Consider the following 72,089-nt stretch of genomic DNA (forward strand, 5'->3'; position numbering starts at 1 on the left):
TTCAAGAACAGATTTATAACACAAAAGTAGTGAATCTTTTTATTTATCCATATTTATTCAATTTTGAATGCTTTTTATCACTTGGTGCTGCAACGACCTAGAAAGAATGTCAGAATTTATGGGTTCTAGGTTCAACTAGCGAGCTAGTCAATTTGACCATCTTAGCAAAAAAAAAAAAAAATCTCTCTCATTAGAATTTCCAGAAGCTAAGTCAGAGAGAAAAAATGTACCTTTGGGAAGCCTTAGATAGTACACATTTTCATCGCATGAGGAAAGTAACTATCTATCAAATAGATGCAGCAGATAAACTTTGCAGATATCAAACAAAAACTCTCAATTATATAAAAGCAAAACGAGTAATGCACTAAGAACTGAAACATCAGGTAAAAATACATATGATATCTGAAAAGCTAAATACAAGAATAAATATCTGCAACTTTCTCTCCCCCCCCAATCAATGTAATGCAAACATACCTGGTATGCACTAGGATTTAGGAGCCAAAATCCTAGGCATGGTGAGACTACACCTATACTAGGTGAGTTCACTCCCCCTCAAGGGGTGAAATGGTCTCATCCTTTCTGACCCAACCCTGGTGTACCCATGGTAGATGTGATTGGGTATTGCTCATACTGTCCATTCTCTTCAGCTTCCCTTGTAATAAGCTCAGCAACCCTTCATAGGCATGGTTGCTATCAGGCTTTTGCGGCCTTTTATTGTAGTGCCTTGATGTGTTCTTCGGAATAGACCGATGTTGTTGCCGTTGATGCCATGGAACCTGATGTCCCGCCGAAGGTAGAGTACTTGATGTGGTCTTAGTAGGCAACTTCCTCTTAGCCTTCTTCTTTTGAGCTTGGAGCTGTGGACATTTGGGTCGAATGTGATCGGTGATGCCGCAGTGATGACAGGTGGGCAGACTTCTTTTGTTGGAATGCTGCTTGACTTTCTCTGTAGAAATATAGTTAGCATTCTTACAAACAATATTGCCCTTACCTTTTATATGTCTCCTATGCAGAGTGACATATTTTGATGAGAAAGAATCTTCAACTTCACTTTTCCTCAGAGCATCCTGCTTAATCCAAGGCCTGTGGGATTTCAACAAATAACAATTTGGCATAATATGACAAATCTTCCCACAATGATGACACTTAGGAATAAACTTACCTTGTATTCTTGATTCCTTGGAGTTAGGCATCACATGATTAGTTAAGCAAGAATTATCTAAACAAGCTGTATCTTCTATAACAGGCTTAATATCAATAGAATCTACTCCAGAATCAGAAGCATGTGAAATAGAAGTACTTAAATCATTAACTATTGAATCAGGCTTGTTAGAAATATCTGTATGAATACAAAGCATGCTTTTCAAATTATTACTAGAGAATTTTTTTCAAGAGATTCACTGATTCTTTTAATTTATTTTCTAATGCATCAACAGTATCAAAAAGCAAGGTATTCTCAGATTTCAAAGAGTCAATCAGAACATGTGATTCAGATAATTATAAAATCAAAGACTATTTTTCTTACTTAATCTTTTTGAGTCCTTTATTGGATTTCTTAAAGAGTTTACCTATCAAAATGGTATCTTTGGAGAAATAATAAAAATCATCTTCTAAGAACTCATGAAGATTTATGTTAAAAGAAGTCATAGATCACACTTAAGAAATAAATCCAAACACAAGTGAATCTCGCTTTGATACCAATTGAAAATTAAAATAATGACTTTTAAAAGAACCAAGTGTGTGTTTATGTGCAAAGAAATATCTTAAATGCGGAACTTAAAGAAGACATGATATTTGTTGACGAAGTGGAAACTCTGTGAAGAGAAAAACCATTCCGGGGCAGCCAAACCCAGGAACTCCACTATCCAAAAACAAAGCAAGTTACAAAGCACTCGTACTCACAAAACCTATTATAGTAGTCATACCTTTAACTATAACACGAAGCCCATCGTGAACGCTTCCCAACCAAGTCTTCTACTTGAAGGGGTCTTTGATGGATTCCTTTACCTTAGGGCCGACCCTTAAGATAGACTTCACACGAACTGTTGAGCACACACCGACAACGACTAGAGAGCTAGCGGATCTTTGATTCTCCCTAAACACCCTCTCTATGCACTATGGAATTCGCTACAGAATTCATACAATTTACAAGCCTATAGCCCTCTATTTATAGGCTAACAGAAAACCTAAATCTGCTTAAATTCAAACACTGGCTATCGAGCGTCTGGACGGAAGTTAGCCTCATTCGGACGGTCTTCTACGACCGCCTTCCAGAATAGCGCAAATCTTTTCATAACAGGTATACGTCCGGACGGTCTTCGCTATATCTCCTTTCCGCATTCGAACGGAAGTCCAAAATAATCTAAAAAGCTGGACAGCGTCTGGACGAGTTGCCACGTCGTCCGAACGTCTTACAGAAACTTCCCAAACAGTGTCGACTGCTGAAATCCAACTCAATGTAGAAATTGGAGAGGCTTGACCTATCGTCCGGACGTGTGTTGCTCTGACGTCCGAACGTCTTCAATGCTGAAGCTTCTAGACACTGTGGGGCGTTCGGATGCCTTCAAAGGCCCGTCGGGACTGTTGCACAGGAACAAGTTGTTCTAACTTGAAAATTGCATGGAATCTTCTTGGACATCTTCTTAGAAACTTGTGACCATACACATGGCATGAAATGAGACACTGTCCATATTACTTGAAGACTCTGAATAGAACCGATAATCTTGTTAAAAAGCAACTTTTACATAAAGTGTTTTTGTCAATCAGAATGTTGCCAATATAAAATACTAACAAGATTAAAAAGGGAAAAACCTAATCACATTAGATTCAAAAAACCAAAACAACAAAAACCCAATTGGCCGAAATCGCCCAGTCCTCGGATTCAAACCTGGCCATCAAACCAAAACAACAAAAACCCAAAATCAGATTCAAAATTCGGCCGGTCCTCCGATCCCTGCATCACCGAAACATCAAGGGATAAGAGAGAGAGAGAGATCAGCACAAGAGAGAGAGAGTGAGAGAGATAGAGTACTTGTGGTCGATGGAGATTGGCGGCCAGCGAGAGTGAGTCGGCCGGATCTCCTCCCTCTCTCGATCTCGATCTGTATTTCTTTGAATCGGCCGATCTCCCCGAGTGGTGGCTTGCGGCCGGGCTGGTGGGGGTGAGTGGTCGACGAGAGAGAGAAGAGAGTGAGAGTGAGACGGAATATCAGAGAGATCGACGAGAGAGAAGAGAGTTTTGGGGATTTTTCCTTTTTGATTCAGGCTAGGGGAGAAGAATGTGTGAAGAGAGGAGAGAGAGATAGCATTAAATGTGAGGCAGCCTTTTAGGAAGAAAACAAAAATTGAAAAAATTAATTGCATAGTCAAATTTGAAATCTCAATATTTTCGCGCGCGTCCACACCAATTTTTTAATTAATTTTTTTAATCTATATAAGTAAATAGAGACGTGGGTTAGGCCACATGGCAAACAACCCACGTGGCTAAAATTTTAATTTGTAAAAAAAAAATAGAAAAATTTTAATAAATTACTCACGTTGTTTATTTACCACGTGGCCAATAAAGTGTGTGGCTAATTGGCGACGTGTAAAAATCCATGTGGCTAATTACCTACGTAAAACATTTCGCTAAGTGGTGAATTACCCACAAGGTGAAATCACAATGAGGGTAAATACCACGTAGAGAAATAGCCACGTGGCTACAGTATAAGGTGTTGTAGCCACGTAGCTAAACGTAAGGTTTTTTGTAGTGTATATATAGGTAGGTGTAAATATGTTAACGTAAATGCATGCATAGTCACTAAAAGTATCATTCTATCATTACTTTCATTAATGAGGACGATGAAGCGCTAGCTAATTGATCCGCAAATACAATTAATATGTTGAATATAGATGGGAGCTTCTTCCATCAAAACTTGTTCTTTTACGTGACACAAAGCTTCCTTAATTAGTCAGCCTATGAGCAGCAGTTTCGCTTGATTTCCTCCTAACATAATTTGCTTGCAAACTAATCGGAATAAGTACTTCAACATTAGTGATCATGAGTTGACTATATCTACTTCAATCCATGCCATTCATTCTTAGTGAATTAATGTTCAATTTGAAGAGCATTTCTTTTATCCCGAGAGAGTGTAATTCTGCAGCCCACAATTTAGCTAAGGAAGCCTCTAATAATTATGTGGATCATTGCTGGTTGGAGGAGCTGCCTTTAAGTGTTAGAAGTATTGTTATTAGGGAATGTTCTTGTCCCTAGATCCTATCTATTTGGGATCAATTTTTGTACTGTTTGAGAATTGATTTTTATGATGATTATCCCGTTAAAAAAAAAAAAGAATAAAAAAAGAGCATCATCACTATCCAAAACAACGTCCTTATGTAGTCTCACATTTTTGCTAAAAATCACAATTGTCAATGCTGCTGCCACCACCTCATCAACTACAGGATTAGTGAAATAAGGTTTGGAAGCCATCATAGGCCCCAAGAGTACGTACCTCTCCCTCATGGTTTCTAACAATTATGCATATGCCTATTTTGTTATTCAGCTTATATATCCACGACAACATCTCAATTGATGTTAGCAAACTCACCTACAGTGGATCGGAGCTCGATCTCCATATCTAGGCAGTAGTAGTTTTCCCTTTTCCTCTCCTTTCTTTCCACCTAGCTAGCTAGGTTACAAAGCCTTTTTAAAATCATCAAGCAACTTCGAATTGCTTTAGTACTTACCAATTGGTTACGATGACTTGAATAATCAAGTTGATGGGTCCAGTGGACTAGTAACTTGATTAGCGCGAGACAGTGGGTGACAACATGAATTGTGCAATCTCCTTATTAGTTTTTCTCATGCATGTTTGTAACGCCAGACGGCATAGAGAATTTAATTAAAGAAGTGTTTTCTCTTTTGTCATTAATTATTTATTGTGTGAGACTGTGATTTGAGTGTATTGAGCCTTCAGGTTTTAAGTGTTTCTCCCTACTACTCTTTGCATTCCATTTTTTGATGGTGAATTTCTTCACAGTTGTTTCCGCCTGTAAATGTAGGCATGTTAGGTTGAATCACATTAAATCTCAGTATCATGTGTGATTGAGTTATTTTTATTTTGCCTTTTTTTGCTTCTTTGGGATCCTAAAATATTTTGTCACAACAAATTGGTATTAAAGCTCTCAATCGGGTTTTTATTTTGCAAAGTGGCTATTGCAAAATTCAAAATAGAAAATTTTGATGGTAATAATAGTTTCAGCCTTTGGCACATCAAAATGCAGGCTTTGTTGTGACAACAAGGCATGCATGGCTAAGATTTTAGATGGTAAGGTGTCATCAACATCATCAAAAGGAGAAATTGTGGAACTTGAAGAAAAATTCTACAGTAAAATTTTGTTGTCTCTTTTAGCTTTAGTTTTGATGGAAGTTGTCAATGAAAAAATTGCCTTTGGCGTTTAGAAAAAGCTAGAGAGCTTGTACATGAAGAAGTTCCTCACTAACTGTATGTATTTGAAGCAACGGTTATATACTCCCAAGATGAAGGAAGGTATGCCTCTTTGTGATCATCTTGGTGACTTTAATAGAATAATTTTGAATTTGAAAAATATTAATATTAAAGTCGATGGTGAGGATCGAGCCTTGATTTTGTTGTCTTACTACCTCATTTCTTTCATAATTTCATTAATTAAATGTTGTACGTAGTGTAGAGATACTATCTCCTTAGCGGATGTTAAGTTTGCTTTGAATTTTATGGAGTTGAGGACAAGATCATTGAATTTGAAAGGTAGTGATAATAAGGCAAATGGTTTATTTGTTAAGGGTTGTTCGAAAAATTCCTCTAATTTTATAGGTCGATCCAGTGAGAGGGACTCATGTAAAGTAAAATTAAGAGGCCGATCGCAGTTCAAGTCGAAGAAAAAAGTTAAGTGATATTATTGCAAAAAGTATGGGCATTACAAATCCGAGTGTCTTAAGTTGAAAATAAAGAGAAATGTGACCAGTCAAGTTTCTCTTTTGACTGGTATTGTCAAAGAAAAATCTAAAGGTTTAGAACTTGTCCTTGCAATTACCTTTTATGATGGCCGTTTTAACGGCACGTTGATCCTTGATATTGCATTACATTTCATATGTCCTCTAAAAAGAATTGGTTTACTACCTATGAGTCAGTCAATGGTGGTTAGTCTTGATGAGAACGATGTTTGCCTGGAAGATTGCAACTATTGGTGCAATCAGAATAAGGATGCATGACAGAATTATTAGAACTTTGACAGATGCTCGACATATGCCACTGCGATTGTTTTCTAACAACAATTGCGAGATTTGATTTTTCGCCAATAGAACAACCTGTCCGCAATGGTGTGATTTTGTTGTGTTCACAATAAGAAGATTGTTGACTCGGTTTCTCTATTGTGTTTGTGCATTTTCTTTGGTTTGACAAGAAGGATCTTTAAACAGCTATATTTCTTTTTCGTTACAAAACTCGAGGTCGAGTTTTTTTCAAAGAAAGAGATGAGTGACCATATTTAAAGAAAAATCTAGGTATGAGAATCCTGAGCAAACGAAGTTTGCTTTATACTCAGAAAACAAGATCGCTAGACTTTTGGGAGCATTGTGTATTTGGGGAAGTAATGTAGAGTCAAGTTCAATACATGTATTCATTGAATTAGTGGTACTGTGGACTATGTCAATTCAAATCTTTGAGGGCCCTTTTAGGTTCCATCAAAGGGTGGTGCTTAGTATTTTCTGACATTTATTGACAATTATTTGAGAAAAGTCTGGGTGTATTTTCTGAAGAAAAAAAGTAATGTATTCATGATTTTCAAGCAATGGAGTGCATTAATTGAAAATCAGTCTGAGAAGAAAATTAAGCGACTTAAAACAGACAACGGCATGGAATTTTGTAGTGGTGACTTTAAGAAATTCTGCAAAGATGAAGGCATTGCTAAACACCTTACAGCTAATCAAACTCCATAGCATAATGGGGTTGCTAAACGAATGAATATGGCCCTTTTGAAAAGGCGTGTTGCATGCTTTCAAATGTCGGGTTGTCTAAGATTTTTAGGTTGAGGTGATCAATATTGTTTGCTATTTGGTCAACTATTCTCCATCGACGGCTATTGATTGCAAAAAATCCTTATGAGGTATGGTAGACAAAGGAGGCAAACCTTATATATATAGTTATGTAGACTTAGTAGCACATGTACTTACTGTGGCAAAAACACTAGAGTTCAAGAGCCTTCCACTTAGTACCTCCTCCCTTCCCCTTTTTGTTCGCTGTTTGCTCTCCCTTTCTGTGTTTTCTCTAGTTTTTTTTTCTTTAGTTATCTCTGTTTTCTTCAAAAAACACTGCTGTAGCTCCGCCTCCACCATTGGTCTGCTGACCCTCGTTGTCGTGATTCTCTTTGCCCCAGCTCTTGCCCTCCTTGCCAGCCGCTGACGCGTCGGTCTTACTTGCTTGTGTGTGGTTCTCTTTCGCCATTGCCGTTGTTGTTTTTTGTTTGGGTTAAATACCTTACACACCCCTATGGTTTGCAAACTTTATTTTTTGCCCCATGAGTTTTAATTTTTATCATAAGTGATACCTGTGGTATGTGAAAAGATAGAAATCGTATTTCGGTCTATTTTTCCATCTAAAACCGACAAAAATCCACGTCAATGCCACGTGGCACCATTCAAAATGCGATACATAGCCACACTATTTTTTTTTTAAAAAAATGAAATTAAAAAAGAAATAAAAATTGTAGGGTTGGCTTTTTGGGCCACATGGGGGTGTCCAACAACCCTCAAGGACCAAATGGGAAAGTCAAAAAAAAAAAAAAAAAAAAAAAATCATTTTTGCCTTGGGGGTGGCCAAACCACCCCCATAGGCCACGAGGGTGGTTCGGCCACCCCCAAACCGGGCGATCTGGGGGTGGCCGAACTACCCCCGTGGCTTATGGGGGTGGTTCGTCCACCCCCAAAGATCACAGGGGTAGTTCGGCCCCGGTCTGGGGGTGGCTGAACCACCCCTATAGGCCATGGGGGTGGTCGGCCACCCCTACATTTTTTTTTTTTTTTAGAGGCTTAAAATTTTTTTTTAAAAAAATTTTAAAAAATAGTATGGTCATGTGTCGCATTTTGAATGGTGCCACGTGGTGTTGACGTAGATTTCCGTCAGTTTTGAATGGAAAAATGGACGGAGGTATAATTTTCATATTTTTCCATACCACAAGTACAACCTATAATAAAAATTAAAACTCAGGACGTCAAAAATAAAGTTTGAAAATCACAGGGGACAATTTTGTATTTAACCCTTTTTGTTTTTTGGTTTTTTTTTTTTTTGTGTGTTGTATTTATGGTGTTTTTCTGCACTTTTGTTGGTGTTTTGTTGTTTTTGTTTTGTGGTTTGGGTTACCGTCTCAAAGCTCGTTCGATGTCTGATCTCTCGGTGGAGACTTTTGTAATCGGGTTTCGTTATTCTTCAATGGACCATCTCCGGTCTTTGGCAGTATTTCTTTAACAACAACCATTTCCTGATGGTTGTTGCCTTTACTGGTTGTGGCTCTACTTTGAGCCATTTTGCCATATAAAATCGCCTTGTGTAGTCTCAGAAAAGACCCAACTTGTTTATAATTTTTCTAGAATCATGCATAGATAACACCATTGCCTACTGTTTACGGCTGGTGTCTTTGCTGTCTTTTCGTGGTTATGTTTATTAGTAGTTTGATCCTTGTAACCCTTTTCTCATATTCGAATAAAAAAAAAAAAAAAAAAATTATCTGTTCCCAAAAATGGTGACGACCAGAACTTTGAGTCTGACGCCGTACATCACTCGGCCATCCTCACAATTGCGTCCAACTTGTCAACTTGATGCTTTTTTTTTTGTAATTTTAACTTATTAAGACTTCTTATTAAAAGGTATGGGCTGGGCCAGATTCAGTTGAGTCTCATGGGGTGCCCCTAGGCCCTAGGCATGCGTTTAGTTTTTTAAAAGAGTACAAGGCTAGCGTATTAATTAAGGGCTTCTTCTTTTCTTTTCTTTTCTTTCTTCTTCTTCTTCTTCTTCTGTTGTATTAATGCTTTTGTATATTAAATCGTAGTGAAAGAGTACAACTGATGGAGACTAGTACTGTTGTATCGATTCCTAATTCAAATTGTTGATACGTTGGTGAAATTTTTTGGAACTGTATATATATTCTTGGCTTTGGAACTTCCTACCATATTGTCCAAATAATCTCCATGAATTATATACTAGCCTTCCAGCTAGTGTATATATATAATTAACTTGTGTTTAATTTATTACTAATCTTTTGCCTTTAGAAGTATTAGTACTATGAACATAGCATTGCAGCCATAGCTTAGGTCTAAACTCATGTGACTAAGGTTAGAATGCAAGACTAGAATAACAACCACATGGTCATGAACAAGTACACATGGGCAGCAACTTAATCATTAACAAGTGCTACAAGTTAAGTGCCAACATGTAGTCCAAATATACATTGACTATGACAAAACATTATAAAAAAACACCAATAGAGAAATCCTAATATATATAATTGAACATTTTAAAATAATACAAACAATTAAGCAGACCATCATCAGTCATCACATAAAATCGAAGTATTTAAATACTTTAGATGTTTATTCCAACCTATTGAATTTGATGTAACTAAGAGTAAATATCCAATTTGATTCATGAACTTTGTCGGGAAATATTTCCAACAATTAGTAAATTGGCTTATTTAATTCATACAAGCTCATTTACTTATATTAATCCATCAAGCTACATTAGAAGATTAGGGCTAAGGCCCATCAAGAAGTAAAGGCTAAGGCCCACCATGAAATTCACAAGAAGCCAGAAATATCTCGAGAACGTCAAATCCCGAGATATTCGGACTGCTTGGATCCTAGGAGTCCGAGAAGAAGGGAATTAGTTCCCACTTTATCTGGATTAAACAGTTGAAGTCCCACCTATAAATAGGTACACGCCACTATGTATTTTTCAGATGATTTATTTTTATTATAAGATTTAACAGTTTTATCTCCAAAGACTGACTTAAGCATCGGAGTGGGACCGGTTGGCACCTCAATGAACATTTGTTGATATTCATTGTTTTACAAGAATAAAAGAATGACTTTATCAAAACTTATGGTCACTGTACCAAAAACTGTCTTAACAAATAAACTCAAAGGAAGACAAGTTCATAGCTCAAACTGAAGAGAGTACGAACAAGGACTAGTTTTTTTTTTTTTTCTTTTTCAACGCATATCAAATCTATTCCAATAAAAGATGACCAAATTATAGTCTAGAGATAGCAAGGTCTCTACAAACAACATCATATATGAATAAAGGCATCTTCTCTAACCAAGTCCTAGAGAAGCACTTAGAAGAAGCATCCTTAGCAATCACATGGGCAACACAATTAGATTCTTTGTAGCAATGAGCCCAAGAACAAGAAGAAAAGCACTTCAGCATCCACAAAGTGACCAATACGTGCATGAAGAGAACGATGATCATTTATCTCTTGGATCACCCGTAAAGCATTACCTTAAAAAATGATATTTCTAAAGCCTGCTTCCTTACAAAAAAGAATAACATGAAGAGCCGCTATAGCCTCCGCCAAAGTAGGATCCACTTCCACCTTACACGCACTGCATTTCACACCCAGAACCTGACCCTTAAAATTTCTAATAACACACTCCAATCCAATGAAATCAGTCATTCTATTAAGAGATGCATCCCAATTAACCTTAAAAAATCTCATACCAGGGGCCTTCCAAGATTTGCTACTAGTAGAGTTTTCACCATTTAAGACCACAACATCCTTCTCTTGTCAGGAACAAAGCAGAAATTCATCAAAAGCCTTAGAGGCTTTTGAATAGACCATAGAAGGAGGTAAAAAAGTATCCTAAAAAACCACCATTTTCCTTCTACGCCATATACGGTAAGCCAAAATTGTCATCAAACAAGTCAAACCTTTATCCAGTCTGTTTAAGAGTAGAACCAACAAATCCACCAAATCTGCAATATTTGTTGGACATTTTTGAAATAAAATAGGGTCACAACCCCACACATCTTGTGCACTAGGACAGCTTCACAAAGCATGGATGGTAGTTTCTTCCTTGATTTTACAGCAAGGACACCAACTATCCTCAACCACACCTCTCCTAAATAAATTTTGTTTAGTAGGAAGTAAGTTATGGCATGCTCTCTACAGAAAAAAACTTTACAGAATTTGGAACTTTATTAGCCCAAAGCTTCTTCCAAAAATCACTTCTATCAATTCTACTAGCTTTAAACCGACCAACTATTGATACATACATAATAAGTCTAGTACGTACGGACCAAACCCAAGACCTGGGTGATTTAAAAAGACCACTTTTACCAAGGCGCAAGAAAACCCAAAATAAGGCCTATCACATGAGACCTCCCTTCATGGGAGCTCTCTCTCTTTTCCTCTCTGAATTTTCTCCCCTCATGTCAAGACATTGGCTTGAGAATTGAAGTGTCTTCGGGCTCATAATCCGAGCTTTACTGATGACCCCTTTTTTGTTTTGCAGGTGAGATTATGGAGAACAATAATTCAATTGAGCTTCAATCAAATTCTAAACGAGCTCGTGTTAATGTAGATTTAGCAAATTTGCCAGTAGATACTTACTTAAGGAAAAAAATTATGATTATCATCATAATAATAGAGACCAAATCAAATTAGCTAGCATATCTACAAAAAGAACTTTGTCAACCAATTAACCATACTTTTCCAACAAAACAGTTTGGAACCATACAACGATTTCAAAATATGGAAAATTGTTTAGGAAAACTGAAAAAATTAACGTCATGTGTGACAAAATAAACTGTAAGTTACATTGATATGGTTTAAAAAATAATTAAATTTTGTTGTATTATTTATTTTGTTAATTTTATTTTTTACTATCTTTAATCAATTTTTGTTGAATTATATTTTTTAATCTTGATCACTGTGAACCAAAATCCTAACTCTACCACTTATTCAAATCTTAGATTAGTTGTTATATTTGATACATGAATAGTTTAAATTCAAATCTTTCTTAGAGTCCATTTGGATTTGCGATTTAAAAGCGTAATTAAGCATTTTGCAAAATTACAGTTTGGTCTTTAAAATCGCAATTCAACCTTTAAAATTGTGTGTTTTTTTCTTAAAAAAAAAAAAATAAATTTATGCCTACGATTTGAAGAAACGAATTTTCTATACATTCAAATCGCAATTTTTTAAAAATGCAATTCCTAGTTATTCATTATATATATATATATATATATATATCTTACCAAATCGATTCAAAAAACTTCAAAGTATATAATTTCTTTCGCTCAGTAGAAGCTGAAGGAGTCCAACCCACGTCTACTCCAATATGAACATTAATGGAGGTAGGCTACCGACCTTTGTAGAGCCGGCTCCATGCTTTTCACGTTTGAGACTCACCCATCACCCATCACATTATCAACTAGATTAACTTTCACCCACCAAGAGAGACGACTCTCTGTCTCTCTCTCTCTCTCTCGGCTTAGAGAGTAAGTTAATTAATGGCGTTCTCTTGTCTCCTAAAAAGTGCATGTTTTTTTATTATCAAATTAAAGATGCATTAAAGTAGAAAGCTTATTCACGATGATGTGATAGAACACTTTCAAAATCAAGCAAGACGGTATAAAAAAGTTTATGTCAAATATGTTCTTTCTCTATTTTCATAATATATATATTTATTTATTCTAATTGAATAAGGAAAATGTTACGAGGGATGATTTTTCTTGTTTTTGATCTTGATGGAAGAGAGAATGAGAGAACTTATGGAATGCTACCAAACACAAGGTGGGTACGTAGCAGCCTATTTAGCTAAAACATGTGCACGAAAATTGGCACATCTAGAAATTTTCAAAACATATATTCTAGCTTTTAAAGAGAAAGAGCTCTCTAAACTAATATCCAAAATATAGGGAGTAAAATGCCAAGAAGAAAAAGCTTGAGGCTGATTCACAGCAAGCTAGGATCACCAGAAGAGCATCTCCTATTGTAGAAAAAGAATCTTTTTCCTTTTCGTTGGTCGAAAGGAGTGAGAACGGGACAAAAAAAAGTGGAAAAGGTAATTAAATAGTAACAATCTTAAAATTCGATTCAAGATTTTTCACACGAGCATATAATTAATACATTTGTAATCTAAATTGGCTTTCTCTCTCTTGAAAAGGTGATTGTTTAAGAAACAAGCAACGTACGTTGCATTATAGCATTTTCAGTAGAGTAGAAAAAAGGTTCGTAATAGCTATATTTAGTTATTATGAGTTATTTTTCTTCTTTAACAGAGCATCTCCAACAAAATAGGCAAATGATTCGTGAGCTATTTTTTGTCTCTAGCAGAATAGGCAAAATAAAATTTTTCCTTCCAATGTGAATAGTAAATAGGCAAAAGAGATTATTTATTATTCACACTACAAGCAATTTTTTAATATTTCATCTCTCTTCCTTTCCTTCTTTCACACTCTCTCTCTCTCCCTTTTTCTTTCACATTATCTTTTACACAATAATATTTAAAGAAAATAAAGAGTATAATAGATAACCTGTTGGAAAGAGTATATAAAAAATAGTAGCTAAAATAGAGAGTTGTACTTTTTCAGTAGCTACTTTGATTATTATTGCTGGAGATGCTCTAAAGTAGGTAAAATATATTTTTTGCTATGTGAATAGTAATAAATAATTGCTATACGCACTTAGCACAATATTCAAGTTTTTTAATATTTTTTTTTTCTCTCGCTCTTTTTTTGAATATAATACTCAAATAAAATAGAGAATAAAATAAAGAATCTGTTGAAATTTGTATGAAAAAATTGAATAAATAAAATAGAAAAATGTATTTATTGTGCTATACACATGAAGACACGAGTTTGGAGGGAGGGATGATGAGGTGGGTATATATATCCTAGTGCTCCGAGAGTATCTAATAAATCATTTCATTTTATGATGGCGAAAATTGTTTCTTCTAAAATGTTTGTGATTATACATATATATATATATATATATATATTCAACATTTGTATAATTTTTTGTTAGATGTTAGAAGAAAACTCAATAATTAAAGCATTTAGTAGTAATTTGCAAGTAATTAAGCAATGAGTTCTCAATTAGCACCCCCACTGTCGGGGGAATAGTAAAATGATTTAGATATGATATTCGATGACACGCTAATTCTTCTTGATGATGGGGGCAGCTAGCTAGCTGGCCACGAGAGAGAGAAAAAAAAGCAAAAAAAAAAAGAAAAAAAAAAAGCACCCATATCTGATCGAAATTGCCACTGAGATTCAGGCTCCTTTGGATTATTCGAAGAATTCAAACCCGTAGGTGTCGCCATCGTAAAAAGGACAGCAAGCACAAAGATTTATCTTCCGCCCCACCGGCGCATTATGTGGGACTCCACCTCCGCCTCTTTTGTCGCTTCTTGTCGGCTTTCCACTTGCTCGTCCTCTCCTTCCATCAACTTTCGTTTTTCTTTTTCTATAAAAATTTGAACACACGGCTTCTCCCTCGATCTGTTCTTTTTCCCCCCCCCTCCTCTACCAACTTTATTAATATTTTTGTTTTCTTTTGTTTTGAAAACTCAAAGCAAAAAGGAGTTGAAAAAGTTAACAAAAAAAAAACTTCACTTATAACTATTGAATTTTCATTCTTTTTAAAAGAAGGTACACACTTAAACTTTAAAACGTCTTAATTTAAAGTATCTATTTTTTAAAAAGTTTTAATCTCAGTCTTTCGTTAAATTTTTTCGTTAAATCATGTCAAAATTTTCAAAATATCCATTTTTTTTTCAAGAAAAATAAGATGTAGGTGTTTGTTAGAATTTGACGAAATTTACAAAAATATACGTGCATGAATCTTTGAATTTTTATTTTATTTTAAAAAAAAAACAAGAGCATTTTGAGAATTTTGATAGGATTTAACGGAAAATTTTAACAGAAAATTGAGATTGAAACTTTCCAAAAAATAAATATTCTAAATTGTGACATTTTAAAATTTAAATACCTTATTTCAAAAGAAGTGAAAGTTCAAGAATTATAAGTGAAATTTTTCCATATTTTTCATTATTTCCGCTGGAAGTTGCAGCGGACAAGAAATTTACAAATGGGTGTCAAGTTCAAGTTCAAGTTCAACCAATAAAATCTTATCTTTATCATAGTCCAAACAAAATCTAACCCTGCTCGTGACTGATCCTTAGAGAAACACTGAAAGAGGGTACGTATGTGTATATATGAGCAGGGGAAAAAACAAGGAAAAGAAAAAAGAGACATTCACCATCATCAGGTCAAAAAAGAGAAACCTCCCCCTCATTATTCCACCAACAACATTAAAGAAAAAGAAAAAGAAGAAGCAAGTATGGACAAAATCAGACAAAAATTCCCTCATAAAAGAATACCAAATAAAACAACATTAATAATGCAGTGGTATTTCAATTCATAGCTAGGAGTAGTCAAAACAAGCGCATCTTTCTTTAAGTTTCATCATACATAAAGTAAAGCTAGCCATCACATAAAGCCAGCATACAAACAATCTAAAACATTCTTTCTTCAACTAAGAGCAGCTGAAGACAAAGGAGGTGAATTCTCTCTCTCTCTGAAGTCATCCGTTGCTTTTCTTTCCGCTTTCTTCTTCTGAATTCATGGATGGCACTGCTCAATGGCCAAAGGTGGGTGGAGTTGTTTTTCGTTTCTTTTAGTACTTTTTTTTAAGAACAACTGTCAGCCATTATTCTGGCCGGTTAGGGTTGTTTAATTTAGGATAACATAGATCCAGTTCCACTTATAGTTTAATTTCATCCATGACTTCTCTGCCGGACGATGTTCATGCCCACCTGCAACCCCCCTTTTCTTTCTTTCTTTCTTTCTTTAGGATAACGTTTTAATTTGTTCTTTAAACATGAAAGCATCACACTTTTTCTTTCCTCACTTTTTCGCTCATGTGATAACTGGTAAAAGGAACGGGAGAAAAGGTATTTTTTGTTATTATTATTTCTTCTTTTACTCTTTTTTCCTTTATCATGTTTTCCTTGGATTTGATTCTCCAAAAGATAAGCCTACTTTGTTTTGCTTGTCTTCTTGTTACCAGTCATTAATGGACTCGCAGATTTATGTGCTTAAGTAGTACTACTTGATCCTTCTGTTTTGTTATTGGAATGCCATCTTGCTCTTTAGATCTATCCTTGACTTAATTATGGATTTATTCTATAATGATCCTTTTGGCTAGATTTGTGTACGAAATAACGAGTAATACTATTTAGTAGATTGCTACACGATTATCATATAATTGAAATGATATGATCAGAGTGAAATAAACTTTTAGATCATCAAGAGCTTGTTGCAGTCGTATAGCAGTGTTGTCCTCTTGCTCTCTCAATCTCTCCCTTTTCTATGAGGGTTTCAGGAAGAAGGGCTGGTGAAGCCCATGGAAGGCACAAGGCCTATGCCAGAGAGAAGGGCAAGGCCTCAGGAGCACTTGAATTGCCCGCGGTGCAACTCAACCAACACAAAGTTCTGTTACTACAACAACTACAGCCTCACCCAACCAAGATATTTTTGCAAGACTTGTAGAAGGTATTGGACTGAAGGCGGCTCTCTCAGGAACGTTCCTGTTGGAGGAGGTTCAAGAAAGAACAAGAAATTTACAGCAGCATCAACATCATCAAAGATTCCTGATCTTAATCCACCAAGCTTCTCACACTTTTCTTCTCAAAACATTAAGTCCAAGGAAGGCCAAGATCTTAATCTGGCTTTCCCAGCTACAGAGAAGTATCATGGTGTTCCCCAATATCTTGAAGTGCCCAAAACTGAAGACAACAGGACCAATCATCAACAAAACTCTACTCCTTTTTCAGATTTGGTGCTGAGGACTGGAATTGCTTCAAGGGGTTTGAATTCTTTTATCCCACCACCAATGCTCGATTCAAATACACTCTACTCATCAGGGTACCCTTTCCAAGAATTCAAACCCGCCTCTGCAGGTTTCTCTGTTGATGGGCTGGGAAGTAGGTATGGGGTTCAAGAGAATGGTGGGAAGCTTTTGTTTCCTCTTGGAGAATTGAAGCAGATTTCAAGCGCAAATGAAGTTGAGCAGAGTAAGGGACAAGGGAGTACTTCAACTGGATATTGGAGTGCAATGTTAAATGGAGGATATTGGTAAATAAAAGGGACAATGAGAGCAAGAAACTGATTTTTCTTCTCTTGTCTTGTTTACTTGGTTTATGGTTGTCCAGAACTAACAGTTAGAATACATATGGTTCTTTGCCTTTTCTTTTTCAATTCGCTCTTTGAAGCTAGTCAGTCACAGGAGGTGGGGTTCTAGAGGATAGAAGAAAAGGTGAATATAGGGCTTGTGTTCTTTTTCCCTTTCCGTGGAAAACATGGCCAGTATTCATATATTCTTCTGTCGTCAGAAGTAGGTGCATGTATCAGAAGTTTTGTATGTTTTCAGGAATTGGTTCTAAAGACTATTGAGAGTTTGTAACAAAAAAAGCTTTTGCTTAGTTGGAATTGAATATGATGGCTTTGTGCTCTTTCCAACTTTTAGTAATTTTGTTGTCCGATAATAATTTAAGTAGTAAATATAAGAGAGTACTTAATATAAGTCTATTTATCGATCTAAACAAATTTTGAGCTGCCTATCTATTTGTCTCTACAAATAAGCCTCATAAAGACTGTCTCATGTTTACTGCAAGATTCGTCAGGTCCGTCATCTTAGCTATAGCAATCAAATTTTAAACTGCTTACCTATCTATCCATACAAATAAATTTCTTAAAAACTCTTTCGCATTTACTACTAGATCTGTTAGTTCCGCCTTCTTATTCATATATAGCAGCTGAGATTTTTTTTCCAATTAACCATGAAAGCAGGCATGAAGAAAAACCTTGAGAACATGGATTAGTGACGGTAGCTAGTAGGAGAGAGTTGATGGTAACAGTTGAATGTGGAAATTAAGAAGCAAATTGTACTTAGAAAACCACCTTACCTGCCCCAACCAAAAGCTAACCTAATATTTTTTTTGACACCCACTCAGTTTTAGAAGAATCATTATTACACTTGCATGTCATTTTCTTTCAATAAACACAATATATTATACGTACAAAGGCTAGCTACGACACCTCTTACCGGGACCACCACACATTCCTCTTGGCAGGCGTGCTGAAAAAAAAAAGTCAATCCATTCCCAAATTAAAAAATAATTTTTGTTTTGCTGATTAAAAAAAAACAAAAAAAAAAAAAAAAAGAAGACAGAATGTGTGCCAGCTAGAATGCTTGTAAAAATAACACAATTTTTACTAAGCGAATAAGAGTAATTTTATATGTATATTAAGTGTTTATCAAATGTTTATAAAAAAATGAGGTGGTTTTTAAAACTATTATTAGACGTGTGTTTGATCAAATGATGATTTTAATCAAATTATGATTTTAAAAGCTGTTACTTCATTTTTTTATGGACACTTGATATACATGTAAAATTATTCGGAGAATAATAATTACGAGGGATGGTAAACTCTAATGCTTGGGTGGAAAAAAAATTTATGAGCGGTAAGTACTGATAAAGTGTTGGGGTTGATTGGATGAAAACCTTGAAAGTGTGCTGCAATATATGCTTGTCAAAGTAGCCATAATGCTTTTACAACATCTTAAGATATTCGTCACATAATAATTCATATGAGAATTATTAATTTTTTAGAATTTGTGAAAATTTGATCGTTCATTTGACAAGATTCTTGAGAACTATGATTCCCCTCGTATCGAATAGGAATTGTTAACTCTTGCATATCTTGTATTTGTATATAGAGAAATGATAGTTGTAAATTATTTGTATATACATCTTCGTACAATTAAGTTTTAGATCTATCATTGAATTTGTAAGACGTCCAAATGTGGGTCCTATAAATCTAATGATAAATTTAAAAATGAGATGTACAAATATCATATCTTTTGTATAAATTACTAGTGTGATACTTAGCATTAGTTTTTTACTTAAAAAAAAAATAAATACATAGAGTTCATTTAAGGAAGTGTTTTCTGAACCATGATATGGATTCAAACTCTAAAGGTATGGTTGGTACAAGGATTAAATTCCAGATTGGAATAGCTATTATTCTAAAAGAAAAAAATAAAAAATAAAAAATAAAAAATTAGTGAAATAGCTATTCCTTTATGTTAAAAGTGACATTTACACAAATACCCTCCGAAATATATCTACCCCTAATTTTTCAAATATATATACAATTGTTTAATTCTCCCTCCAATCCAAGAAATGACAAAGGAGTTCGCGGTTTCGCTGGTGGTGTTCCCGTCCCGGAGGAACTTGGGAGCCAGCATTTAAGTCCAACAACAATGGGTCCCAAACGCGCCATTTCAACCCCGTGGCCCTCGGCCTCAAGCACCCCCTTTATGTCCTTGGTCATCAGTCCGCAACGGCTTCCACCTCTTTCATGATCTACATTGGCCCTATCATCGATGGCGTTGGCAGCGCCCCTGGTGGAGTGAGCTTCGAGGACAAGGAGTCGTTGGACAAGCTTGAGATCTACCCAAACCATATCTGGTGCAAAACCAAGTCCATCCTCAACTCGCTTCGGGTCAACCCCAGTACTGTCCATAAGAACTCGTACGTTGGACCTCTCCGGCCCAATCCTCCTATACATATCACTCTGCCGCTACCAGCTCCTCACTAGGAAGATCCAGTTCGATGTCATCCTTAGCTGGGTTGTCGTCGATCTCCTCCATCTTCCTCTACGCGTGTACAACATGCTCGCCGGGCGGAATAGTTCGGTTCCAATTCGAGCGACGAGGAAGACAAATTGGTCATAGTTATCATGCGCAACGTTTTTTGTTTAATTCTTTTCTTTTTTTAATGAATAAATAACACGAACAAATCAATTGTACATACACTGTCCCACAAAACTAACAAAACACATTACGACTAGAGCAACAAGCCCTGATACACAACAAAACAAAACTGGTAAGACACCAGAATCCTTTCAAGTAAAAAGAATATCTTCCACCAAACAATCTAGCATTAAACCAGCATATTTGTATCTAGATTCCAACAATGGCAGATTCTAACATTATCTCTATTTTTCTTGAACTTTCCTTTGCTTGAGATTCGGGACCGAACTTCCCAGAAGGCTGCCTTCAAAATCTGCTCCTCTGTCCTCGGTTGCCCATTGTACTTGACTTCATTCCTGGCACGCCAAATACCATAAACAGTGGAGCTTAAAATCAATCTGTGGAGGTCAACACCCATCAAAGCCTTTGTTTTCCATTTACTGCAACCTTCATTGATTACTTCTTGCCGATCAGAGGAGGGAGCCAAAGGATTACAACTTTGCATACAAGTTCTCCAAATCCTATAGCAGAAACTAAATAGAAAAAGAGGTAATCCTTGCTCTCGGTTGCATTTCTGCAGAAAACACAATTTGTGTCTCTTATGTAGCCCCAAGCCAGTAATCGGTTCCCTGTAGTTAACCGATTGTGCATAGCTAGCCAAAGGATAAAAGCCTGCTTTGGAATGGCAAATGGAAACCAAACCAAAGACTACCGGTCCACAGTATCCTTCTTCTTCCTTAGGTAATTCTAAGTATCATCACTAATATAGGTTCTATTTCGGGCAAAGGTCCAAATAGGCTTATCAATGACACCTAGATGAACCTCAGGAAGTTTACATTGAATGTCCACCAATGCTTTATATCGAGCTGGTTTCCAGCATCACATTCTATTCCTAAGAACAGAAACCAGCTTAGCATCCAACTGGCTTTGAGAATCATAGATGATTCTATAGCCATATTTTTCAAATAGCATACCAAAAAGATGCTAGTGATCCATCCACAAATTAATTAATGTTTTTACCATCACCTACCTCAAATTTGAGGAAACCTCGAGCTGTACTCCTCAACTTTAGAAGTTTCCTCCAACACCTAGAGCAATTTTGGGGGATGCTTACATTCCAAAAGCTTCTCCATTTCAACAAATAAGTTTGGACCCATGCAATGCAAAGAGAACCAAAATGAGCAAACAAACTCCAAATATGTCTCATCATAGAGGAAATGTTCCAAGTTTTCAGATTTTTCAGCCCCAATCCACCCTCTTTTTTTTGGAAAACAAATCTCATCCCAAGCAATTTTAGCTTTTGCAAAACTCCCATCCTTTCCATTAATTCCACATAACGATTGAATTTCTGGTTTATCTTTTATTTTATCATTATTTTTATGTAGGTATTGTACTAATTTTGGTTCAATTTCAATAAGAGCATATGTATTGTCATCAAATTAAAAAATATGAATAACTATTTCATTCTTGTTGCTTTCATTCACAGTAATAGTTATTCATTTTCTTAATAGAATAGCTATTCCGCGAACCAAACGTAGCATAAGTGTATAAATAAGAAAAATATGATATCTACTCTAAACAAATTTCATTCTTGTGAGTTTGAATTCTCAAGATTTGAAATTCTTTAATTTCCCAACAAACCATTACATCAATTTGATATGAATAATGCTTTTAGTATACTGTTATACAACTTGATGACGTGATAATAAAAATCAACTATTAGATCAACTAACATTTTTTTTTTTTTTTTTTTTTTTTTTTTTTTAATGCTGATCCAATAGTTGATTTTAAATGTCACATCATCAAATTGTATGATAGTCATATAACAATCTACTAAATAATATTATTCATTTGATAATAATAATAACTATGGGCCTTTTGTTCATGTGCTAGTGGCGGGTCTATGAGACAATTGGGCCTTGAAAGCATCAGTAATTTCCACCCTTGAATATGAAACACTTATTTATTCATCACGAACAATGTATGCAGATGTAGACAAGCATCGCTTATTGAAGCACATTTTTCCTGGTCTAGGCAATTATTTTATTGCAATGTCAAAATATGTGATCAACTGAAAAGCCACCGTGAAAATCCATATGTATCAAACTTCTCTACTGTACAAAGATAACTCAATACAATTATTTCTTCAATAAACAAGAGAACTTGAAGAAACACCGGCACAAAGCATTACATACTTGAATATCCTTCCGGTTCTGACTTCTATACAAAGATATAACTTTTAACCAGAACAAGTGAAGGATAACAGTTTTAAGCAGGTAAATCTAACTCTTTCCTGATGCAAACCGCACTTCACTTATCTGCATTAATTCCAAAGATCCGGACCTTGTGCATGTTGGGGAACTTGGCAATAACCAGCACAATCACTGCCAGGGTATTAAAGAAGAGCATAGGGTGCTGGTAGTCAGTCGTGTGTGAGGCTATCAAGTACCTGTCAATTAAAAGAAAGGAGAATCATCAATGAGATTCTACTCTAGCTTTCACAAACAAGATCCAAGTAACTGCCATGAGTAGCTAAATAATAAAAAAAAAAACATTTCACAAGGTAGTAGCATCACAATTAAACAACCTTAAACAAAACATGGACCACACCATCAGCAAGAAGAAATTTTTTAGACTCTACTCCAATATAAAATCCAATAAGAACTTTGGATTTCTATTTTCTGCTTGCCTTACGCAAATTGAGGAAACTATTTCAGAAAATTGAGTTTCTATTTAACGTTTCGCTTAAATCAGTAGATGCATCATTTGCAAAACTGCAGGAAGGTTTCTCGTGATTTACATCGAGCATCTTGCGAGTGATCTTTTCAGACATTGACTTCAAATTTCCAGGAATAAAATTAGGGTTGTCCACGCTGCTGACAAAACCAACTGAATCAATGCTGCCAGACCACACCAACTGACAGCATGGTGCGATTTCTGTTTTAGCAAAACCGATGCAGTTGGTTAACCAATCAATGCCAGAGGTCATTTTTCTGACAAAAACTGAACCACCAACATTGATCTAAGATACCCAATTTTCTCTCTTTTCTCTTTTCTGAGATCCTCAACCATCAGGTGGATCTCACACCTTAGTTGCTTCGCTCATATTTCACAGTTGCAGAATCTCTCTCTCTCTCTCCCCCCCCTATGTTTTCCAGTGAGTTGGTGTGTCGCCTCTCTATCAGCCAGTCTCAACCTCCAGATACATGTGATCCATCATTACCTTTCAATACACTTACCAGTTATAAAAGAAACGGTGGTTGAAAAAGGGGAACAAAAAATGCTCAAGCACAGCCCACTAGCTGCCTTTACAACCAGGAGAATGCAGGTCTTAACCTGGGAAACTTTTTTCTTTATTAGTAGGTTACGCACCCAGTGGGCCCTAAACCATGACCACATCCTTCACCCTATATTTATGGGGGAAGGAAATGCCATTTCAGTTGGAACTCATTGGCTTAACTTGGGAAACTCATATGAGGTGTCAATCATATTAACAAAAACAAATGTATAACTGTGGCATGTATCAGTGAACGAATTGGCCTGTACAGATTGGGATCAGGTTAAGCCCTCAAAACATTCTAAAAAAAACTATTAACTTTCTAGAAGTACTAAAAACAATCGTGATACTTTTTTATCTCTCTAAAAATTAAAACACCAATGGGGTTGGCCTCCAGATAACAACTGACCACCTGTATAGGCTTGGAATTTAGTACAAATTTTCTCTCTTTAGCAATTCGAATTAAGCAACTTTTGGCATAAATTAAGACCAGCACCATCCAGAAAGATACTAAATCAGAAAGATACTTATCTTATAATTAGACAATTTGCTAAAACCATATACCCAACTATCCTCGGCACCAATTTGCAAGAAAAGTAAATTATAATTTTAATTAACGAATGAAAAATTGTTCTGGATATTCATCTTGAAGTCAATACAGAGTATACTGTAGACATGGGCTTTACTTAAGAATGTTGATGATAAGTGGATAGACAATTAAAAAAAATAGTGTTAAAAGGCTCAAAAGTATAAAGCATGCACACAAGGCGGATATAGTAATGAGTAATCAAAGTCCAAGAAAAACTCCTAAAAAATGGACAGACACTCGCGCGTGTGCAGAGAGAGAGAGAGAGATCAGATTTTCCTGATAAAGCGCAAAAATAAGCAGCACATAAACTGACATGAACTGACTTGACAACAAGAAGATCTTCATTAACTAACAGAATTTAACTGCACAACAACATAGTATTACATAACGAGAGAGATCAGACTTTCCTGATAAAGCACGAAAATAAGCAGCACACAAACTGACATGAACTGACTTGACAACAAGAAGATCTTCATTAACTAATAGAATTTAACTGCACAACAACATAGTATTACATAACAATAGTAATTTTTTGATAAGTTACATAACAAAAGAATAGAAGTAAACAAGCAGATTAATGCATATGATACCACAAAAAAACCCTAGGTTGAATGACATATCAATTGACTTTCAAAATCTGAGCAGGTTGCATAATACCATAGAAGTAAACTTACAGTACAAGAGGAACAACTGTTAAGAACTTTCTGTTGCGCGTCAGCTGCTTTCCATTATCTATTTGCTCCCACCAAGTTAACCTATTGTAGATCCCCTGATCTTCGGCAAATGGAGTTCCTTTCTTCCAGTGAAAGAAGTGATATGTGACCTGGGGGAGATACAGTAAATCATGCATACATGGAAGTGAAGAAACTCAACGTACCAGTGAAAGGCATAAACTCGCACAGCAGAAGAATAAACATAGAACTTAAGCCTTCCAGATGATTTAACTAAAAGAACTAGGCCTTGTCTAAAGTGGATTTTTTTTTAAAAAAAATAAAAAAAAATAATAATAATACAACTAACACACCCATTGAGATTGAGCACGTGAACTCACCCTCCACCACTTATTTAAGGAGGATCAGATACCATTTGGTCCAAAGACAAGTAGAAAAGGGGTTGATCAGGGTAGTGCAAGTATTAGGTTCAATCTTGCTTAGAACAAAAAGGGGTTTGGAGTGGGATGGGGGCCTTGTTTCAATTAATAACTCTCAAAACATTGACATTGAAAGAATATGTTTTAAGCTGGTATAAAATGAAAAATGAGTTGTTATATTCCATTAAATAATAAAAATCCAGTCTCTCATCTCGCCCAATCCATCAGTCAAGAAATTGTAAAGGACAGCAACATTTCAAAGACCTCAATGTATACATGATTAACTTGGTCTCACCATCTATATGCACTGGTATATTCAAGCTTTACCTCCCTAGAAACTGATGCTCATTAAGGGGTGAAGAAGAGAACAAGCAAAGATGTTAGCTGATACAGTGTATGGGATGCCCTTATAGTGAAGCATGGATACAAGAGTGAAGTTTGGAATCATTTGTCACTCCCCACATTCTCATCTCTTCAATCAATCAAAGTGCCTTGGAAGTTGGAACTCTATTGCTCTATTATATTGATCAATTTTTATTTTTATTTTTTGGAAAAATGCACATTCACCCTATAAACTACCACCCAATTGTCAATGTGCTCCCCAAATTACCAATTGTGTCAATGTCCCTCCCTAAACTACTAAACAATGTCAATGTCCCCCCAATGACAAAAATACCCTTCATAGAATTTGAAAAATTCTTAAAATTATATATATATATATATATATATATATATAAAATCAATTTTTTTTTTTTAAAAGATATTTAAAAAAAAAAAAACCAATTTTAAAAGATGTTTTTTTGGTTTTGTATTATATAATTTTCAGTTTGGGCCACCCCTTTGGATTTTCATTGTTTATTTTTTCAATCTCGTTTTTTTTTTTTTTTTTTTTTTTTTTTTTTTTTCGAATTTATAAGGATATATTTGTCTTATTGAAAGTTTTTTAGGGTTATTTTTGTCTTTTTGTTGGCATTAGGAGAATTGACATTTTTTTGTAGTTTAGGGGGGGGGGGGGGGGGGGGAGGACATGACACAATTGGTAGTTTTGATGGTACATTAACAATAGAGTGGTAGTTTGAGGGGAATATGTGTACTTTTCCATTCTTTTATTTTATTTTATTTTTTCATAAGCAATCGAAATTCATTAAGAACCAAAGAACGCACCCAAGTACAAGAAAGTATATAAGAGAAACACCTAACCAAAAAAAGAAAAGAAAAGAAAAGAAAGGATAAAAAAATTCATGAAAACTATAGATATGAAAACAATCATAAGCAGTCATCCAATGGAAATGGGTATTAAAGAAGGCCATTAACTTCGTCAGTGTCCTCTACTGTCTTCAAAGTTCGGTCATTTCTTTCTCTCCAAATACACCACATCATGTAGAGCAGAATCATTCCCCAAACAGCTTCGCTTTGAAGACTGTCAAATTGCCATCTCCAACAAGCGATGAGATCTCACTCGACGATGCATGACACATGCTAAACTGAACAAGCTGAAGATAGAGTTCCACAAGGCACTAGATGTTTCGCAATGAAGTAAAAGGTGATCAACGGTTTCCCGACTCTTCTTACACAAGCAACACCAATCTATCACAATACTGCTTTCTTAAGTTATCCAAAGTGAATATATGACTTAAAGCAGCCGATCAAGCGAAGAAAGTCACTCTCAAAGAGGCCTTACTCTACCAAATACATTTCCATGAGAAAGAAATGTTGTCATGTCAAACAACCCCTTCTTGGAAGGGTTCCAACAAAGCTTTTTTACACTATCTTGTTTCAATTTGATAGAAAACAAAGTAAATAATTCCAACTTTGTAACGAACCATGAAAAACGCTAGCCACATCTGCACTATCACTAAAATCACTTATGAAGCTCAGTTTTATCTAGTAACTAAGTAATATGAGACTTAGTACCCATGAATGTCTTTATAAATCACCTGCTCTACGTGGGCTACTCATCTTTCCAATGCGGGACCAAGAGATTACAAACTCTCAATCATTAGCCGCTCTCAGAAAAATCTGACTAGTTGAATTTTTCAATCCAAAATATTCTACAATTTAATATGCAACAAAACTAAACTCTGAATTGAGTGATAACGCCTTGGGTACATTAAAATACTGAGTCTGATACTACTACTTGGCTTAGTTCAGATTTCTCCAAAAGCAAAATAAGTGAAACATCAGATTCAACTGTTTAATGTACATTATCCTTTCAACTGTTTTATCAACAAAACCCAGGGTAAGATATATTATATTACTGCAAGAGTGCCTTAACAATACTGGTCTTATTTTCTACCATCCATACAAAATCCAAACTCAAACGTACACTCACTTCTTTACAACCTATAATCAGCAAATTCGAGCTTCAAACAATAAATATTACAACTTGGGTCTTCTTTCTTCATGCACAAAACACCACAAGAGACAAACAACCAATCACCAAAACCCTAAACCCAAATTCAAAAGTCATGTCAAAATCACAACCAAATACATGACCAGATCAAAAACAAAACAAAAAACACAACAATATGGGTATTCTATCTTTCATAACAAAATAACAAAATCAAACAGCATAATACAATCACAAACTCTAAGACCCAACCCACATGCCACCCAATTGAAGAAACAATTTTTCTTTTTCTTTTTTTCTTTTTTTTTTTAAAATACGTCCAATAAACAACCTTCAAAACCCAAAACTCAAACAACATAATAGAAATAGAGAGGAGAGAGTAAGAAAGAGAGTATGAACGTACAGCGAAGTGGCCGATATTAACAATGGTCCAGGCCATGCCAGGAGAGCAGCCGAAGATGGAGAGGGCGAGGAGCCAAGAGAAGAAGAGGATGAGGATATACGTAGTCCACACCCCTGGGTACATGAACCACTCTGTGTTCTTATTCGGATCCGCCGGCGGCACAGCCTTCACGTACAGATTCGCCATCCAAATTTTCAATTAATCTTCGTTTCCGGATCAAAATCTTTGATTGGAAACCGATTTATGTGCCAGAATGGTTTTTGCTGACTGTAGCTTTGATGGGTCGAATCCCGAACCGCAAGAGAAGAAAATAACCAAAAAGCAGAGCTCTCTCTCTCTCTCTCTCTGTCTCTTCGTGACGCCGATGAAAATGAAGCTACAACCTTTTTTTTTTTTTTTTTTTTTTTCCTTCTTTGAACACAAAATGAAGCTACAATTGAATACCCAGATAGAGAACAATAACAACGACAACAAAAAATCTACGCAAGACGGCGTCGTTGAGGTTTTCAGATTTTTTTTTTTTTTTTTTTTTCATTTGCGTTGGTTGTTTGATAAATCAGACATGCATTTCATCTAAAAAAAAAAAAAGAAAAAAAAAAAGATATGCATTTCTTGTGGAGGAAACGAGGACCACAGGAAAAAGGAAAACACAAAAATATTTTGTGATTAAAATTTGTTTTGAAAAGTGTTTTATATTTTAAATTGTTTGTTAATAATTTGTTAAAAATATATTTTTTTATTTTTTAATATTTTTAAAACTATTACCAATAAGTGGCTTCTTTCTGTAACATGTTATAACAACTTCTTAGTTTACCATAGTAGGATAGTGTGATTATTTTTATGTGAATTTCGGAAGAACAAAAGTGAAGATGTTTGCAATAATCTTTTTCACCGCCCATTGTCACTCTCTATATTCACCTAATCATTTGAAGAAAAAATAATCATTGTCTATTGACTTGAGTTAGAAGTATAATTGATTTGTGTAACAGGCGGATTATCATAGATAAGATCAACAGTGGTTATGGGTTACGGAAGGTTTGAAGTGAATAAGGTTGAAGAATGAGTCAATGACAACAAAAGCGTTAAGAAGCTTATTGTCTATTGAAGACCACGTGGCAGTTGTTGTGTGGGTTGAAGTCAAGTGCTTAACAGCTGGGTTGCAGTTTGAAAAGAAGTTACACACGTGTTCAGTTATTAGCAGCTCTCTTGATTGTATTGTTGTTTTATTCTTAGTTCCCTGCGTTTTGATTACTTGTAATTCACGTAGAACCTTAGAGCAGTATATACAGCCATAATCGGCTGAAGGAGGTATCTTTTGGCTCATTTGATTGTTCATTGAGTAACGATCTCGAATTTTGCTATTTCAATACAGATTTACATTTTCTTTGATCTTCCATTCATCTCTTTCCCATTTCTATTTCTATAATTCTTCTAAAATTTCCATATCAGTAACAAGCTTATTACAAGTAATATCAGAGCCCAGATCCACTGATTTTTGATTTTGTTCATTTGCAAACCCTAAATCCATGGATCTTCACCATTTTGATGGAAAAAACCTTTCAGTTTGGATGTTCCAGCTTCAGCAAAATTTTCTTTACTATAATACTCCCAACGATCTTCACAAATATATGATGGCCTCATATTACATGGAAGGTGAGGCTCTAACTTGGTTGGAAACAATGGAGAGAAGTGGAGTTTTTACAATAGATGCTGATTGGGAGAAGTTTGTGCGGCTCATTAACATTCAATTCGGACATCATGAATTCTTTCGCGTACATGAAGTCAAACAAGAATCAGAGGAGCAAAAAGGTGATGCAATAGACAAGTTAGAAGAAAACCACACGTTGATTCAAGAATTAGATCCGGAATCAGATCCAATTGAAGGCTCAATTCCAGAACTTGTTCAAGTTGGAGACACAGATCAGAAATTACAAATTTCAACATTAAATCTCGTTCCTATGAAGGTAGACGAGGTGTGTGACCGGAAAATTCAAGAAAACAAGAATGTAGGAAGCCTAGACAAAATCAAGGCAGGAGAAGAGGAGCAAAGAAACGGCGAAGCAATTTACACGCAGATTCAAGCAACAATTCTGGTTGCAAATACCTACCACCCGTTTGATGAAAGTCCTCAACCACCCAATTCAGAATTCCTTGTGGAGAAGCAGCTTCCAAATTGGGTTACTTGTGATAATAATGAACAACACTTGTTTGATGAAAGGTCGAATGAAGTGGAATTGGTGGTCCGGAAGCATAAATGGCGTTGGAAACAAGTGGTCCAAGAAGGGGATGCGGAGGTTGAAGAGGAAGTGGCCAAAGCACATATCTATGGATTTGTTGGCTAGCTAAACAAAGGACACTATCTGAAGAAACAACCCACTGAGTTTCGGGTCAACCAGGTCCTTCTGCCATTTGATGATTATAAATTCAATTTTACCAAAGTTGGCCAAGAAGTGTTGTTCAGGTTTGGTCATGCTTATAACAAAAAATTGATCATGCGAGCTTTTTTGCTGGCAGCAACATTTTTGGAAGGTTCTTGCAAGTTGTTTGAAGTAATGGAATTCTTGCTTTTCATGAGTGTTGGAGATAGGTTGGGACGGGGGCTAGCACAAGAGTTGTACCTGAACATCTCCATTGAGGGGATTGCACTCTGTCTCTGAAAAAACGAGCATGTTTGACCATGCCTACAAGGTGTTCGAAGAAATGTCTGAGCTGAATTATGAGCGTACAACCAAGTCTTTCAACGCCTTTTTGGCGGCTTGTGTGATGTTGAAGGTTGGGTGTACGTGTTTCAGAGGCAAGTGCCAGTTTCTAGGTTTGATGGGCTCGATTGTTTTGAGGAGCGGGCAACTGTCGGAAATCATAGCACAGCTTCAGGAATTGCTAAAGGGTGTGAATGAAGCAGAGGTGTTGCCTTACGAGTATGAAACTGCAATTCTTGCAACTTAGGTTCAACTACTGGCTCAAGAGATCAGAGAGTTAGTTGTGTCCCATCCGGTAACCATCTTCAATCGGGATTTTGCATCACAGGGGAGTTATACATCTTTCTTGGTGCCGGCTACTGCACATGAAGCAATGGGATATTGCTACATAGGGGGGAAGAGTTGGTGGCTTTCTGATGTAACGTTTGTAAGAATGCACAATATGGCTAATGATGTTGAGACTGTCTCCAAAAAGTTAGAGCATGTCCATGAGGTTGACTCACTAGAAATAAGCCATGAGATTCTGGCAACAAGAAGGCCAGGGATTTTATCTAATGATTCAAAGCTGATGGTGGCCAAACTGTTCGATGACTACCTAGCTGAAATGGGGATGCAGCATGCCATTCATGTCAAAATCATTAGGTCTGTACATGCCATTTGGGTTTTTGACCTAGGAGGAGAAAGAAATCTACAAGAAAGAGGAAGAAGAAATGGAGAAAACAAGTACGTGGAAAGAAATTATATGCGCCGATAGTACAACAAACACTGATGGTGGGTGTCCTTCCTCGCCATCTACCTTTCTCAGCAGATAGTTCTGATTGGAGTAAGCCTTCTCACACCTTGTGGGCAAGGTGTTTAAAACAGGGGAGTATTGTAACAAGCGAATTATCATAGATAAGATCAATGGTGGTTATGGGTTACAGAAGGTTTGAAGTGAATAAGGTTGAAGAATGACAACATAAGTGTTGAGAAGCTTATTGTCTATTGAAGACCACGTGGCAGCTGTTGTGTGGGTTGAAGTCAAGTGCTTAACAGCTGGGTTGCAGTTTGAAAAGAAGTTACACACGTGTTCAATTATTAGCAGCTCTCTCGATTGTATTGTCGTTTTATTCTTAATTCCCTGCGTTTTGATTACTTGTAATTCACGTAGAACCTTAGAGCAGTATATACAACCATAATCGGCTGAAGGAGGTATCTTTTGGATCATTTGATTTGAAAATAATTATTGACTTCTAATTTAAACTAAGTGTGTGTGTTTGTATGCAAACAAATATCTTAAATGCGAAATTTAAATAAGACAAGATATTTGTTACGAAGTGGAAACTCTGTGATGAGAAAAACCACTCCGGGGCAGCCAAACCCAGGAAACCCACTATCCAAAAACAAAGCTAGTTACAAGACACTCGTATTCGCATAACCCTATGCAGTAGTCATACCTTTAACTTTGACATTAGGGTTGGCATTTTTTGACACGACCTGCGAACCTGACACGAAAAAAAAAAGGGTTTGGGTTTATCATAATCTGGTTCGGGTCAACCCGATTATGATCCGGTTAAAATCGTGTCTGGCGGGTCAACCTGCGGGTTGACCCGCCAGACACGATTAGACCCGATTATATATATATATATATATATATATATATTTTTAAAAAAAGTCTCCAAAACAGCAAAAGGGCAACCCTAGCCGCAGATGCCCGCATCTTTTCTTTTCCCTTCAGTGCCTTCACCTTCTTCACGCGGCACGCCTGTCACCTATTTGCTCCAAGCCTCCAAGAGACTGTCCAGTGTCCTCTGTCCAGACTCCTTCACGATTTATCTTGCGCCTAGGATCTGAGCTTTGGGATCTTGCTGTTGGAGATCATTAGCGGCAGGCACGCCATCAACGTGAACTATAGCCCACCCTCGGTGGTCGAATGGGCGGTGCCGTTGATCAAGCACGTCGAATTCGTCGAAATCTGCGACTGCCAGATCAGTTCTCGGATCCAATTGTCCAAGCCCAGTCGAACATGCTCTACCTCATGTCCTCCGTCCTCGTGGCTAGTGGGATGAGGCGGTGCCAGTGAGCAGTGGCCAGTGAGCAGGCGTTAACAGAGTTGCAAAACGTGTTCATCGGGTTCGTGTTGTGTAACCCAATTCGTTATTGGGTCGTGTTCAGGTTTGCAGTTATGACCCGATTAATAATCGGGTCGGGTTCGTGTTGAATCCAATTATGTAATCGGGTCGGGTTCGTGTTGAATCCAATTATGTAATCGGGTCAACCAGATCAACACGAACCAGACCCGCTGACCCGAATTGCCAACCCTATCTGACACGAACATCATGAACGCTTCCCAACCAGATCTTCCACCTGAAGGGGTTTTTGATGGATTCCTTTACCTTAGGGCCGACCCCTAAGATAGACTTCACACGAACAGCTAAGCACACATCAGCAACGGCTTAAGAGCTAGCGGATCTTCGATTCTCTCTAAACACCATCTCAAAGCACTATGGAATTCACTGTCTAATTCTATACAAAACACAAGCCTAGGGCCCTCTATTTATAGGCTTACAGGAAACCTAAAATTGCTGAGATTCGGGGTTTGGCTGGCAAGCGTCCGGACTGAAGTTAGCCTCGTCCAGACGGTTTTCTACGATATCCTTTCAGAAACAGCGCAATTCTATTTTTATCAGGTTCACGTCCAGACGGCTTGACCGAAAGTCCGGACTGTCTTCACTAAAATCCTTTCCACGTTCGAAGGGAACTCTAGACTATTTTGAAATACTGGACATCATCTGGACGTGTTGCCACGTCGTCCGGACGGCTTGCAGAGACTTCCCAAATAGTGTCGACTTTTGAAATCCAACTCCTTGTTGAATAATGATTGACCTAGTGTCCGGACGGTGTTCTAGCGTCCGGACGGTGTTGCTCTAATGTCCAGACGTCTTTATCGTTATCTGCTGGACACTGAGGGGCGTCCGGACGCCTTCAAAGGTCCGTCCGGACGATTGCACAGGTGTCGGTTGTTTTGTCTTGGATTTTGCATGGACTCTTCATGGACATCTTCTAGAAGCTTGTGATCAGATACTTTCTTTGATTTGAACATTGTCTGAATACATGGAGATTCTAAATTGAAAACCGACCATCCTGTTAATTGCAACCATTACATAAAGTGTTTTTGTTTATCCAGAATGTAGCCAATATAAAATACTAACATGATTGGTCATTGAACATTGGAGAGTAGCGATCTTGAATTCTGCTATTTTAATACAAATTTACATTTTCTTTGATCTTCCATTAAACTCTTTCCCATTTCTATTTCTATAATTCTTCTAAAATTCCCATATCAGTAACAAGCTTGTTACAATTTGCTTTACGTCGCTATCTTTTCTTTTTCTTCTTTTTCCTTTTTAAATTAAAAAAAAAAGGAAAGAAAAGAAGAAAAAGTACTTTTTTTTTGGGGGGGGGGGGCTAATTTAATTTGTGGTTGGTATTAGGCTAAGAGAAGGTCAGAAAGGACAAATGCTAAATATTTATTGAGTCCAACCCCTAATAAGTAGAGTTGTTATATCAATTACCCTTTAACAAGCCGGATTCCTAAAAAACACTTCTCAAATTTTACAAAATCAATTTTCATTTGTAAATCCCATATGCAACACTTTTTTCAAATGTCAGCCCATCAAATCAATTTTTAAAAATCCAAAACACAAAAAAAAAAAAAAAAAATGGTATCCATGCTTGGAAAGTATTAATTCATTCCTATGCTCCCTTGAATGACCATTGCATGTGTCACTACATTTTCATTTAATCTGCAATGAGAGAATGGTTCTTACAACATTTCATGCACAGCAAAAGACCACAAAGCATAGGACAACAACGTCAACAAAAGCTCATACGTTACAAATGATGTGAACCCGTGGGATTGAACTCCTTTGAACCCACAATTAAATTGAAACCTACCCAAGAAAGCCAAAAATCAAGTCAAGAAGATCTAGACCCGTTGAAATCTTGTTTCAAGAACCTAAATTTGGTTAGAATGCCACAAAGGGTTTGTCTTTAATAAGTTCTTAGTTCAATAAAAAACAAGTAGAGAAAACTGAAAAGTTTTCTATGAAGAAAAAGAAAGATGGGACTTGGAGGATGTGCGTTGATTGCAGAGCAGTCAACAATATTACGGTAAAGTACCGTCATCCCATTCCTAGATTAGATGATATGCTTGACGAATTGCATGGTTCATGTATTTTCAGTAAAATAGATCTTAAAATTGGATACCATCAAATTAGAATGAAAGAGGGAGATGAATGGAAAACTGCTTTTAAGACTAAATATGGACTTTTTGAATGGTTGGTTATGCCATTTGGACTTACAAATGCGCCTAGTACTTTCATGAAATTAATGAACCATGTATTACGTGCGTTCATAGGCAAATTTGTAGTCGTGTACTTTGATGATATCCTAGTTTACAGTACGAACTTAGATGAACATATTAAGCATTTGAGATGTGTGTTAGATGTGTTGAGATGTGAAAAGTTGTATGTTAATTTTAAGAAATGTACCTTTTGCATGAAAAAAGTTGTTTTTCTTGGTTATGTTGTTAGTACAAAAGGTATTGAGGTGGATGAAAAGAAAGTCAAGGCTATCAAGGAATGGCCCACGCCTAAAAGCATTACTGAGGTAAGAAGCTTTCATGGTTTAGTTAGCTTTTATAGGCGTTTTGTTAAGAATTTTAGCACCATTGTTGCACCACTCACTGAACTAATTAAAAAGAATGTTGGATTTCATTGGTGGAGTGATCAAGCGAATACATTTGCTACTCTTAAAGAAAGGTTATGTTCTACACCTGTGTTAGCATTACCTGACTTTAAAAAAACTTTCAAGATTGAATGTGATGCCTCAGGAATAGGAATTAGAGTCGTTTTAATGCAGGATAGGCGGCCTGTAATGCCCCAGATAGAATTTGCTTTCTGAAGAAAAACCGGTTAAGTGTTTTAGATTTTCCATTGATGTTAAATGAGTTTTTAATTACTATTTGAGGTTGAGAAGGATATTCTGTAGAAAACATGTTAGATATTGAAGTTTTTGATGAATTAAATTCTGAATTTTGTTGGTTAAGTTGAGGGTGAATTTCGGGTTGGCGAGAGAGCTTTTTCTGTAGATTAGGCCGAATGATTTCATGTTGAAATTTCTGAGTGAGATATCTTAGTCTAATAAAATAGCGTTGTTGAATTATTTATGAATATAAATATGCGGCATTTTTTTTTAGAAGATTATGGTTTTATGTTATATAGGATATATGTAGGAACCTTAGTTTAAGTTAGACTTAAAATTTTAGAATATTCTTCTAAGCTTCTTCATTCAATTTATTTAGGTAAAAGATTGAACCCGACGCTAATGATAAATCCAGGTAAGGGAATACAACCTAAAAACCCCAGCGAAATTTTTATAAAACTTTTCAAAAGAAAAAGTCGGGGATTTTCCTAAAACTCCTTCATTTCTCTATATTGATTGTCACTTTAAATTCTGTCATGATATTACTCTTATTATCAAATGCGATTGGGAAATCATGTGATTATATGATTTTAGCTTTCAAAGTATGAATTGTGTGAATTAAGATAATGAAACTATGGTTCTCAAAATGTATATGTGCTATATGATGATTTCATGAGATTCTGTATAGTTGTATTTGTGCAACATATCATATATGTTGCATGTGCTCCATGTGAGCGGATAATGATGATATTATCGTAATTATATGTGCATATATTACACATAGTTTTTCCCACGGCTGCATCGTGTTTTGATTCAGATCCATATGGGTAGCATGGCAACCACACCCAAAGTGTGGGCTATCGGTCGGGAGGGCTTCACCTAGGGAAGTTCCTAATCCGTCGGCTCTCCCTTGTGACGACAGGATGAGCGATTTGGTCCTTCGGGATCGGTCCCCGTGGACATGCCAAAAGTAACGTGCCCCGCTCACAGTTAAATAGCGGAGGTGGGCCGGTGGAGGGTAAAACTGACACACTGTATAAATGGTTCAAGCACCATGCTGCATTTGATCTATTTTCATGTTATTTGACTATTTCTTTACCTGCTAAATTATTTGAAATTATTTAGAATTTCTGAAAAATATTATACCCTTGTTTGTTGTGTTTACCTTACTGAGTTGTCAAACTCACCCCTTTTTCCCCTTTTTTTTTTTTTTTTTTTTTTTTTTTTTTTTTTTTTTTTTTTTCAGATGACACAGTAAGACGAAGTTATTTCTTGTAAAGGTGTAGACCTCGCTAAGAGAAATGGATCGTTGTGGACCAACTATTGTATAGTATATCCCTTTTTGGAGTTTATGGTTTTGTAATTAATTAATTATAGGCTATAATAATAAAATAGGAATTTACAATCTCTATATTGTAAATGTACAAGTTTTTAGCACTCAAGTTCATGTTTCCCCTTATATCCCAAAACGGGGGCGTGACAAGATGGTATCAGAGCAATTTGCTCTATGAACTGTAGGAGTGGATCTTTTTAGAGTTTAACTTCTATAGAATTTAGGGAGTGGATGTGATCTTGCATATAGCAGATTGACATTGTGGACCATAGGATTGATCTTATTAAAGTTGCAGTCTTTAAGTTGGAATTAATACCTAGGTATAAGTTATGATCAGTATCAAAGTAGGATAGGTTTTCAAGATCTGTTTACCTAAGTGTTAAGTTGTACAATCTTTTTGAAGAGTAGCAATTGTTTTAGATTGCATTGGTTATAGACCAATTTGTTTTGGATGGATTGGCACCTAGGAACATGTTTTGTGGAATAGTCATGATTCATGTATTTTAAGGACATATAGGGGAATAAGTTGATTAAATAAATTGATGATCTTTGGAGCAATTATATTCCTATGATCAGATAACTTTGACAAAGTTAGAATCCATTTATTGAGAAATTATTGGAGTTTTCTAGAGGTTAAGATAATCTATATGATATGTGATTCAAATAAGATGAATCTTTCGGAAGATCCTAATTTTGAGAAGTACCTTAATTATCAAATATAAGGAGTGATCAACTACATAGTTAAACTGGATTGATGATAGGCTTGAATTCAGTGACCTATGAGGATAATAGTATTTATTCAGGAATAAGAAAAGATTATAGTACCTAAGTAAAGAACCAAAGGAATAAAAGTTCAAGGTATATGAGTCTTAGAAGATCTTTGATATTATTATTTTCTTTGATAAGATTGATTTAATTGTGATGGAGAATTATAACGGACTCACAAAGAATATTGCAATGCTTTGAGGTATGGATTATTAATCCTTCATGTATTCTAATTTATATTGTTAGGGCTTGATGACTCGGTCTGTGAATTTTGAGGTTATGCAAGCAGTGGATTTGCTAATTAAAAATTTGGAGATAGGAATTCTAAACAATCAAAGAATCGATCATTTAAGGATTGTCTATTAAGATATAGATTGATATTTTGGACATAATGATTAAGATTGGTTAGATCATAGATTGAATAAGTGAACTGATAAGTTTCATGTTTATTACCAATATTTGATCAACTATCTTTGCTACTAATATGTGTTTGATTGACTGATTGGATGAGCGCCTTTTTATTGTGATCGATTGTCCTTCGCTGCAATCAAACAATGACGACGCAAAGGAATGCTGGGAGCATGCAATGGTTTAACAAAATCAGGATCACGCACTACGATGCGAATGTCTACGCTCAAATCAAGTATTAATGCCAAGTAAGATTACTATCATACGAGGTAAATGTGTAATCTAAAATTGAGTGAATTTAGTACTCAATTAATTGGATTAAGAATTTCTACACTTGAGAAGTTCATTGTTAGCATAATAATTGTGTTCATGTGGAGTAGGACGCAATGAGATTTTTCGAATAAAATGGAGTTATTTCCAGAAGCTTGTGATTTCCTTATTTAGTAATCTAGTTTTTCCCAGTTTTAGTTATAATAACATTTGTGGATGAGATAACATTTGCTTAGGGTGCGTTTGGGATTGCGATTTCGTAGACAATAAGTGCGATTTTAAACCAAATCGCAGAACATAGATCGTTTGGGAACTGCGTTTTTAAAAATTGCGATTTGAAAACGCAAAAAATTTGCTTTTTCAAATCGCAGATAAGATGGTGCTTTTTTGAAAACGCAGAATTTTAAAGGTAAATTCGCAATTTTAAAGGCCAAACTGCGATTTTGCCAAACGCTTAACTGCGTTTTTAAAAATCATTTTTTTCAAATCGCACATTTTAAAATCGTTATTTTAAATCGCACTTTTTGAAATCGCAAACCCAAACGGACCCTTAGATGGTTAGTGGATTAAACTGATCCTCAGCCTTAGGAATGGATTTCAGTTGCTCGGGTTGTTAGGTAAGACTGTGGTGTTATAAACTTTAGCCACAAATTGAGAATCTTGATATGGAGATATATAATTTTTGAATGAGGATTTCTTCACTGAAGTCTAGATTATCAATTATGATGAACTGTCGGAATTTTTAAATAAGGATTTTCAACCTGATTTATATTGGTTGAGTTTGAGGTTTAAAAGATCAATATCAATTTTATGATAGCAGCCAATGATTATAGATTTCGATGATATGCTTCTATTTAAAGGTGATTCTAAATCATTGAGCTGAAAATATATGATTTTGTTATTGGAAGAATTTTTGGTGTTATAGAAATTTGATTTGCATATTTATTTTTGGAAATCAATATGTTATGATTAAATCTCATTTCAAAGGTGATTCTAAATAAGGATTTTGAGGTTATGCAAGCAGTGGATTTGCTAATTAAAAATTTGGAGATAGGAATTCTAAACAATCAAAGAATCGATCATTTAAGGATTGTCTATTAAGATATAGATTGATATTTTGGACATAATGATTAAGATTGGTTAGATCATAGATTGAATAAGTGAACTGATAAGTTTCATGTTTATTACCAATATTTGATCAACTATCTTTGCTACTAATATGTGTTTGATTGACTGATTGGATGAGCGCCTTTTTATTGTGATCGATTGTCCTTCGCTGCAATCAAACAATGACGACGCAAAGGAATGCTGGGAGCATGCAATGGTTTAACAAAATCAGGATCACGCACTACGATGCGAATGTCTACGCTCAAATCAAGTATTAATGCCAAGTAAGATTACTATCATACGAGGTAAATGCGTAATCTAAAATTGAGTGAATTTAGTACTCAATTAATTGGATTAAGAATTTCTACACTTGAGAAGTTCATTGTTAGCATAATAATTGTGTTCATGTGGAGATAGGACACAATGAGACTTTTAGAATAAAATGGAGTTATTTCCAGAAGCTTGTGATTTCCTTATTTAGTAATATAGTTTTTCCCAGTTTTAGTTATAATAACATTTGTGGATGAGATAACATTTGCTTAGATGGTTAGTGGATTAAACTGATCCTCAGCCTTTGGAATGGATTTCAGTTGCTCGGGTTGTTAGGTAAGACTGTGGTGTTATAAACTTTAGCCACAAATTGAGAATCTTGATATGGAGATATATAATTTTTGAATGAGGATTTCTTAAATGAAGTCTAGATTATCAATTATGATGAATTGTCGGAATTTTTAAATAAGGATTTTCAACCTGATTTATATTGGTTGAGTTTGAGGTTTGAAAGATCAATATCAATTTTATGATAGCAGCCAGTGATTATAGATTTCGATGATATGCTTCTATTTAAAGATGATTCTAAATCATTGAGCTGAAAATATATGATTTTGTTATTGGAAGAATTTTTGGTGTTATAGAAATATGATTTGCATATTTATTTTTGGAAATCAATATGTTTTGATTAAATCCCATTTTTTGATAAAATATTATGTAAGAATGTCCTAAACACTGAACTTGCAGGCAACTGAGGAGGAGTTAGAGGTGGTATGAATTGAATGACCAAGCTACAGAGGTCCCTATGCTTCTCCTCTATTGTCGGCACCTTAACAGATCAAGGTATTAATATATTATGTCGTAACAAACAGTGACGCGTTAAAGAAAAGAAAAAGAAAAAGGGACAACATACTGGGCAGGCTTCAAACGCATCGTTTGGACCTTTGGTCAACTAACAACAAAGTTTATTTAAACGACTCGTTTTGGAGAATACTAAAAGACACTCTATCATCTTCTTCTACCTTCATCCAACCCCCTGCCTGCAATTTCACAAATCCGTGGTTTGAAACTTTAATATGGACAACAATGGTGCTGCAATTTGCAGGGTAATTTTACCAAAGAACAGAGACAGTACTTCTAAGCCTCCTTTCCAAACAATCCCACGTAACACAAAACATTCTGTCTAATTATAGCCAAAGTAATAATGTTGATGGATGAACATTGACATGATCAAAAGAACAAAAGAGTAAAACAAATGCCATACAAAATTCTAGTCTTGATCTGGATCTTGAACAAATGCCCGTGACGGTGAGGGGCAGGTTGCCCGTGAGTAAATGTGGCCCACAGGTGATATTGGGTTCTTCACTCCTCCGTGTAGAAAAGCTCGAGTGGAAGTCAGTATAACAGGTCCTCGAGAACTTGCCTAAAGGTCTCTCTTTTCGTTTCTCAGTTTTGTTCATAGAGGCTATTATTGCTATAAATTAACTTCAAATGTACGGATTGATCGAGATTGAGGCTCTTTGAGAACTGTGGTACCTCGTCGTTTGATTCGTCCCTCAGTTTAATTTCCATTTCGCTTTCTTTTTGTTTCTTTAGGTTGCTATGAAGTGTCGGGATTTGTCGCATGAGATAGTGAAGGAAGAGGTGGAAGCGCAGTAGAGGCTGTGGAATGGAAGGCCAGGATGGAGAGGAGCTTTGAGCGGATGGACAGAAGGTGAACATGGCTGATCGAGTTGACTAGGCCGGGAGGTGAGAATGAGTTCAAGTTGGGTCTTTGAAATTGAGGGTAAAAGAGGGGGAAAAATAATTAAAACGGCACGTGATGCGCGCATGAGGTGTTGACCGTTCGAGTTAACGGGTCTAACTGACCGAAGGGGGGACAATGAGCAAAAATGATAGTTGAATGCTTTCTTATGGTCAATGTGGTAGTTCACGGGGCAAAATGTAATTCTTTCTTATATTTTTTTATTAAATCAATTAATCTCTTAGAAAATTCATAATATTGGCTTTTGATTTCTCAACGAAACTTTCCAAAACAAAATTGAAGTCAATAATTGTGACAAAAAAAAAAAAGTCAATAATAAAGTCACTTTAATTCTCTATATTTATATCCTTTAAGTAACTAATTTTATGTATTATTCTCATACTTGTGAAAAACTCTTTTCACCATATACATAAGTATTTTAATAACTCTTACCAAAATATCTTGGTCAGAAACTGAGAATAATTCTATCTCAAAAGTAAACTTTTTATCTTTTTTAAAGAAAGTACTTGGATTCCTTCTTGAGAAATATGTTCCTCAATAATACATGCGATCACCCAACGCACCGAGAATTTTAACGCCAATAAATGTCTCTCTCCTAATTGGATCAAAATGATCTACACTTGACATCTAATTCCACAATCTATTCAAGATTTAGAATCAATATCATAAGAAGTCTTTTGTGAGCTAATTTATTCATATTGACAGTGTTTCATAGGAATGATGACTCATATAGTCACATGATTCGTTCAGTGCATTACACATACACATCAACCTAAAGTCTTTACTTCACTCGATCAAAATAGATTATCATGATTGATGCGTAACAATCTTCGCAAATAGAATGCCAAATTCCATTACCGATTGCAAACAATAGGGTTTTACGCTACAAGGTTTATAGTCTAAGATCTTGTGTTATAATCTCATTTTCCTCACACCATAGTCTATATTCAATGTAATTAAATGACCATTTACATGCACAATATAAATAATACAATAAGCATATAAAAGGATCATGTGTCATATGCTAAACTAAGTAGATCAGTGAATAATAACTTTATTTATTACAAACTGAAATATCATTCAAAAATAAAACATCCCCAAAACACGATATATTAATTCAGCATAGGCTGCATGAGCTCCCAATAATTTACCAAAGGATACTTTTATTTCGATGCCTCCCATCTACTTCATCACCTACTTTGATTTCATCTTTTTGGGATTTAGGGTATAATCCCCAATATGAAACCATCATATAGCCATCAAGATCAACTTTAGGCAAGGAAACCAAATTTTAAGAAATAGAAGAAACATAAAATGTCTAAAACAAATCTAGGTAACAATCAGTATCTAGAAACAAACGCAAGCCCCGATGGTAACAACTGGAACTTTGATTCCATTGTCTATGAATATGAAATTTTTATTTGGGTTTATGGTTTGGATTGTAAGGAATCCCTGCATCGAATTAAAAACATGAACAATAAAACATGAGTCAATTTACCAAGTACTAGAAAAAACTTCAATAAGATTTGATTCGAAACATACGCAAACTAAAAACTTACCCTTCTTTTCAAACCATATCCTGCGTTTGTGGCAATTTTTCTTCATATGCCCAACCTGATTGCAGAAATAGCATGTGACAGTGTTTTGTCTCCTCTCATGAACCTCAATTACTTGAGGAAGTTCATTAACTTCAGGTGGCTCTATGACATTGTTTTGTCTCTTCTCATGAACCTCAATTACTTGAGAAGGCCCATTAACTTCAGGTGGTTCAATCTTTTTGACTCCTTGACTTACAGGGTGAACTGCATAATGTCCTTGTTGCTCATGCCTTGTCTCTTCTTGAACTCCATACTGGGGAGGCAAGGAGTCCAAAATCAATTGTGCGAGAAATAACTCATCCACATTCATCCCAAGAGCCCTTAATTTGATAGCTTTATTTGTCATTTCAAGGATATGCTCATGTATCTCACGTGTACCATCAAATTTCATGGCGGTAAGTTCATCCATCAATGTTCCCGTAAGAGACTTGTCAATCGATTGGAAATGTTTTTCCATGGTTTTAAATAATTCTTTAGCAGTGTCACATTCAGAAAGAGTTGATTTAATATTGTCTACCATGTTCATTCGCATAAACATAATGCTTAGTCTGTTTGATCGCTCCCAAAACTTGTATGTAGTCTTTTCTTTTGCATTGCTTGAATCAGTAATAATAGGCGGTTTCTCAGTCCGGAGTGCTAAATCAAGATCCCAAAGACCAAGGTAAAACTGAACTTGTTCAGACCATTCTGAGAAATTCGTTCCATCAAGAATTGGAATTGACACTGTAATCAAATAAATGCTCCCTATATTAATGCTTTGAGTTATCAAACATAAAACAATAAGTTAATAAATAGTAAGTAGTACTACCACAATTCACATTTGGATTGAAATTATAATATACAAAAAAAATTAATCATTATGGTGATTCCCTTTCACCTGTTGAAATAATTAACGCATTCGTAAGTCGATAGGTATGTTACCTTTGGCTATTCGGTTCTAACTTTCAATTAAAGATACACATTAATTATCGTATCTCAATTTATCAATAACTTGAAAGGTGGTGCATCTTTGGGACAATCCAAAATATTACATTTGTGTACTAGTAGCAACTTCCCTTAGATTTTTCTTAAATTCAGGAAACCAAACTATTTTTTACTTCTCTATTAAAATAAATTACACAATTGCTTCCCTTATCATTTCCATATACCATTTCCATATTCTTTCAAATAAATGATAAGGGAAAGAGAGAGAAAAAATAAAGCTATTTAAATATTCTTTCAAATAAATGTTAGAAGAAAGAGAAAATATTTTTATATTAAAATAATGTTAAAGGAAACAGATGTGCTACCCAAATTTAGGGTAGCACATTTGTTTTCCTTAGTGTTTCTTTGGTTTAGAGTACTCACAACAGCTTTCTTATAACTTATTTCATTCCTTAAATGTGAGAAAAATCTAAAAAAAACCACAAAAAGTCACAAGCAACTTCCCAATTTTTATTTTTTTTTTATTTTTTTTTGGGTAAAACTTACATACCCCATCTCAAACTACCATTCAATTGATAATGTCCCCCCAAAACTTTCAATTTAGATAATGTCCCCACTCTACCCCTTCCCCCCAAACTATAAAAAATTGTCAACATTCCCCCAATAATGAAAATACCTTTAATAAACAAAAATTCAAAAAAACAAAAAAAAAAAAAACTCAAACTAAAAAAGTCAAAGATATACATAAAAACCATGGGCGGCCAAATATAAAAATTAAAAGAAAAATTTAAAAAGTTTTTATTTTTTAAATTAATTTTTTTTTTCAAAGAAATTAAAACTTTCCCTTTTTTTTTTTGAAAAAAATTAAAACTTTCACTTTTTTTTAAGAGTATTTTTGAATTTATAAGATTATTTTTGTTTAATTAAAAAATTTGTAAGGTCATTTTAATTTTTTTGCTGTCCTTAGGGGACATTGACAACTTTTTGGTAGTTTGAAGGAGGAGACATTGTCCAAATTGAAGGTTTGGGAGGACTTTGTCAATTGGATGGTAGTTTGAGAGGGGTATATGGGCTTTTCCCTTTTTTCATTTTTTTTTTAATATAATTTTTCAGAAAATATAAAAATTCCCCATAAACTAACAATCGATTTTAAAATAGCCTAATGAATTTCTAAATGTGCTAAAGTGACCAATCAAACTACTAAGGTGTGCCAAAAATGTCAATTTTTTTTTTCGATAATACCCTTATTCTCTTAAAAATTAAAATTAAAAAAAAACTATTTTTTAAACAAAAAGAAAAAAAAAACTAAGGGGTGGAATAATTAAAAAAAAAAAAGAAATCCCGGATAAATACAAAATCAGTCTATATAATTGGTCTAAATCACAAATTGTTCACCGCGGTATAAAAATAATTTAGAGGTCATCAGGGTAGGGCAAAGTAACAATTTAGTCATTGCAATCAAAATACTTGACAGATTTCGTTAATATCTACATCAGCACCAATAAAATGATGACATGTATCACTTAGCTTCTCACATGCTAAGGGACACATGTCACTTTAGTAGACTGATTTGTAGCTAATTTCTCTCCGTAAAGTTACACAATTAATACTTTAGGGAGCATATTGACAATTGAGTGACGGATCATATTGACAATTGAGTGATGGATATGTGTACTTTTTTCTAAAATTAAATAATTAATATACATAACATTAAATAATTTATATTCACAACAAACTAACAAAAGAACACATATACCTGAATTCATTGCAACAAAGTTTCGCTTTGAAGCCTCAGTGTCATCAGCTACTTCCTCATGATGTTGGCCTTCCCAACCCAGTTTCACAGCCAAGTCCTCCACTGCCACCTTCATCACATCATCTCGAACACCAATATCAGCTTCATACATGTCCAAAGAGTAATTTTCTTCAGCCTTTACCACAGCCCGGCTAACATGAGATGGCATCCCCAAATTCAGACAAGAAGAAAAAATGGCCTCCGATGGGGCACCAAAGACAGAAGAGACTTGACCACTTGCTCCAACCCCCAGTTTGTTTGCTTTTTTTTTGTGGCTACCCCAAGCTTTTCCAATAACAGTTTTTATTTTGTCTAATATCAGAAGACAAATTTTGGAATAAAGCGCAAAACCTTCACAGTTGTTTTGAAGGAAATCATATATATAATTGCCAAATCCACAAATGGCCTCCAATAGGGAATCAAAGAAAGAAGAGACGGAAGAGACTTGACCACTTGCTCCAACCCCCAGTTTGTTTGCTTTTTTTTGGTGGCTACGCCCAGTTTTTCCAATATCAGTTTTTATTTTGTCTAATGTCAGAAGACCAGTTTTTCAATAAAGCGCAAAATCTTTGCAGTTGTTTTGAAGCAAATGATAATTGCCAAATCCACTTTCAAGAAGATACAATGCTCTGTGGATAACGTCCGCTAGTGGGTCAGATTCTGCAGTGGAGCATGTGCCACCCCGCGGATGAGCAAGGAAAACTGATTGAGAAACTCCATATTCGTAACGATACAGAGATTCATTTCGAAGGAAACAATCCAGGCAAGAACAGACTACACCACTGTTGGGTTTCCTAAATCCACATTTGGGATAGGAAGAACAGATCAACCTTGAATTATAAAAGCTAGAATCAGAAGATATCCAACTGCTTGAATTCAAATCTTTATCAGGTGTAAAATGGACCACCATGTTTTCCCCAACAAAGATACCTGCAAATTCAATATGGCTCATGATTAGGCTTGACCCAATAACAAAAGGAGCCATTGAGATTATTGTCAACTGTTTGAAATTTCGTCGAGGTAAAGTTATATCCTTAACATAATACAATGTGACCTACATTGTCAACCACTACAGCTTTATGAGGCAGTGAAGGAGGAGCACAGAATACACAATGGGAAATTTGAAAGATGATATATATATATATATATATATATATCAAATTTTAGTTTTAAACTCCTACATCTAGTAGAGAGCAATAGACAGCTCACCGCCATATTAAGCCATGCAAAGCTGATCAATACTTCAATAGCATGTGACGCATGTCGTCCAATGGTTCAACCCCAAATGCATAGATAGTGTAAATGCAACCACTCAATAATGAAGCACAAGCCATAATAATGTAACATCTTTTCTGATCTGAGCTAGCATTACACTACAATTTGTTGAGGAGATAAACGGTTAGAGATCGAGTTTTACCAAGAGTATATATTAATACACATATTTGGACACCACTCTAACCCAAAAGCCTAGGCTAATGGCTTGGGTCCACTTAGATATATATGCTAACCATTCTTTTTCTTTATACTTTCTAAATGTGCATGGGACTCGACACTTACAAGAGCAAGCACTCACAACACAATTTACATGGCAAACAGAATTAAAAAGATCGAACTAAAATCATCAATATATAGCAGTAAACGAGTTTGAGGATGGATAATGAAGATAAAGATGATGACCTCCACGTTCAGATATCCACCCTAGCTAGCTCTTAACTTGTTTGAGTTATATAAATCAAGTATTCTAAGAAATCGCACAATTTCTTTCACAGAAATATATATGTTAAAGTCTTTCTGATGAAGCTCTCCAAATGAATGGCATGTTGCAAGAAATCACAATTCATTTGTACGTTAAGATATTGACACAAACAAAACTCTGGGGGAGAAAAAGAAACTCGGAGACCCCCCCCCCCCCCCCAAAAAAAAAAAATAAAAAGAGAAAAAGAAAAGCAAAGACAGACCCAGCATCATGAATCAGATAATTAAGGAACAATTTTGCAAACATGTTGATGGTCGGCATTAAGAAAATCATAGAAACACACACACACACAGACCGTGGTGGGAGTAGGTGAAGGCAGTTCTGTAAGTGTAGATGTGGTCTCCGGGCTTGATCTCTCTTCTCTCCACTCTGTTGATGAGCAGACCCATCTTCCCCTTTTCTCTCTCGATCTCTCTCTGCAATGCTCTACTCTCGATCTAAATCCACAACATATATGTAAGCTAAAGGAGTAAATTTATTGTTATTTTTTTCTTTCTCGGGCTTGACTGACTTTTTGGTTCATATAATGCTCTGCTTTTCAGGGACGATCCTAGCTACGTGTTTTCTTTACCTTTTCCTCTTAAATTATCTGTGGTTCCCTTACATGAAGTCCTACTCTAGGGAATATTGATGTCCATGGCAATTAATCTAAGGGAAAGCGACGCCGTTTCGGAGTGGGAAAGAAATTTTCTGGACCTCGGACCTTTAATTGCTTCGTGTCTAAGCTGCTGCACATGTACCTTTACCTCACACACCCTTTTTGCTTCTTTATTTCTCTAAGCTTCTTTTTTGTACGTAATGCTTTAATTATCTAATTAATTAAGGAATAAGGAGCATCTTTATTATTTTTTACTTTTATTTGTTTTATTGGTTGGACGCATCAATTTATTTTGAAAACATTATAAAAACAGTTCTTTAGTTAGGCGCTGGACTTGTCCACGGGGTTTGGGGAATGAATCAGAATTATAAACCCAACTTAGGAATTAACTGGCCTCATTATTAGAGGATAAACCTCTACAGCAAGCAAGCCACTCCTCTGCAGCAAGTCATCCAGTCTGCTGCAAGTCATCAGCGCATCTCTTCATCATCAAGTTACCATTGCAGAACACACAAGTCACAGCCAAGCCATACCTCTGATCTCTTGCCATTCCTCAACCCATAACTCCATGTTTTCAACCTTTAGTTTATCTCTTTGTACTCTAGTCTTTACCCTTTTGTTCAGTCTATATATTAGGCTATTTTGTAATCAGAATGCAATGAAATCAGCAACAATGTAGTCCTTAATTTTCACTTGTGTTCTTCCTCTTCTCCTTCACTGCTTCTCTGTATTTTCAGTCTTCTCTTTATTTTCTAATACTCATAATTAATCCGAATTATAAACCCAACATGAACATGAAAACATAAGGATTTGTTTGGTCTGAATGTTTAATTTTCTTGAGATCGATCTTACAAACCAAGATTTTTGTAAGTGTTTTACAGTACTGCTTAAAGATGCCTCTCGCATACGTTCAAGATATATGTTGAAAGAACTCAAACAACAGTGTTTTATTTCAAGAACAAAACATACATACATACATGTCCACGTACAACCTAAATTTTATAAAGAGAAAATGATCATAAGATAAATGTTTTTTATATCATGGATGATGCGCTAGCACACATTCTCATTAATTAGTTATTTACAACCAATTACAACGAGACACAACTCAGCTTGGTAATGGATAAGTTAAACATCCAAGAGATACAACTCTTAGTAATACCTGGGTATATTATGGTTCACCTACTAACAGTACTTGATGATAGAGATTGTTACAGTGCTATTTTAGTCTTTGTATTGAATTTTACAATATATATATATATATATATATATATATATATATATAAATAATAAAAAGGTGAGAGAGGCTAGTAACATTTGCTAGCCTTCTCTTTCTTAATTTTGAAGTCACTACAAAAAAAAAAAGGGATTTCTGGATGGTTTTTTTATAGACGGTTTTTGCTTAAACCGTCGGGGAAAAAAAATATGGACGGTTTGAGTAAACCGTCCTTAAAAACACGGACGGTTTTATTAAAACCATCCGTAATTATAAAATTACAGACAGTTTTTTAAAACCGTCTGTAAAAATATATTGACGGTTTTGAGAAAACCGTCTATAAATATTATAGACGGTTTAAAAAAAACCGTCGAGCCCTGATAACCTAAAATTAGAAAGAAAAAAAAACCCCAGCTACGTGTTTTCTTTACCTTTTCCTCTTAAATTATATGTGGTTCCCTTACATGAAGTCCTAGTCTAGGGAATATTGGTGTCCATGGCAATTAATCTAAGGGAAAGCGACGCCGTTTCGGAGTGGGAAAGAAAGTTTCTGGACCTCGGACCTTTAATTGCTTCGTGTCTAAGCTGCTGCACATGTACCTTTACCTCACACACCCTTTTTGCTTCTTTATTTCTCTAAGCTTCTTTTTTTTGTACGTAATGCTTTAATTATCTAATTAATTAAGGAATAAGGAGCATCTTTTTTCTTTTTTACTTTTATTTTTTTTATTGGTTGGAAGCATCAATTTATTTTGAAAACATTATAAAAACATTTCTTTAGTTAGGCGCTGGACTTGTCCACGGGGATTGGGGAATGAATCAGAATCTTAGAACTGATATTTCAGAACGCTCCGCTAAATTCATCCTTATGTTTTATTTAGGTAGAAGCTCGACCCTGACGCTAATGGCAAGTCTAGGTAAGGGGATACAACACCGAAAAACCCCCAACAAGATTTTATTACAAATCTTTTGAAAAAGTGTTGGGAAATTTTACAAAGCGTTGCTCATGTGATTTTTAATGCCAAGCTTTATTACTCATATGATATTGTTTAAGACTTTTGAGCATAAATCACAGTTTTGGTTAAGAGCATTTTTAAGAATTATGATTTATGTATAATTATAGTTAAGACTAAGAGCATTTCAAAGTTATAAATTATGCATACTTACAATGATGAAAAAGAGAGCATTTGAAAGTTATGACTATAGAGCATTCCAAAGAATATGACTCTATTCATGAATACAGTTTTGAAAGAAAAGAGAATCTAACGTTAAATTCTGCACATGACTACAGTTATGAAAGCGGCTCTTACAGTTTTGAAATAAAGTATACAGATAAAGCAGAGCCTACAGTATTACAGAAAACGTTCATGTGCAGTAATTGTTTAACCCTAAGGCACTATTACAGTTAGGATTGGTACCCATAGGGTAGCATGGCAAGCATACCATAAGTTGGTGTGTGCTACCAGCCGAGGTTGGCCTTCACCTAGGGAAGATCCCCAACTCGGAACGACTCTCTCCTGTGACGACAGGCTGAGTCCATAGGTCTGTGTGACAAAAGCCAACGTGCTCCGCTCACGGGTAACAGTGGTTTAGAGTCTGTAAAGGGTTAAACCACAGATGAAGGTTTAAAGAGAAAACTGATAAAAGAATTTACTGAATCATTAGAAAATCTGTTTAATTGTTCATCTTGTTAATCTACATAAACTGTCATTCTTATACCATTATTCATATTCTTCAAATTCTATTTAATTGTTCATATGCTATGCCACCTGTCCTAAAACAATACATTTCATTTATGAATCATGCTTTAATATGTGTTTTCTTATAAAACATAAACAGCCTAGCATAACACTTCTCAGACAATTTTCATAATTTGAATCTCCAACTTATACTCAGTCTAAAATCACATATCATATTCATACTTTTAAACATCATCGTAAATTTTAATATACTCAAAAACACTTAATATATCTAAAATAAATTAAAATCAACATACTATTGGGTTATGTTATAAATCAAATTTACATTATACAATTCATTATATGTGAAATTAATTCTTATTAGTAAGCAAAAAAAAAAAATCTGTCATTATGCATGACTAAAGATTATGGCATAACATGTTTTATTCTCTTGGTGTTGTATTTTCCTTACTGAGTTGTCGAACTCACCCCTTTTTCCTCCACCCCTTTCCAAATGACAACAGTAAGACGAAGTCTTTTCCTTGTAAGGGCGTAGACCTCACTGAGAGCGATAGTTCGTGATGAACCGGCCAAACCCTAGTTGCATAGTATGTTTTGTTTTATTGGAGTTCATGACCTTGTAAAGGATCATTAATAGAATGGTATAAAAATAGGAAGTTTGAAATTTACAAGTTGTAAATGCATGCTTTCATTTAAAATGTTTGTTTTTAGCACTCAAGTTCGCGTTTCCCCTTATATCCCAAAACGGGGGCGTGACAACATGGTATCAGAGCATTTTGCTCTATGAATTGTAGGAGTGGATCTTTTTAGAGTTTAACTTCTATAAGATCTAGGGAGCGGATAGGATTTTGCATCATAGCAGATTGACTTTGTGGACCATAGGATCGATTTTATTTAAGTTAAGGTCTCTAAGTTGGAGTTAATACCAAGGTATAAGCTATGATTTGCAACAAAGTGGGATAAGTTTTCAAGATCTGTTTACTTAGGTGTTAAGTTGTACAATCTTTTTGAGGAGTAAAAGCTGTTTTAAATTGTGTCGGTTATAGACCAACTTATTTTGGATGGATTGGTATTGATGACCACCATGTTTTGAGGCATAGTTATGATTTAAGAAATGCTTTTAGAGATATAGATTATAGAAATTCGGATGCTTAATATCTTGGTAGATTTATGGATATTAAGTCAATAAATGTATTAACAATCACATAGATATTTTATGTGCTTAGAATAAATATTGAAGTTTTGAGATTACTTGATTTACTGTAGGACGTAAACAAAGATATCTATGATCTTGAATCTGGTATCTTTTTGAGGATGGATACTTAATCTACAGATGCTGATTCATGTGATTTAAGGACATAGAAGGAAATAAGTTGATCAAGTAAATTGATGATTTTTGGAGCAATTATATTCTTATGATCGGATAACTTTAGTGAAGTTAGAATATATCGACAAATTATTGGAGTTTTCTAGAGGATAAGATAATCCATATGATAAGATGAATCTTTCGGAAGATCTTAAGTTTGAGAAATGCTCTAATTATCATATTTGAGGATTGATCAATGGCATAATTGAATTGGATTGAGGTTAAGGTTGTATCCATTGACCTATGAGGATAATAGTATTTATCCAGGATAAGAAAAAGATCATAGTACCTATGTAGAGAATCAAAGGAACAAAAGTTCAAGGAATATGACAGTCTTAGAAGATCTTTGATTTTCTTTTAACCTCTTTGAGAAGATTGATCAGTTGTGATTGAGGATTATTATGAATTCATAAAGAGGACTGCAATGCTTTGAGGTATGGATTATTAATTCTTCAGGTATTTTAATTTGTAGGACCTGATAAAATCTGATATTTTGGTCTGAGAATTTTGAGGTTATGCAAGCCGTGGATTTGTTAATTAAGAATTTGGAGATAGGAATTCTGAACAATCAAAGAATCGATCATTTGAGTAAAATTAGTACTTAACGGTTTGGATTAAGAATTTCTGCGTTTGAGAAGTGCATTGTTAGCCTAATAATTGTGTTCATGTGGAGATAGGATGCAATGAGACCTTTAGAACAAAATGGAGTTATTTTCAGAAGCCTGTGATTTCCTGATTTGGTAATCTAGTTTCCAGGTTGTAGTAAATTGTGAAGGAGATAATGTCTGTTTCGATTGTTAGCAGGTTAAATTGATGCTCAGTCTTAGGAATGGATTTAAGTTGCTCGGGTTGTTAGGTAAGACTGTGGTGATTATCAATCTTAGCCATGAATTGAGAATTTAGATATTCTATTATATGAGGATTTCTTAAATGATATCTAGATAATCAATTATGATGAACTGTCGGGATTCTAAGGAAAGATTTTTAACTTGATTGATGTTGGCTGAGTTTGAGGTTTAAAAGTTTAATATCAATTCCATGATAACAGCTAGTGATTACGGATTTTCATGATAAGTTTATATTTTAAGAAGGTTCTAAATCATGGAACTGAAAATATATGATTTTTATTATTGGAAGAATTTTTGGTGTTATAGAAATATGATTTGCATAATTACTGTTGGAAAACAATATGTTATGATTAAATCCCATTTTGAGGTTCATTTGGATTAGAATAATTTTTATGGGATAATACTGTTAATATTCTTTTTTACTAGAATCATGATGAATGGTAATGACAAATGTGGAGACTAGGTTTCGATGCATTACTGATTATGTTATTTGAGGTTTAAGCCTTGGATTTTGAAATTTGCTGATTTACAGACTTGATGTTCATACTTGATGATCTTAGAATTTCTGCATCTTTATTAGATATTAAGTATACCGTTGATGATTAATTGATCTATACTTCAAGGTTAAATCTTGCCATGGAATGCAAGGATATTGCCTGATTTATAATTTGAGGTTTACCTATGATTAGAGACAAGATTTGAAAATGTTATTGTCTTGCACACTTTTTGTTGATAAAGGAAATAATGATTATAAGACATGATCTTAAGCCCTTATACCTCTGTCATGATATTAAAGATAGTCATCTGCGTGTTTATGATATTTTACCAGTTTATGGTCGAGGTAAAGTTTCGGGATACATGCTAATTTGAGTAAACAAAACCATTTGGTGTTATCGTTGGAGGATCCTAAGGTCAACATCTTAGTTTTTTCGCTAAGCCAATTGAGGTTGATTGAGGTACTATCTTGATTTTAAATTTTTACTTGATGGAATTATTATGAATGATATGACTTATGTTATGAAGTCTGAAGATCTATAGACTGTCTTACTTGAGGATATGAATGGTTGGACTCAGAAATAATGTTTAAGGATTTTATAATGAAAAGAAACTCCAACTCCTAAGGATTTATTTAAGCATGGTCTTTTTATCGAGATGTTGAACTTTAAATAAGTTTCCTCCCTAGTTTTGGGCGTTGGAATTTCAATAACAAAAGATGAAAGATTCTTTCTTGGGAAGCATCGAATAACGAAGTCAGAGCTATGTATTCTTAATGTAGAAGACCTAATCTAAATTAGGTGAGACTTTATCGGTGGAGTATATTTTAGCAAGTATGTGCCACCGCTCGAGCACGGGTATACTTTCTGTCTTGACGAGGGTTATGAAGATGTAAACGCAAACCTATCAGTCATTATTGAGTTAAGATTGGTACACCCGCCTTAGTCAGTAGATCGACTCATAGAATAGATCATGGTACTATATAAAATATTATTTTCTTACACCCTTTTCGAAGGGATAAGGACCACCGCTTATCATGGTCAAGGTTTTCGTCTATGATAAGTTTATTTCTGAAAAGAAGTAGATGAAATTTTAACAATAGAAGTTAAGGTGGAATTTCAAGATATTGCTTAAAGTATTTTGAATACAATGATCTGATCAGGTATTGCAGACACAGACGAACGAAATAGTCGAGCTCTACAGTAAGAGCAGACCTTTACGTTGAAGCAGAGAAATGGAAACGGAAACGATGTGGATGGTGATGGTTGCAATGAAAGTCATAGTTATGGCAAGATGATATAAAGTATGCTTTATTTTTCTTCGTTAAGGGAAAACTTTATAGTTTTTGAATTTCGAGGACGAAATTCTATTAAGGGGGGAAGATTGTAATATCCCAGATTTTTTTTAGACACAAAACATTAATAATATTTTTAATAATAATAATAAAGTAGAACTTATTTAGTAAGTAAATTAATCAATAAGTTAAAAAAAAAAAAATAAAAAATAAAAAAAAAAGAAAGAAAGAAAGAAGAACTTGCACGGCAAGTTGATTTATCATTTTATAATTTTCTTCTCTTCTTTTTTTTAGTGGTCTTCTTTCTCCTTCCTTCTTCGTTATTCTTTCTTTCTTCTTCTCTCTTCTCTATGCTTCCTGAGCACGCAGACAAACGGAGAGGGAGAAACAGAGAGTGAGCGAGAGGCTGGGGAAAGAAAGAGATGCCGACAGAGAGAGAGAGAGAGAGAGAGACGAAGAGGGAAGAGAGGCCGTGACCCGTCGACTCAGGTGGCGCAACTCCGGTGGCCAGAACTGAAAATCGGCGAGGCAGTACGATTTCGGGGAGCCCAGGCCGATTTCCTGCCGATCGAGGAGGACCCGAGCGACCCGCGAGCCAAACCCGTCGGAATCCGGGAGAACTTGTGCGACCCGAATCTTCCGGAGGTTGGATCCTCCATGTCCGGCGGTCCCTGTAGCGGTTTCCGGTGAGCCGTTACCCGTGTGCAGCAACCCAGCCGAACCCCGAAGCCCCGTGATCTAGAACCCGACCCTGTGACCCGAAGACCCGATAGGAAGACCCGGTTCATCATGTGTGTTTCCGGCGAATTTCCGGGGGTTTGAAGGTGTGAATTCTGACGAAATTGTGATTAGAGAAGACGATTCTTTTCCCCTTTTTTTGGACCAATTATGTTGATTATTTTGTTGTATTTTATCCCCAGTTTCGATTGGTTATTGATGGTGTTTCTCATCTATGTTTTGGCTGAGCAGTGTTGTGGATTTGAGGTTGAATGGTGTTTTGATCAATTGTGAATCCCCCTTTGAGTTTAGTCTTTACAGTAAAATCAAGATATTGAATATTGTTCTAAGTGACCGGTTGAAGTTTTGGTGTGTGTATACTCTGTTTTGGGTAGTTGTGATTATGTACTGTTGCAGCTGAATGTTGGTGTGAATGGGCGTTTTCGGTCATGTGAATGGTCTGTTGGTTCATGGGTATGAAGATGATGTTTTGTTTTACTATGTGGTGTTTCGGTTAGTGGGATTGTGTAGTTGTGGATTTGGGTAGAACCTGTGTGTGTGTGAAGCTTAGTCCGTATGTTTTGGGTGTGATGGTTGACTGTGTCCGGTTGGGCAGTGTTCCCTTTCTTGTGGGTTTTGTTGATAGTGTTTCCGGTTGTAATTTTGGAGTGGATTCTAGATGTGTTGAGGGTATATAGACTGTGTTTTGAAGTCTCTGTGGGTCGGCAGTAGCTATAAGGATGTTTAGTCTTTTGTTCCCTGTTGTTTGTTGACCGGGTGAAGTATTGTGCAGTGTTTTCAGTTAAAAGGGTATTTTGGTTATTGTGGGATTTTGAGTAAAAAGAATGATCGAATAGGTATTACAACCTCTTTGAGAATATTGGTTGAATGGTTAAATGGTATGTTTTGACCAAATGGAATTTCTATCTAGGGAAGTTTTAGTCAGATAAAAATACTGTATACTTATATGCAGTAAATTTAGATAGAGATTTTGTATATAGTATATATATACATATATATAAATATATAGGATAATTTTAATTTAAATCTTAGAACTGATATTTCAGAACGCTCCGCTAAATTCATCCTTATGTTTTATTTAGGTAGAAGCTCGACCCTGACACTAATGGCAAGTCCAGGTAAGGGGATACAACACCGAAAAACCCCCAACAAGATTTTATTACAAATCTTTTGAAAAAGTGTTGAGGAATTTTACAAAGCGTTGCTCATGTGATTTTTAATGCCAAGCTTTATTACTCATATGATATTGTTTAAGACTTTTGAGCATAAATCACAGTTTTGGTTAAGAACATTTTTAAGAATTATGATTTATGCATAATTATAGTTAAGACTAAGAGCATTTCAAAGTTATAAATTATGCATACTTACAATGATGAAAAAGAGAGCATTTGAAAGTTATGACTATAGAGCATTCCAAAGAATATGACTCTATTCATGAATACAGTTTTGAAAGAAAAGAGAATCTAACGTTAAATTCTGCACATGACTACAGTTATGAAAGCGGCTCTTACAGTTTTGAAATAAAGTATACAGATAAAGCAGAGCCTACAGTATTACAGAAAACGTTCATGTGCAGTAATTGTTTAACCCTGAGGCACTATTACAGTTAGGATTGGTACCCATAGGATAGCATGGCAAGCATACCATAAGTTGGTGTGTGCTACCAGCCGAGGTTGGCCTTCACCTAGGGAAGATCCCCAACTCGGAACGACTCTCCCTTGTGACGACAGGCTGAGTCCATAGGTCTATGTGACAAAAGCCAACGTGCTCCGCTCACGGGTAACAACGGTTTAGAGTCTGTAAAAGGTTAAACCACAGATGAAGGTTTAAAGAGAAAACTGATAAAAGAATTTACTGAATCATTAGAAAATCTGTTTAATTATTCATCTTGTTAATCTACATAAACTGTCATTCTTATACCATTATTCATATTCTTCAAATTCTATTTAATTGTTCATATGCTATGCCACCTGTCCTAAAACAATACATTTCATTTATGAATCATGCTTTAATATGTGTTTTCATATAAAACATAAACAGCCTAGCATAACACTTCTCAGACAATTTTCATAATTTGAATCTCCAACTTATACTCAGTCTAAAATCACATATCATATTCATACTTTTAAACATCATCGTAAATTTTAATATACTCAAAACACTTAATATATCTAAAATAAATTAAAATCAACATACTATTGGGTTATGTTATAAATCAAATTTACATTATACAAATCATTATATGTGAAATTAATTCTTATTAGTAAGCAAAAAAAAAAAAATCTGTCATTATGCATGACTAAAGATTATGGCATAACATGTTTTATTCTCTTGGTGTTGTATTTTCCTTACTGAGTTGTCGAACTCACCCCTTTTTCCTCCACCCCTTTCCAGATGACAACAGTAAGACGAAGTCTTTTCCTTGTAAGGGCGTAGACCTCACTGAGAGCGATAGTTCGTGATGAACCGGCCAAACCCTAGTTGCATAGTATGTTTTGTTTTATTGGAGTTCATGACCTTGTAAAGGATCATTAATAGAATGGTATAAAAATAGGAAGTTTGAAATTTACAAGTTGTAAATGCATGCTTTCATTTAAAATGTTTGTTTTTAGCACTCAAGTTCGCGTTTCCCCTTATATCCCAAAACGGGGGCGTGACAATAGCCCCCTGAACTACCAACGCTTGAACTCTGGCCCCCCAAACTACTAAAACCTTTGAAAAATGCCAATTTAGGCGAAATATCCCCATAATACCCATGCCATGTGTCATTTTTCAATTAAAAAAAAAATTAAACAATTAAAAAATTCAAAAATTAAACAATTCAAAAAATAGAAAAATTCAAAAAAAAAATTCAAAACTTAAATAAAATTCAAAAAATTTCAAAAATTTCAAAAAATTCAAAAAAGAAGTAAACTAAAATTCGATTTCTTATTTTATTTATTTATTTTTTTTTAAAAAAATAAGTGTTTGGGGTGGCGTTATTTCCCAACAGTGACCCGATCTTCCAGACACTCATTCGGTCACCGTCCGTTTGCAACGCTGTGATGATCGATTATATAGCCCAACTCGGCATGTTCCGATTCATAGTCATTAGCTTGCTGATCTCGGCCGGGCTCAAGCTCGCCCCGCTCTAGAAAATATCCTCCACCTAAGAGAAAATCTTGTGATCCTTGAGCCTCAGGTAACTATTGGCCAACGTTTTGAATGCCAAAAAATCACAGAGAGGAAAATTGATATGAACATCAACGAACAAGCTCACGGCCGATGATTTTTCAGTCAGAAACCGATCGAGGTCTTCCACAATGATGATAGACTTGCTCGTCATTTGTAACAAAACAAAATTCAGATTAGAATTGTTCATAACCTTCGAAAGATTAATATTATAGACATCGAAGGAAAAAAAAATTAGCCATGTCCGCGTTTGGGGAGGTAGGGATGTGTTCGCCAAGTAGCAAGCATACATCGTGCCCAACGACGATACTGGAAAGAAGCAGTACGTCCTCCAGTCGATCGCAATATTTTTTAAAATTAAAAAATTAAAAAAAAAAAGAGAAAATTTTTGTTTTTTTTTAAAAAAAAAATAATTAATTTTTTTTTTAATTTTTTTAATTTTTTAATTGAAAAATGAGACGTGGCAGGTGTATATGGGGATATTTCACCAAAAGGGGCATTTTTCAAAGATTTTGGTAGTTTGGGGGGACTAAAGTCTAAGCGTTGGTAGTTCGGGGGGCTATCCGGAATATGACTGGTAGTTTGGGGGGCTAAATTGTATTTTTTTTTTCCTTTATTTTACCACACCAAGTACTCTTATTTTTATTTAATCCTAATAAACCCATTAAATATTTTCTTGGACATTACACACACACACACACACACACACACACACACACACAGAGATAGAGAGAGAGAGAGAGAGAGAGAGAGAGAGAGATTGAATATTGATGGTGAGGGAATGGATGGAAGTGGTCTGACGGGATGGAGGCGACAACGGTGATAGATTAAGTACTGTAGTTTTCGTCTTCTGGGGTGCATTGGTCATGCTTTCTCTTGTTTCATCTATCATCTTTGCCTATGCAGATGGTGCATCTAAAGACAAAACCTCAGCAACTGTAATACCTCAAATATTATATAGGGTTAATTTAGCATTAGAATGGCTAAAGGGATTGATAAGGTTCGTTAGGGATTGTTGGAAGTAAGAATTTTGACTTTTTTTCTTGACCAAACATTCACAGTAGAATAACCGAACATTCGAGTCCAACTCTAATGCCAAACGTTTGGTGTTGGATGCCTAAACATTCAATTATTTGACATATGCTCTATAAATACCCACCCTTACACCCTTTAAGCCTACTTTCATGCACTTTTGCTCAGTTCACTCCTTGTGTGTGTGTGTGAGGTCTCTTGGAGAAGGAATGAGCTCTTTTCTACCTAAGAAGGTAACCTCCACAAACCTAATTAGCTCTTGTTCAGTTGTTATGGTACATGCTTTCTGTTTAGACTATATCTTTGGTTAGTTATGCATCTTTTCTTAGGTATTGACGTTAATGTTAGTTTAGTTTTGGTATAGTATCTTGTTGATAGTTTAACGTACCAAGTTCTGCATGAAGATGTTATGGAGGCTTAGGACTTTGTTACTGATCATATTAAGACCTTAGGAGTTGCTTAGAAGTGGTTTGATGGCCTTTAGGTTCAGAAATGGGTTTTTGCCCCAAAACCGAACGTTCGACCCTGCACTAGATGAACGTTCTATGTCGAGGCCGAACTTTCAAACCCTCTTGTCCAAACATTTGACCCTCGGGCAGAAAGCCTATTTTCAAGTTTTTAAGTTGTTCTCATATTTCGGGGTTATGGAGCTTCAATAGGACTTTTCAGAGGAGCCTTACGATATAAGTGAGTAAAAACTCACATGAATACTTGTTATTACTTTTCCCTCATAGCATGATTATTTTGTGTACTAAAACATGCATGTTTACAACTCACATGAAATATATTTTATTAACTGTGAACTTTATTTTGTAAAAATGTGCGATTAATGTTGAGATAATGAAAATGACGAGTTATGAAAAGCATGCATATAAAAGATGGTGAATATTAAATTACATCATATGACATGGTACACTTGTACATGCGGATAATGGACATGTGCTTACTATTATACAAGCTATTCTCTATGGTTAAATGTTTATTTTTATAGTTACCTTGGATCCGATGGTTGTTGTGATCGGCGCAACCATGCTTGCATGGTGGTCATTATAAACGGACTTCACTAGTGGCGTGGGCCACCCGAGGTCGAACTCGGTTGGGCTGCTAGTGATGGAGGGTAGCGTACAATATGCAGGGCACTTGTATGTATTACAGGTCCCTTGAGACAGCGCCAACTCTGCTTGGAATGGGTTAATATCCTGGAATATACCATATGGAATTGATCTATGACATCATACTCTTGCTACAGCATATACTATATCTATATTGAATTCATGATCATTTGTCAAATGAAGTATTGTAACTACGCATTTATGTGTGTGGCTTACATCTTAATATTTGAGGTTACTTCATGATAACATGTGTAACATGCGTATTATTACTCACTAAGTCGTGGACTTAATCTTGTATGTTTTCCACCTATGAAAAATGTATTGTTTTATATATAGTTTTTGTGATGGTGATTTTGGAGCAGCATATGGTCCTGCTTGAGAAAGTGCTCAGGATTATCTTTGAGGTGTTAGACCCCATTTGGTTGGCACGGATATGGAGAGGAGATATTGAATCCCGCCAAGATATGCTAGATATTATCTTTATGCTTTATCTCCTTACGTGTAGGATTTGACTCTTGATGTTGATGACTCTTAGATCTTTTGGCTTTGAATCTATATTTATATTTTGATGACTGGTCTTTTGATTGTACTTTGAGAGCTTTAGCTATTTACGTTATGGTGTTTTAGTTTACTCTGGCTTTATCTTTTAAGTGAATTTTTTCTGTTGTAGACTCTCTTCCGAGAGGATGAGATCCATGTGGTCTTATTCTTGATAGAATAAGACTGGGAGATGAATCATGAAGTTAATTACTGGTTAGTTAATATCACTAGGGCGTTACAGCAACCCACACCGATGCTTATGGTGCGGCTTATGTTGTCGAACGTGGTGGAGGTTGCAATGGTTGAATTCATTCATTCTCCACACTTTCTTCATCATACGAGGCACAAGAATGGGATTTTCAAACCCTTTATGAATTTTTGCCAACTTCCACCTTTATTCGCATAAATCCTCAATCATGATCGTCAAGATGACATGTTTGTGCTGGAATTCGGCTAGCAACCAATATTGATCTCTATTCTAGGACAGTTTTACTCCAAGCTTGTTGGTTGGATTCATAAATAAACTCCTTTAGCTGCTCAAAGAACTTTGAATTAGACCATGAGTTGTGTGAGATATCATCTTGTTGGTGAGAATTTTGAGGGTAGGCAATTATTTTTTCTGTTAACTCCCAAACGCCTAAGTCACTTTTATGCTTTCGTGTAAAGGGCATACAACCTCCTCCTCAATTTATAAAATTTTTTTTTTTTGCCCCACATAGGGATGATCCTAACCTCATATTACAATAATTATGGGTTAGGGGCTAGTCTATCCTCGTACCCAAACGACTACCATAATAGAAATTGAATTGGGATTATGCTTAGAAAGTATTAATTCATTCATTCATGCCCTTGACATACCATTGCAAGTGGCACATTAGAATTACACGACTTCGTTAAAACCTAGAGCACACCACCCATCGTCATTACATTTTCATTTAATCTACAATGAGAGCATAGTTCTTACAACATTTCATGCACAACGCAAGACCACAAAGCATTGTACAACAATTAACAAATTTACGAGGGAAAGAGGGAGAAGAGAGGGGAGCATGGGGAAAAGAGGCACCACATCAGAATTTCACTTATCAATGTCAACAAAAACTGATCAACACTAACCATAAATAATCTACGCAGCAACTGTGCATGCACAAGGATGAAATGGGTAATGGGAAACTTAACATACTTCTAACCATATTCACTAGAGTACAATTACGCCTTTCAGCTACTCCATTCTGCTAAGGCATACCTAACATAGTATATTGTACAAAAATGCCATGCTTTTCAAAGAGTTTAGCAAATGGGCCAAGGCATGGACTTGATTCATCAAGGGATTTCAAGAAGTCCTCCACTTATTGTAGCACCTTTTTTTGTGTGTTTAGTTTGTTTTTCCTTAATACAATCCACACACACCGAAATCGGTAAAATTTAGGTTCGGAAGAATCCCATCTTATACTAATCTTTCTCTAGATATATGACACTATTGGTTGTGCCACAAAATGGAAGAATTTTCATTAATTAGGCTACGTTTGGTTTCAATATTATGATGCATGGTTAGAAGGCTTTTGGCAAAACGACTATTAAGATTCAATTTATACAAACCATCACATAGAATCTCAAAACCAACAAAACTTTATGAAATGTTGGGAATAAGAATACAAAAACATGATTGCGCAACGAAAAATTAAAAAATTTCACAATCGAAGATCAAACTTTAAGAAGAATATGTGAAGAACTATGTTATTTTTAAAATAATTGCAAAAGCAAGAACCACTTAGTTGGTTGTACTGCCACTCCTTGGTTATTGGGCAAAGTTTTTTTCTTGCTTCTTCAATGAAAATCACGAGTAGCTTGTGAGATTATGCAACCTTCGAGTCTTCTCACAAATGACTAAGAATAACCAAAAGTGTAGGCTTTTATCTTGCTCTCACAAAATTTTTAACTTACTCTTGAGAGTGCTTAAGAATATAAACTTCTTAGTGAACACTAAAGAACTCAAGTAATTGAAATTAAATTTGAGAGAGCTTAGCAAAGAGAGAGAGAGGAGATATATTTTAGCAATGTGGGACTGCAATCCCACTACATAGTGGATGGCTACGTTTTTTTCACATGCTAAAACACGGCCAGGCTAGGGAATTATCCCCAAACCAGGGGCCTACCTAGTAGACTTGGGCTTGAGTTTTATCCTCAAGCCCAATCTCTTATATGTACATCTCATGCACTGTTTATTTCTCTGTCCATGTCTTAATAATTAAAAACAAGTAGTCTAATAAATAAATAGCCTAACCTAGTTAATTGACCTTAGCTTGGTAAGAAACCCAAAGGGAAAAATAAAAACTAGCTTCAAATAGGCTTGACTATCACAAGTTACTATTTAATTACAATTGATTCTACAAAACAATTGTAACTACACTATAGTTTATATTTTTTATTAAATCAATTGATCCCTTAGACAATTCTTAATATTGACTTTTGATTATTCAATGAAACTTTCCTTAACAAAATTAAAGTCAATAATAATGTCACTTTAATACTTTACATCTGTATCCTTGAGTAACTGATTTTATTTATTATTCTTGTATTTGAGGAAAAACTCTTTTCACCATGTACAAAAGTATTTTAGTAACTCTCACCAAAATGTCCTAGCTAGAAACAGAGAATAATTCAATCCATAAAATCTATCTCAAGAGTAAATTTTTCATCCTTTTAAAAAAAGGACTTGGATTCCTCCTTGAGAAAGGTGTTCCTACATGTGATCACCCAACGCATCGAGAATTTTGACCCCAGTAAAAGTCTCACTCCTAAATGCATCAAAATGATCTCCACTTGACATCTAATTCCACAATCCTCTCAAAATTTAGAATCAATATCATAAGAAGTCTTTTGTGACCTGAGTTATTCCTATTGACAGTGTTTCATAGGTATCACGACTCACATAGTCACATGGTTCGTTCAGTGCATTACACCTACACATCAACCTGAAGTCTCTACTTCACTCAAGCAAGATAGATCATTATGATTGATGTGTAACAATCTTCGCAAATGAAATGCCCAATTCCATTACTAATTGCGAACAATAGGGCTTTAGACTACAAAGTTTATAGTCTAAGATCTTGTGTTATAATCTCATTCCTCGCACCGTAGACTATATTCAATGTAATTAAATGACTATTTACCTGCACAATATAAATAATACAATAAGCATATAAAAAGTTCATATGTCATATGCTAAACTAAGTAGATCAGTGAATAATAACTTTATTCTTTACAAACTGAAATATCATTTAAAAATAAAACATTCCCAGATTACGATTAATTCGGCATGGGCTACATGAGCTCCCAATAATTTACCAAATGATACCCTCATTTTCGTGCCTCCCAGCTACTTCATCACCTACTTTGATTTCATGTTTTTGGGATTTAGGGTATAATCCCCAACATGAAACCATCAAATAGCCATCAAGATCAAGTTTAGACAAAGAAACACAATTTCAAGAAATAGAAGAAACATAAAGTGTCTAAAACATTTCTAGGTAACAACCAGTATTTAGAAACAAACGAAAGGTCGCGATGGCAACAACTGAAACTTTGATTCCATTGTCCATGAATATGAAATTTTTATTTGGGTTTATGGTTTGGATTGTAAGGAAGCCCTGCATCAAATTAGAAACATGAACAATAGAACATGAGTCAATTTACCAAGTATTAGAAAGAACTTCAATAAGATTTGATTCGAAACGTACACAAGCTAAAGACTTAACTTTCTTTTCAAACCATGCCCTACGTTTGTGGCAATTTTTCTGAACATGCCCAAACTTCTTGCAGAAATAGCACTTGACATTGTTTTGTCTCTTCTCATGAACCTCAATTACTTGAGGAGATCCATTAACTTCAGGTGGCTCAATCTTTTTGGCTCCTTGACTTACAAGGTGAACTGAATGATGTCCTTGTTGCTCAAGCCTTGCCTCTTCTTGAACAAGCAAACTGATCAATTCATTTACATTCCAATTATCTTTAATAGTGTTGTAATGAATTTGAAATGACCTGTACTGAGGAGGCAAAGTGTTCAAAATCAATTTAACTAGAAATAACTCATCCACATTCATCCCAAGATCCTTTAATTTGGTAGCTAAATTTGTCATTGCAAGAATATGCTCATGTATCCTATGAGTATCATCAAATTTCTTGGTGATAGGTTCATCTATCAATGTCCTCGTAAGAGCCTTGTCAGCTGATCGGAAACGTTCTTCCACAGTTTTAAAGAATTCTTTAGCACTATGACATTTAGGAAGATTCGACTTAATATTCTTCGCTATCTTCATTTGCATAAACAAAATGCTCAATCTATTTGATCGCTCCCAAGAGTTGTATATAGCCTTTTCTTCTGCACTACTTGAATCAGTAATAGTAGGCTTTTCAGTCCGAAGTGCCAAATCAAGATCCTGAAGACCAAGGTAAAACTGAACTTGTTCAGACCAATCTGAGAAATTCGTTCCATCAAGAATTGGAATCGACTCTGCAATCAAATAAATGCTCACTATATTAATGCTTTGAGTTTTCAAGCATAAAATAATAAGTAGTACTACCACAATTCACATTTGGCTTGAAATTATAACATAAAAATAATAATAATAATAAAAAAAATCATTATGGTGATTCCCTTTCACCTATTAAAATAATTAGTAACGCATCCGTAATTCGATAAACCTATTACCTTTGGGTATTCAGTTCTAACTCTCAGTTAAAGACACACATTAATTATCGTATCTCAATTAAAGACACACATTACCTTTGGGTATTCTTTGGGACAATCCAAAATATTACATTTGTGTACTAGCATCAACTTTCCTTAGATTTTCCTTAAATTTAGGATCAAACTACTTTTTGCTTCTCTATTCAAATAAACTCAAAAATTACTTCCCTTATCCTTTCCATATACCATTTAAATATTCTTTCAAATAAATGATAGGGGAAAGAGAGAGAAAAAGATAAAGCTATTTAAATATTCTTTCAATTAAATGTTAGAGGAAAGAGAAAATCTTTTTATATAAAAATAATGTTAAGGGAAACAAATGTGCTACCCTAGATTAGGGTAGCACTTTTGGTATCTAGGGTAGCACTTATGGTTCCTTTAGTGTTCCCTTGGTTTAGAGTACTCGGAGCACCTTCCCTATAACCTATTTCATTCATTAAATGTAGGAAAAATCTCAAAAAAAAAAAATCCACAAAAAGTCACATGCAGCTTCCTGTTTTTTAATTTTTTTCTTTTTTGGTAAAGTCCACATACCCCCCTCAAACTACCATCCAATTGACATGCCCTCACAAAAATTTCAATTTAGACAATGTCCCCTCAAACTACCAAAAATTGTCAACATTCCTCCAATGAAGAAAATACCCTTAATATAAAATAATAATAAATTCAAAAATAAAACTAAAACTAAAAAAAAAAAAAAAAAAAAAGAAATACATAAAAACAATTGGTGGGCAAATTTATAAATTTTAATTTTTTTCTCGAAGAAATTAAAAAAATTTCGTTATTTAAAAAAAATTGTTATTTTTTTTTATATATATATATATTTTTTTTTTCTTTTTTTGACTTTAAAGGGGCATTTTTGTTTTATTGAAAAATTCGTAACATCATTTTTATCTTTTTGCTGGCCTTGGGGGAACATTGACAACTTTTTTGGTAGTTTCGAGAAGACATAGTCCCAATTGAAAGTTTGAGGAGGGTATGTAGACTTTTCCCCTTTCTTTTTTTTTTTTTTATATATATATATATAATTTTTGGGAAAAATAGAATAAAGTTCCTTCAACTAACAATCGATTTTAAAATAACCCAATGAATTTTCAAGTGTGCTAAAGTGACCTATCAAACTATTAATGTGTGCCAAAAAGGCCATTTTTTTTTTTTTTTGATAATATCCTTATTCTCTTAAAAACTAAAATAATAATAATAATAATAAACTATTTTTTAAACAAAAAAAAAAAACTTTTTTTTTTGGGATAAATGAAAAATTAGTCCCTATAATTGGCCTAAATCACAAATTACTCACTGTGGTATAAAAATAATTTAGAGGTCATCTGTAACGCCAAAGATATTAATTAAGTGTTAAAAACATAAATTAGACTAATTAAGTGAATAATTATGTAAAATGTGCAAGAGAAACCCTTAGAAAACGTTTAGAGTTGATTTTTCTGGGTTGTGTGTTCGAACGGGTTGGGCAGAAGATTCATGTCTGCTGCTGTGTCCGAACGGCCTAAGGATGGACAATTTATACGTTCGGATAACCTTACCCGAGTGCGGCACCATGCACACACGTGTCCGGACATCCCACTTGCCTGTTCGAAAAGGATTGTATTGAAGTTGCTAGAGCAAGTTTCTCCAACTCACTTCTCCCATCTCTCTCTCTCTCTCTCTCTCTCTCTCTCTCTCTCTCTCCCCCCTAGGGTTTGCCTATAAACCCTAGATTTCGGTAGATTGATTTGAGGTAAATTCGACGCCGGAAACATAATCATTGGGGTATAATTTACATTTTCACCGATTGGTTTGAGGTAAATCCGAAAATCCTAGTTCATCTAGATTTTGTGTGTATTTTTGAGAGTTTGAGTTTAATCTCTCAATTTTCTTTAAGTATGGTGTATTTTGAAGTGTTCTAGACAATTTTCTAGCGTTGGGTTTCACTTTTGGTGAGAAATCAAGATAAGAACCAAAACCCTAAATTTTAATAAATGTTGTAAATTGGTAGATTTTGTGTCTAACCCTAAGATAATCGTATGGGTTATTGTTTTTAGTTAATGAGTTGTCAAATAGAACTCTAGAAATTCTATGGGTTATCTATGGGTCTTAGTTTTTAAGCAATTCAAAAGCTAAGTGAGAATTTAAAGTTAAAAAAATATTATATGTTAGTATTAATATGTCATCACAATGTATTGTACAGTGATACATTACGGGGCTTGCGAGGAGGATTCCTTCATAGCCAAATTGTTAAGCAGCCAAAGTGAATATTTTACTCACTAAAAAAATATGTTATGTTTTACAATGAGAAAATGTTATGATTTTATAAATGAGAGCCAATGATATTTTAGTATGTTATATGCTTGTGATTTACTTTCAATGCCTTCAATTATGTTAAAGAGTTGATTTGATGATGTTTATGAGTTTTAAGATGTGTTTGAGAATATGTGGATTGGATTGTATTTTGATGTACGTGCTTTATGAGAAGTTAAGAATGCATGTTATGATGGAAAGGTTTTAGAAAAGCATGAGATGATATGAATTGCATAAGTGTGAAAGCATATATACAAAGCATAGATAGTGTGGAAGCACTAGCATGTATGAAATCATGAAAATTGAACTTAAGACCCTGGTTCAAAAACACCTTGGCAGAGCAAGTGTAAGAATGGTGGGTACAATCCCACGGCATCAGAAACAAGTCCTGAGGTTGAAGCCTTGCAGGCACTAGAAACCAAGAAACATAACAAGAGCATGCATAGCATGATGGTGTGTGACATGTTTTAGTAAAGTGTTTCATGCTAGATGTATTAGTATGCATATGAGTTTGAATGGGACAGAACATATGTATAGTGATAATCGGCTAGAATGCATGTGTTTTATGAGATGTCATGTATTTGGAGTGCATGTATACATGTATTCTCCAAAGGTTCGAAATGACATGTATGTATGTGAGGCCGAGTTATGATGTTGATTGATTTAATGAGATGTAAAGTTTGGGTGTATACGTATACTTGTATTCCTCAAACGGTTGGAAGAAATGTATGCTTATTAACCGAAATGTTATGTTGAATGCTTTTCTGTGATTTAATGTTGGGTGTGCACGTATACTCGTATTCCCCAAAGGTTCGAAAGAATTGTATGCGTGTAATGTCGTAATGTTATATTCATTGTTTTCTTATGATGTCATGTTTGGGAGTATGCATATATTAGAATTCTCCAAAGGTTCGGATGACTCGTATACGTATAAAGTCGAGACATAGTGTCAATTGTTTCCTTAGATATATCTGTATGCCTGTATTTTTCCGAAGGTTTGAGAGCTTGTATACGAATGCATCTGGGTCATATATATATATATATATAATAGTGTGTATATTGTAGATTACTGAGTTACGAACCAAATGCCATTGTTTACATTATCGGCTACGAAACTTTTTATGAAAATTAGCAATCCACAAAATAGTCGTTATTGTAAACATACAGTAGAAATAAAGGAATTGGCTCATTGTGAAAACCCAATGTATTTTATACTACTGAGTTGGTGAACTCATATTTTCACCTTTGCGAACGTAGTTACCACCACAATCACGTAAATGTTGATGCTTTGGCTGCAGATACTGCTAATGTCGACGATGACACAATGGCTTTGTATTTGAGGTACTATGACTGAAGCTTGTGCGACGGTTGTATGGTTGGACTTGAGGATAGTCCGTATTTTTGTATAGACTTTTATATATGGCTTGTGTCGCATATGACACTTATTTTGTATAACCATTCTTTGATGTAGTTAATATTTTGATTAAGCTTTGAACAGATAGACAGATGGATGGCTCTGATGTTGTAATTAACCCTTGTTAGTTTATGATAATAGTTTCTGTTGCTTTGTTTATTATCTCTGATGTGTTAAGTACATATTATGGGATGTGTATGTTGAGTTAGCTTATGACTAATTTGTCATACCACTGTGATAATTCTATTTTGTATAAAAATAATAATAATGGGCCGTCACATAATCAGATTAGGCCAAAATAACAATTTAGTCATTTCTGTCAAAACATACACTTGACAGATTCCGTTAATGTCCATGTCAGCACCAATAAAATAATGACATGTGTCTCTCTTAGCTTCTCACATGCTAAGGGACACATGTAACTTTATTAGACTGGTTTGCACCAGCTTGTTGTAGCTAATTTCTATACAATTAATAGTTTAGGGAGCATATTGACAATTGAGCGGTGGATATGTGTACTTTTTCCTAAAATTAATATACATAATATTAAATAATTTATATTCACAATAAATTAACAAAAGAACATACCTGAATTCATTGCAACAAAGTGTCGCTTTGAAGCCTCAGTTTCATCAGCCACTTCCTCATGATGGTGGCCTTCCCAAACCAGTTTCACAGCCAAGTCCTCCCTGCCACCTTCCTCACATCATCTCGAACGCCAATATCAGCTGCATACCTGCCTAAAAAGTACCTCACAACCATTACCGTAGCCCGGATAACAAGAGATGGCATCAACTTCAGAGTAGAACAAATGGCCTGCAATAGGGCATCAAAGATAGAAGAGACGGAAGAGACTTGACCACTTGCTCCAACCCCCAGTTTGTTTGCTTTTTTTTGGTGGCTACCCCCAGTTTTTCCAATATAAGTTTTTATTTTGTCTAATGTCAGAAGACCAGTTTTGCAATAAAGCGCAAAATCTTCGCAGTTGTTTTGAAACAAATTATAATTGCCAAATCCACTTTCAAGAAGATACGATGCTCTTCGGATAACTTCTGCTGGTGGGTCAGACTTTGCAGTGGTGCATGTGCCACCCCGCAAATGAGCATGGAAAACAAATGGACAAGCTCCATATTCGTAACGATGCAGAGATCCTTCTTTAAGGAAACAATTCAGGCAAGAACGGACTACACCACTGTTGGGTTTGCTAAATCCACATTTGGGATAGGAGGAACAGATCAACCTTGAGTTATATTGGATAGAATCAGAAGATATCCAACTGCTTGAATTCAAATTTATATCAAGTGTAAAATGGACCACCATGTTTTCCCCAACAAAGATACCTGCAAATTCAATATGGCTCATGATTAGGCTTGACCCAATAACAAAAGGAAGCCATCGAGATTATTGTCAACTGTTTGAAAGGTCGTCCAGGTAAAGTTATATTCCTTAACATATATAATAAAATGTGACCTACATTGTCAACCACTACAGCTTTATGAATTATGAGGCAGTGAAGGAGGAGCACATAATACACAATGGGAAATTTGAAGGCCGGATGATTTATATATATATATATATATATATATCAAATTTTTGTTTTAAACTCCTACATCTACTAGAGAGCAATAGACAGCTCACCACCATATATATTAAGCGATGCAAAGCAGATCAATACTACAATAGCATGTCGTCCAATGGTTCAACCCCAAATGCAATTATAGTGTAAATGCAACCACTCAATAATGAAGCACAAGCCATAATAATGTAACGTCTTTTCTGATCTGAACTAGCATTACACTACAATTTGTGGAGGTAAGCTAAACTAGAATTTTACACTACAATTTGTAGGGGAGATAAACGGTTAGAGAGTTTTACTAAGAGTATATTAATATACATATTTGGACATCACTCTAGCCATTGAGGCAGTGACGGAGGGACGGGTGCTAGCAGGGGTCATGCCCTCCCAATTTCTTAAAAAAAAAAAAATTAGAAGCCTGAAAAAAAAAAAAATTTAAAAATATAAAGTAAGAAACTAAAAATTTAGCCTATTAGCCCCTGCCAATAAATTTTTTTGGCCATTGGCTCCTGCCCATAAGAGCTTCTCGCTCCGTCCCTGGCTCTAGCCCAAAAGCCTGGGCTAATGGCTTGGGTCCACTTAGATATATATATTAACTACTCTTTTTCTTAGGGTGTGTTTGGGATTGCGATTTCGTAGACAATAAGTGCGATTTTAAACCAAATCGCAGAACATAGATCGTTTGGGAACTGCGTTTTTAAAAATTGCGATTTGAAAACGCAGAAAATTTGCCTTTTCAAATCGTAG

The 72,089-nt window shown here is 35.2% G+C and overlaps 4 protein-coding genes and 2 pseudogenes across 5 annotated transcripts; 3 read left to right on the forward strand and 3 right to left on the reverse strand.

Moving 5' to 3' along the window:
- The first annotated feature begins 15,477 nt into the window (after positions 1 to 15,477).
- Positions 15,478 to 17,540, forward strand: LOC133864401 (dof zinc finger protein DOF2.5). 2 transcript variants are annotated; one of them, XM_062300725.1, is made up of 2 exons: positions 15,478 to 15,664; positions 16,399 to 17,540. In XM_062300725.1, the coding sequence occupies exons 1-2, from the start codon at positions 15,638 to 15,640 to the stop codon at positions 17,152 to 17,154; spliced, it is 783 nt and encodes a 260-aa protein (XP_062156709.1). In that variant the 5' UTR covers positions 15,478 to 15,637; the 3' UTR covers positions 17,155 to 17,540. The 2 variants fall into 2 exon arrangements, with proteins under 2 accessions (XP_062156709.1, XP_062156711.1); XM_062300727.1 differs by lacking the exon at positions 15,478 to 15,664 and adding an exon at positions 15,682 to 15,967.
- A 1,721-nt stretch (positions 17,541 to 19,261) lies between these two features.
- LOC133863114 (uncharacterized) lies at positions 19,262 to 19,815 on the forward strand (annotated as a pseudogene).
- A 2,078-nt stretch (positions 19,816 to 21,893) lies between these two features.
- LOC133863734 (uncharacterized) lies at positions 21,894 to 27,928 on the reverse strand. The gene is made up of 3 exons (XM_062299806.1): positions 27,543 to 27,928; positions 24,374 to 24,522; positions 21,894 to 22,282 (listed from the first exon to the last, which is right to left on the reverse strand). The coding sequence occupies exons 1-3, from the start codon at positions 27,726 to 27,728 to the stop codon at positions 22,144 to 22,146; spliced, it is 474 nt and encodes a 157-aa protein (XP_062155790.1). The 5' UTR covers positions 27,729 to 27,928; the 3' UTR covers positions 21,894 to 22,143.
- A 981-nt stretch (positions 27,929 to 28,909) lies between these two features.
- Positions 28,910 to 31,393, forward strand: LOC133864816 (uncharacterized). The gene is made up of 2 exons (XM_062301236.1): positions 28,910 to 30,695; positions 30,735 to 31,393. The coding sequence occupies exon 1, from the start codon at positions 29,069 to 29,071 to the stop codon at positions 29,882 to 29,884; it is 816 nt and encodes a 271-aa protein (XP_062157220.1). The 5' UTR covers positions 28,910 to 29,068; the 3' UTR covers positions 29,885 to 30,695; positions 30,735 to 31,393.
- An 11,095-nt stretch (positions 31,394 to 42,488) lies between these two features.
- On the reverse strand, positions 42,489 to 47,646 carry LOC133864660 (uncharacterized). Its single transcript, XM_062301059.1, has 4 exons — positions 47,493 to 47,646; positions 45,403 to 46,371; positions 42,684 to 43,445; positions 42,489 to 42,576 (listed from the first exon to the last, which is right to left on the reverse strand). Exons 2-4 carry the CDS (start codon positions 45,608 to 45,610, stop codon positions 42,542 to 42,544), a joined length of 1,005 nt encoding a protein of 334 aa, XP_062157043.1. The 5' UTR covers positions 45,611 to 46,371; positions 47,493 to 47,646; the 3' UTR covers positions 42,489 to 42,541.
- Positions 47,647 to 64,822: 17,176 nt separating this feature from the next.
- LOC133863115 (uncharacterized) overlaps positions 64,823 to 72,089 on the reverse strand; it is an 8,170-nt pseudogene continuing 903 nt past the window's right edge.

This window comes from Alnus glutinosa, chromosome 3 (genome assembly GCF_958979055.1).
Source record: "Alnus glutinosa chromosome 3, dhAlnGlut1.1, whole genome shotgun sequence".
NCBI lineage: Eukaryota > Viridiplantae > Streptophyta > Magnoliopsida > Fagales > Betulaceae > Alnus > Alnus glutinosa.

Excerpts from the sequence above, each read along its gene's own strand:
- LOC133864401 (XM_062300725.1), top strand. The coding sequence starts at position 15,638 with ATGGATGGCACTGCTCAATGGCCAAAG. Across the intron at positions 15,665-16,398 it reads GCACTGCTCAATGGCCAAAG|GAAGAAGGGCTGGTGAAGCC; the intron begins GTGGGTGGAGTT and ends TGAGGGTTTCAG.
- LOC133863734 (XM_062299806.1), bottom strand. The coding sequence starts at position 27,728 with ATGGCGAATCTGTACGTGAAGGCTGTGCCGCCGGCGGATCCGAATAAG. Across the intron at positions 24,523-27,542 it reads TTAATATCGGCCACTTCGCT|GTCACATATCACTTCTTTCA; the intron begins GTACGTTCATAC and ends TATCTCCCCCAG. Across the intron at positions 22,283-24,373 it reads ACAGTTGTTCCTCTTGTACT|GTACTTGATAGCCTCACACA; the intron begins GTAAGTTTACTT and ends TTTAATTGACAG.
- LOC133864816 (XM_062301236.1), top strand. The coding sequence starts at position 29,069 with ATGGATCTTCACCATTTTGATGGAAAAAACCTTTCAGTTTGGATGTTC.
- LOC133864660 (XM_062301059.1), bottom strand. The coding sequence starts at position 45,610 with ATGCCATCTCATGTTAGCCGGGCTGTGGTAAAGGCTGAAGAAAATTAC. Across the intron at positions 43,446-45,402 it reads CTTTGTTGCAATGAATTCAG|TGTCAATTCCAATTCTTGAT; the intron begins GTATATGTGTTC and ends ATTTGATTACAG. Across the intron at positions 42,577-42,683 it reads GATATGGTTTGAAAAGAAGG|GGATTCCTTACAATCCAAAC; the intron begins GTAAGTTTTTAG and ends AATTCGATGCAG.